The following is a 72,089-nucleotide window of genomic DNA, read 5'->3' as shown; positions in this document are numbered from 1 at the left end:
GCATGCCAAAAAATATGAGATTTTGCCATAAAATGATATCTATCAACCGATCCAATAATTTCCACGCACACTCACATACCCACCCACCCCCACACCCACCCACACACGCATGCACGCACGCACGCACGCACTCATGCACACACACACTTCACTGTAATGTATTCTTCATAATCTAGTTTGAGCCACTACAATTATGGCCCTCCAAAACTTGTACATGTGAACAACTCACAAAGTTACAATCTACAAGAGTCTACTACACTATACCTCACAGGATGATATGTTGTTAGCACCAGACACCATGTTTGCTGTTCCTTCAGGGCATGGGAGTACCGACAGGTTGTTGAAACCTCCAGGGCAACTGTGGATGGGAAAGATTATTGTTAAAACAAGGAGACAAAATCTGTCACAAAGGAGCAACATTGGTTAAAACAAAATCCTCTATATAATAATGACCTGACTGCAAATAAATAAGGCTTTTTGCATAGCCTGCATTGTAGTGTACTGATTCATGTGTAACAGAGTTGTTGTGATGGTGTGTTGTATGTTGAGATAATATCCTTTTGTGAAAGCCACTCGGATATTACAAGCAAATCCAAGGAACATGCATGTAATATGGCCACCCTATTTGTACACACAGTTTGCTAGCAGGGTACATTACTCAGTGTTTACTTACTAGTAGCCTGGAGGGCATAGCTGACACCCATACGCTGGACCGTAGAACTCGCCTGGAGGGCAATAACTACCACATTGCTCATCACACACTGTACAGTTAGTAATAATACCAGATCCACCTGATCCACCTACAGGGTATTGAGAATAACACATTATAAGATTACAAATATCAGAAACAAGCTGAATGGAATGATAAATATACAAAAAATAAACTGTCACAATAGCTCTATCTACTACACTCTCAGTGGAAGAATAAACTTATTGTTAGTCCGCAAGAAAAAGGCAAGAAAAATTACAAAGTAAATTTCACTGAACATATCAAATAGTGTTGTTTTAGTACTGCAAAATCACTACAGTTTTAGTACTTGACTTTAAGAGCAGTTTTAGTTAGTGTTAGTTCTAGTACCCTCAGTTCACAGGAGTTTTAGTTTGTAATAGTTAGGTTAGTACCCAGGAGATTTGTTGACAACTTACAAAGAGTAAATAAAATGAGTTTTATCTTCACTTGCAGACATAAGCAACTTCAATAAATTGTGATAGTTGGCAGTGGTCTTTGCCTTGTAGAATGCACTGTCAGGTTTGCTTGTCTGAAAATTTTTAATTCAGTACTAGTATTAGAACCAAAAGTTAAAGAAATTTTCCTTTAGTTTTGAACCAAAAATTCTCAAGGTTTTGAGTTAGTTTTAGTTATTTAATCAAATTTCCATTGGTTTTAGTTTAGTTTTAATTTTAGGAACCAAAATACCTAATTTTGATTTAGTTTTAGTGTACTAGAACTACAAATAAATTACTGTACTAAAACTACTTTTAGGTTCTAGTACCTTAGAACCAAAACAACACTAATATCTAGATTGAACAAATCGGTAGTGTTTTTGTATATTGGTATCAGATCGGCACCACGATGAAAAAAGCATCAGATACAGATAATGTATGTATTTAGAAATACATGCTTATGATGTTTACAAATTCATCAAGTTATATTTCAGCTGTTGTAGCAATACTGCTGCTGTAAACAAGCTAAACTGATCCTTCACAATCAAAGTTCTAGTAAACATTGCTACCAGATAGACATGCTGTGTTACATATATCGGCTTGAAAATATTATCCAATATCGGTTATCGGCAAAACTTCATATTAGTGCAAAACTAGACAATAGGTGTCAAAAATATTGTGCCTTGCACCTTTTGGCAGCTTAAAACGGCCACACACACACGCGCTATGTGTACGTGCAGGCACACACTCTGAAAACATGCATGCAGTAGTCACACATACCCACTATGTCCTGTTACAAATATGTGACTACACTGTAACATATATACAGTGTGTTGATTGCACATGGGAATACACAGTACACATACACTGTAGTACAACCCTTGTGTTTTATTGATTGTTCAAAAAATGTTAATCAAAAGATAGAAACTTCTCAAGGAGACATGAACAGCTCGGGCACAATTAAAACCTTCTATAACACTATACACCAACCTGACTGCGATGTCACGGAGTGAAGTAGTGAGGCAGTAAATAGAATCACAACAATTCTTAACACCTCCATGGCAACGGCAGATGTACTACTGTACTATCTCCAACTGTCTTCCATCAGTTATCGTTTTAGTGAAGGAGTAACTGTAATAGGATAAAGTCTTGTTGCTCCTGAAATAACGACTAGTTTCTCGACAAGTTAGCGCTATAATGACCAAGATTTCGCTCTCAAAGGTTGCAAACAGTTCGCGATGTTCTTTCCCGTTTCAACTGCTTCTTCTTGTATTTCCTCCTTCTCTGGTTTCACACATTCTGTTTACAGATATGGAGACGTTCACTATATTTGGTGAGGGTTGCTTCCGTTAGCACAATTAGCACCTCCCTTTTATGCCTAATTATGGTTACGCGTATGCGGAATTAAACGGATACTATATACTAGTGGCAAACTGTATTAGGCGGTTTATATGCGCTTTTATTATACCCTTTATATCCCAAAAATGGATACTGGGAAGAATAAGATATGGTAAAGGGACTGATCCGGTTGATCACTGATTAATTGCTAACTATTAATGTATTAATTTTATATGATCCAGAGGTAGCTAGCTAGCTATATATAGCCGAGCCTATAATCATATATATTACAACATACACAAATTACACATGTAAATTGTGCATGTAGCAAATAATAGAGCACACATTTGTGTAATGTGTGATCAACAGAGCAAACATTATGAACATAATAATTTCCAAAGCTTACAACTATGTACCTTGGACTTCTTAGATGCAGTGGCGTAGCTAGACAGTTAGATGTCACATTCAGTAGTTGCATGCAGTGTTGATTGATTGATTGATTGATTGATTGATTGATTGATTGATTGTTCAAGAGCCAAATCCTTTACATCATTCTCATCATGCAGATCTCAACTTACCCAGTTGTGGGATCCTTACTTGATCAAAGACACAGTTATGCTCTACTAAATTTATCTTAAGAAACAGACTCATCTCCATGCTCAAGCTGGATTTACTATACCCAAAATGTATACTGTGTATTTCTACAACATGCATCTTATATTTTTCATCAAAGCACTAGCTAAAACAGCCATCAGACCATTCTAACATACATCATCATGTGTCCTTCACCACAATCAATAGCAAACTTATTCACATGCCGGCATGCATCAACAACCATACCTGCAGAAACTACAGATTTCCCATGCAGGCATAAATTACCTTTCATTGATCTTATAACCATACCTATACATGCAACATTTTAGGAACTATTCCTCATCTAACATTCGTGTACTTACCGCTTTTGCTACAGCGGCCTGTTACAATATCTGGCAACTTCTCAGTAATGTAAGTGTATAGCTACGTAATATAGTTTTGTATTTAAGTAGCTTATTTTTCTGGCAGTTGGCACACATTGCATGCTGGCAGACCATCAATATATACACAAGCAGTATAAGGCATTTAAAAATGAAGCATACAACTGACATTTATGCCATTGTGGGGGTACAGGAATTGTGGCAGTAGTACAATTACAACAGTAGCTTCTTGCATCAACAATTGTGACTGGGCCTGTGAAAATAGGGCATGTGAGCACATGATTTTTGCCTACTTTTTCAAACTTTGACAACTCATAACTTTTTGTACCATAATGCTATGGCAATGCAATTTTATCTCTAAGTAAGCATTTAAGCATTTAATTGGCTTTAGGATGCAAGTTACAGAATGCAAATATTCTGTTCCATGCAGTGCTGAGATATGACCTGTAAAGTAGTTTGTGCCTGCATGCCTGTTTTCGCAGGCCTGGTCCCAATTTATCAGTCATTTCATAGGCAGGAAATATAGAGATACTCATAGAGCAGTCAACCACTATAATAGAGCAGTCACATTTAAACTGATTGTAGTTGCTTAATTTACTGATTCCTGAGTCATTATATTTATGAAGTACTAGTATTACAATTACAAAACCATAATGCAATGTGTTGTGATTAACTAACTCACCAAACACGGACAAATTAAACAATACAGAACCTAGATTGATTAGATTCCATTGCCTTGTGTTCCATTAACAATACGCTGATATTATCCATTGTTCTCTAGATTTACCCTAGTAATTGTCATGGTGGTAACCTCATTAATGGTTGTACCACTTGATGAAGGCAACATCACATTGTTTGCTGTCTCTTCTCCATTAGGTCGTTTAAAATCATATATTGAATTGGTAATATCATTAGCAATTGCCAAACAAGTGAAATCTGCAAAGCTGCCATTTTCCAGTTTGTATGTGCTTTTCAGAGTACTATTGTAAATTTCAACATTTTGACTGTAGCAATCCTCTACAAGATACATAAACAAACACAGCTCATTACCATGATTACTAAATGACATACATCATAACTCCATACAAACAAGAGGTAGGGTAGCTGTAGAAAAGTTCTAGGGATTCTGGAAATTGTATTCAATTGACCTCTCTTCTAAAATTAATTATACAGAGCTGTTATGTCGTAATTTCTTTCATGCACCTGCAGACTCCTACTAGCATAGGCTATTGGTCTTACCAATTTATCATCTTGCCGCTGAGCCAACACAGCTCCCAATCCTGTGCAGGGCGGATCTAGGGGAGGAGCTTTGCCCCCCCTCTTCACTTTTAGACTTTACTTAATTGATAAAGCTAAAGGTTATAATGAACTTTTGTCTTAGCATAGTTATAATGATCACTAATAGTACAAATACTCATTAAATCCACCTATAACCAACTTTTGAAGGAATTATCACTGGATTTGTGCTGAACATTATCCAACAAGGGCCTGGATCACTCTGATCACCATTAGAGGTGCAAAAATTGAGATACTTTAATAGAGCAGTCACCTAACTACTCTAATAGGACATTCAGCAGATATACATAATAGTTGGTTCTGTTATGGAATTTATCCACATCTGTCTGCACCTAAAGATGTGTCTATACATACAGTGAAGTAAATTGGTCTATTTAGAAGGCCTTCATTAATAACTGATTCATCTATACTTGTACAGTCATTATGTACTTAGCTGCAAATGCTCTGAGATTCAATCTTATATAACTCATATTTCAAAATTTTCTAGTTTGTGATAGGGTGTTGGTTGTCTGAACTTACCCAAACCTTTCATTAACAAAATATGCTGCAGAGCTACCTAATGTAAAGGACAGTGTAGAAAATATTTAAAGGCAAATTATAAGCATTTGTATGTGGAAATGTCTCCAAACTGCAGTATTTTAGCATCTATTTTTCAAACTGTTCCCTGGGGGGATGTTACCAGACCCCCCTAGTTCCAGCATGCTTCACATGCTGGGAGAGCACACCTTTACATGAGAGATTAGTACCTTGAGTTAGCGCCCTCCCCCTTTGTAAATCCTAAATCTGCCCCTGCTGTGATAGAAGCATCGGTCTCAAGTAGGAATGGCTTTGTGAAATTAGGGAAGGCCAGTACTGGAGCTGAAGTTAATAGCCTCTTTAGTCTGTCAAATGAATCTTGGCATTCAGAATTCCATACAAACTTAGTGTCCTTCCTGGTTAAAGCATGTAAAGGCCCAGCTATCCTTGCAAAATTTGCTCCTATAGTAGGAAGCAAGTCCTAAGAATGAACGGAGTGACTTGAGGTTTACTGGAATAGGAAATTACTCTTGGCTTCATTAGCCTCTCCCTTGCAGTTGCAGTTCTGTTCAAAGTCTGGGACTTACTCTTGGCTTCAGTAGCCTTCTCTCCTGCAGTTGCAGTTCTACTCACAGTCTGAAGCTTTCTCTTGTCTTCAGTAGCCTTCTCTCCTGTAGTTCTCACAGTTTTGAGCTTTCTCTTGGCTTCGGTAGCCTTCTCTTCTGTAGTTCTCACAGTCTGGAGCTTTCTCTTTGCTTCTGTTGCCTTCTCTCCCTTGTCTTTAGTAGTCTTCTCTCCTGCAGTTGCAGTTCTGTTCACAGTCTGGGACTTACTCTTGGCTTCAGTAACCTTCTCTCCTGCAGTTGCAGTTCTACTCACAGTCTGGAGCTTTCTCTTGTCTTCGGTAGCCTTCTCTCCTGTAGTTCTCACAGTCTGGAGCTTTCTCTTGGCTTTGGTAGCCTTCTCTCCCTTGTCTTCAGTAGCCCTCTCTCCTTCAGTTGCAGTTCTACTCACAGCTAGAGCCTCTCTCCTGCAGTTGCAGTTCTATTTACAGTTTGGAGTTTACTCTTGGCTTCAGTAGCCTTCTCTCCTGCATTTCTCAGTTTTTTGGCTTCGGTAGCCTTTTCTTCTGTAGTTTCAGTTCTACTCACAGTCTGGGACTTACTCTTGGCCTCAGTAACCTTCTCTCCTGCAGTTGCAGCAAGTAGGTTTACATTTCACAGGTGCTGTGTACTGTGCATAATTAGTGAGATTCCCAACTGTGGCAGAACATCAGTCCCTACTAGTAAAATCACACGGAGCATCCTTTTGGACCAATACAGTAGTTGCAGTTGAACACTCTCCACACACAAGGCTTAGTGAGATTTGAGCAATAATTTGTAGTTGTCCTCCATCAGTACTATTTTTTGGGTAAGGAATCTTTTCCTTATTGCTGTCTTCTGCTACTGTTGGGACTGGTAACTCACTTTCTCCCTTGATAGTACTTGGGCAACAAAGTTCAGCAAAATGATAGTGGCTGGTGAGCCTGTGTCAATCAATGCTTGTGTTTACATTCCATTAACCTTAACTTTTGCTGTAACTGTCGGACCCAGAACCTCAACACCCTTGATGGTATCAATATTTCCCCTCACTTCCACTATTGCATCCAGTGCTTCATTTAGCTCGGCACATGAAAATATGTCCTGGCTACTAGACTGCTTGCTCCCAGAAACATTTGCTATCCTTTTGCGTTGGACCTTGGTGTGATTTCCTGGTACCTTAGGGTATGGGCAATTTCTTGCTAAGTGACCAGTCAAACCACAGTTACAACAGGGCTTGGTAACTAGCCCTACAACACCTGACTTATCTTGGGAATTTAAGTAATTTTGTTGAATTTTGTCTGTATATACACTCGGGGATAAATAATTCCCTTAATTTAACCTCTTCAAACTTAGCCTTCAAGATAAGTTGCTCCAAAGACCCTTCTGTACCTACCAGTTTACTCTTCAGTTCCGGTCACAGGCCTGAGACAAACTGATTGGCTAAGACCATTTGCCCCATATTCTCAGCACCTGGTAGTACTCCAGATCCCCTGTATGTTTTCAGGTACAACTTATTCAACTCCTGGGCATACTCATCAACACTCTCAGTTTCCTTTTGCTGCCTATCATGAAATATCCTGCATTGTCTGGCAGTTGTAATCTCTTCCTTAATTCCACTACCAGCAGCTGGTGGTTACTCCTATGCTCTGAGGTATATTACGAGAAAAGGAATAGGCTGTTCTTCCTAACCTATAGTGGTAAGGTTTACAAGCCTAGCTTGATCACTCCAACCTGCAAGCTGGGTAATTGACTCAAATTATTCATACCAGTCCTGGAATAGTTCATCATCAGTTCCCCCGCCTCCTGTAAACCTAGGTAGAGCAAGAAGTTGAGCAAGCATCAAAGCTGTGGCTACTGTCTGAAGTTAGTAAGCTGAAAATAACGAGTTGTTTTTGTCATACATAGGAGCAGCTTCTGGTCGTGAGTGGTGTTGGGCTATTAATGACTTATCCTTAGTGGCATTACTTTAGGCAAGAGTGAGTATTGCTACTGAACCGGATGACACAAAATTATTACTGGGAAGTTTATTATATTGAGGTACAGGCTGAACCACTGACTGTGTACTCAGATAGTAAGGAGGTGGTAGGTTAAGATTGTATAGTAGCAGCATCCGCTGAGTAAGTATTAACATTGGTGTACTTCTCTATCCTAGACAGTTTTCTAATAATAACTGGAGTAGATGTAGTTTCTTGTAAAGTAATTACCTCAGCTGATTGGCCTGCTTCAGCTTAGATGTTTCTGTCTCCACAGCTGTTGAATTTTGTGAGCCAGATGGGATTATTCCCACATTATTTGATCAACACATGAGTGTTCTTTTGTAACCGAGTCCAAGTTTTTTGGCAAGGGCAGCAGTGTAACGTTTCCACACTGGCTCTGTATATGTTCATGACTGTTATCTTTGCAGGTGCTTGCCGTGAGTTCGTCCCCCCCACTAGTTAGTAGGGACCAGTCTATTTTGCTTTTTTTCCACTTATTATTCTTTCCAGCAATTCTTTTATTTTTCACCTATTATGCTCCATATTTTGCTCAAGAATTATAGCACTGATCTTTGTTAATTGAATATTTCCAAGTGCAAAGCTATAGTTTTGCCTTAAAGTGACTGTTCTATTAGAGTATCTCGATCAGTACTTACTTCTAACACGTAAAGCAAGAAGCTAGCTAATATTGCTTAACATGTGTGACTGTTTTATTAGGGTATCTCGATTGTCACTTGCTGTTCCTGTAACAATTAGCTATACATTGTCGATATTTTAACACGTCTGACTGTTCAATTAGAGTATCTCGATCTTTTGTGCAATTTTTATCTCCACTTCACAAAAATTGCACCAATTATGCCAGCATTTTGCTCATTGCTTTTACCCACCCATTATGCCAAAAATTTTGCTGGAAAAATCGACGGGTCCCTACTGGTTAGGCCGTCTTCTTTTGTTTTCAATTGTTATTTTAACAGGGAGGCAGCATCAGCCACAAAATACATATAAACATACACATATACAGTAATTACTTATGGGCAAACTAACATTATTTACTAAAATGTTCCTAAATAACTACTTCAAAATTGAGTGAATGTTGTTAAGTCATATAAGGCTGTTGGCAAAGCATTCCATAAAGTAGTTCCACGATAGTAGAAACTGCGTTTCCCATGATTAGTATTTATCTGTAGAACAAACAAATGATGTACATTTCTGCTTGCACATCCCATGATACTGATGGCATACTCAAACATATTGTGGAGATACACTGGGGCTTACACATGCACTATTTTATAAATTTGCATAGTATATAGCTATAGTATGACACTTTCGTCATTTAGTTAGAGAATATCTTAAGATAGATACATGAAGAAATATACTTGGAATGAAATCTTTCAAGATGTTTAGTCTGGTTAGCATTAGTGGGTGCCCACACAACATCACAATAGTCCAGAACTGGCAAGAGATATACAGTACTTGATATAGTAATGGAATACCAGCCTGTCTACTGAAAGAAACTAGAGAAATTATTTCTCCCTCCTTAGCCTTCATTTTTCAAGCCTCACTACAACAATGTTCACTACCTTTAGACTGGAAAAGGGCAAATATAGTACCACTCTTTAAAAAGGGTGATCGTTCTCTTCCTAGTAATTATAGGCTTGTTTCATTAACATGTATCTGTTCAAAATTGCTAGAACACATTGTGCATGTATTCACATAATTATTTACTCCCATTTTATTACATATAATCTTCTGTGTGATCAACAACATGGATTTAGACAAGGTCACTCATGTGAAACTCATCTCATTATACTATTGATAATCAATGACTTTGACGAAAGCTAAAATAACAACCGATGTCATACTACTAGGGTTTTTCAAAAGCATTTGAAAAAGTGTCCCATCAACACCTGTTCCATAAACTTCACTTTTATGGTATCTGAGGTAATTTACTTGACTGGATTAAAGACTTTGTACTGCAGAGATCTCAGTGCGTGGTGGTTGAGGACCAACAGAGTCACTTAACAGCAGTTGCCTCTGGTGTACCTCGAGGTACTGTCCTCGCTCCTCTGTTTCATAAATGATTTACCAGACAACATATCATCCAAAATCAAGCTATATGCTGACAATGTGTTACTTTATGTCACTATTCGCACAGAACAGGATTGCTATCAGCTGCAAAAGGATTTAGACTGACTGGGAAAATGGGTAGACAAATGGAAAATGGTGTTTAACCACAAATATGTGAATTTGTTGGATAACAAACAAGAAATACGCAATACTAGCTCAGTATAATATTCAATCAAAGAAGTCAACCATGCCAAAAAAATACTTGAGTGTAACTATAATCCAAATGGTTAGAACACATAAAACAAATAACTTTCAAGGCTAACAGAACTAAAGGTATTCTTCGGCACAACCTCCACAATTGTACACCAACAATTGTACAAAGCAATGGTTAAGCCAATTATAGAGTATGCAGCTGTTGTCTGGGCACCTCATACTAAGAGGGATATTGATATGATTGAGAGAACACAATGACAAGCAGCTAGATTTGTGACCAACAACTTCTCCCGTTATGCTAGTGTAACGCAAATGCTTACAGACCTAAATTGGCCTACACTTGCACGATGCAGAGATGAACTGAAAGCCATAATGATGTTTAAAATAATTAACCACCTTGATATCCCAGCAAACCCGTTTCTGACACCCATATCTGCTGTACATAGTACCAGAGGTTATAATATTATGAGATTTATGTAACCAATGACAAGGATTGATTCTTATAAATACTCCTTTTTCCAATTCAGCAATCAAAATCTGAAATGATCTACCCCAAAATGTGATTGACTCTATTGACATTGATCAGTTCAAACAAAAACTAGCAATTAATTAGTATACTTGTATGTATGTTGTGATCTGTATACTATACTCTTTTAGAGGTCTGCACAGTAATACCAATAATAATAATAATAATTAACAGGCTGTAGGAAACCATATACTTGTAATTCCCTGACAAGTGGTCAATCTAGCTAATGAAAGCCATATAAATACCAAATATATTTATAAGAGGCCTTGTGAAGGCACATCGAATTTCTTTGCAAGGCATTTTGTTAATGTGATAATGAATAATATTATCTATATGTCAGCTTACATAGGACTAAATGGCAGAGATCAAAGACACTTGTCATCAGCAGGTTGAAATATAGTTTTAAAACTCTCTAATAAAGCATTCAATAATGACACCCATTTTTTGTAATGGTTCGTCTATTTCCTTTTCCATGCTCCTTCTTTTCTCTTTGTAAACAAGAAGAGCACAAAGTATTCCAAGATTTGTATGTGATCAAAGGAATCAAATGAAACGTGGTGTATGACTGTCTTATGATACACTGCAAAAGAGTGGGTTAACACTTTAATTTCTCTGATAATTTAACATGGAATGACAAAAATACTAGTTAATATCCCAATCCCAATGCTGACAGGTGGTGTTGAGTAGTCCATAGTATGAAGAAATATTTTGTGACATAGAATACAAAGGTACAAAATGTATAAGTTCAAAATGTGCAATTCACAACAGTTTACAGTAGAAATGCTACATCTATGTGTGTATACGTAACTACAAAATTGTAAGTTACTAATAGTTATATAAAAATACATACAATGTATGTGTAAAAACAAATACCTTAAAGAATAACAACCTCGATTCAATCTAGCATGCATGAATACATGTCAATCAATAAGTGTGTATCTGTGTGTGTGTACATGAATCTAAATCATTGCCTAATACGGAGTAACTCATTTATCACATAATCCATATCAGGTCTCCTCTGAACGTCTACGGCAAGGCAACTCCAAATTGGATTTCTCAGCATATTCTCAGTAGCTCCCCATCTCACCTGATGCAGGTGCGATTGTTTTGGGGGTGCAGCAGGCAGCTCTCTAGAACACATTTCGAACATAAGAACACCATAGCTGAACACATCCATTGCAGTAGAGTGTTGACCTTGGTTGGCTTCAGGAGATGCATAGGTTGGGTTACCAGCATTGATGGTACTACTAGCTCGCACAAAATTGGTAGAACCAAAATCAGACAGCTTGGGGAGCCACTGGTTGTTGGGTAAAGGATTGAGGAGCACATTAGAACTGCTGACATCACGATGAAGGATTGCAGGAGTGTTCCTGTGCAGGTAGTTCAGTCCATAAGCCACACCCAGTGAAATAGGAATAATTTGGTTGCTGTTGAGTTGACCTTGTTCTAAGATCTTTCTAAGACTGGTGTGCATCAATTCAGTGACAATAATGGGAAGTCCCTGATTAGTGGCACCAATAAATTGTAATATGTTAGGATGACGACATCTGGCAGCCATATTCATTTCCCGGCTAAACAGACCCAAATTGTAGGGTGATATTATCTCATTATGAAGACACTTGGCAGCCACTTTGCAACCACGGAACATAGCTTCTGTTACTGCACCCCACCCCCCTTTGCCCAAAGTTTTTTCAAGGATTGTTATTTCACGTCTTTGTATGACCCAGTCTGTTGACTCAGACTGCTGATTAAGTGACTGAGGCAAACTGCGGTTGCTTTGCTGTAGTTGGTGAATTTGCTGATCTTTTTCAAACAGTTGTCGGTGCATTTGTTGATTCAACTGGAAAATTTCTTGATCTTTTTGCTGTATCTGTTGATCTTTCTGTTGTATCTGTTGATCTTTCTGTTGCACATCTTGGGTCTTTTGGCGAATTTCCTGATTTCTTTGATGCAACTCTTGGTCTTTTTGATGTATTTGCCGGTCTTTCTGACTTAATTGCTGATCTTTCTGTTGTAACTGCTCTTGAAAATGTTGACTGTTCCTTTCTGCTGCATTCTATACCACATTAAAACAGAAATAACCATAGATTAATCATTAAGAGGTATACATCAATGATAAAACTAACCGATAAGTTAACATGTATAAGATGTACAAGGGAAAGTTTATTTGGAGGAGGAATCATAGAATGTAAAGTAACAAGTCAAGGGAATATTAAATTCAATTAGGGATCATATAAAACAAGGGAGGTCACCTACACCTTCAGATATAGTAAATCTGCAGGTGTAGGAGACCTCCCTTAATTACTATCAATTACTCAATAGTGAAATAGCAATTATGCATCATTTTCAGTTACATGTTCAGCCTGTTCCACAGCATTACAAATGAAGAACAGTATGAAAAACAACCCTGCAATCAATCCAGTCACTATGGAAAAATACAGATGATTCTCCAATACGTACATAGGGAAGCCACAGATGCACTACCACAAATTGACACCTTGCGCTATCAACAAAAAGAAATGGGGAACAAAGGGAGGACAAAGGTAATTAAGTCATTTGTAAATACTGCAGTATGTCAAAAAGCATCTGTCAGGCTGAAGTGACATCCAAGTTTTTATGGAAAATATGGATATGACTATAGTCAGCACAAGAAACCATGACATGCTACCTGCAAATCAACACCAACGTGGAGTGGAGAGAGAAAAGGGTCACAAGGTGAGTTGACGATTCATGATTGTAGCTGCTGCTGTTGCCATGTGTATCATACAGTACGGCAGTACTGTATAGTAGGGATCTTGCAAAACTGGGCTTTTCCAGCCCAATATATCACCCTAAACTAACCTCAATTTCCCTTCACGACAATTTGGCAGTATTAGTTAAGCACAGCCAAGCCCAAAATGTCTTCAGACCAACCCCAAACCCTTCCAAAAAGTTTCTATGGAATTTACAAAATTTTCTATTTAACAGAATTTTATTCTGATTAACTGATGCCTTCAGCCAAGCATAACTTGACAATGGACATAGCTATGGGCTTGATTTCCTCACTGTTCGAGGTCACTTCATCCCGAGATGTGCCTTTTCACCAACTGCAATATGTACAATGCACACATCATGGACTTCCCAGTTCTTTTTGCTGATAACACAAGGTGTTCACTTATTCATGATAGTGCATTAGTGCTAATAATTTATTTAGCACGTGTTGCTGGATTTTCTGTACCTCCCGGTACATTTGTTTCTCGTGTGTTTGAGTTCAACTGATTGTTCCAGATGATGGGTGGAGGATAAGAACTCACTCTTAGTAGTAAAATAGAACTGGCATGTGCTGATTAGTTGGCATGGTTTAATCGCTTGTGTTTCTTAACGTACTGCTTTGCTGTGTAAGTTCTTTGTACTTAGGTATTTCATTCTATGAACACTGGTGTACTGGCCTGTATGCCCAGCTTGTTACAATTGAGATTGGTTGCTCAGGGCAAACACCTGTGACACTGACCAACCTATCTCATGCATGCAAGTTACCATTAATCCATTGTTTGATCAAACTGCCAGAATTGCAATATCCTGCTCATACTGACAGAATTTTCAGTGCTTGCTTCTCAGATCTGTGGGGTCTGTCAGATCTAATTAATTTAACATAATAATTGATGTATGTGTGTTTTTTTTCTTTTGTGTGTGTGTGTGTGTGTGTGTGTGTGTGTGTGTGTGTGTGTGTGTGTGTGTGTGTGTGTGTGTGTGTGTGTGTGTGTGTGTGTGTGTTTAAAAAACTGATCATGAAAAACATCATATGTGGCAAAACTTCCATTCAGCATCAATTACAGCATTAAAGAAAGAAAACACTAACAGGTGCCTGGATATTGAAAAATTTTTTTAAATGCAGTAACTTGAAATATCTGCATGCCTGCCAGTTGCAAGGCTAGAGACCAAACAAAGCAGTGCGTAGCCACCATATTAACAAACTCACTGGTGGGATGTGCCTTTTGTAGTTCCTATGAATGTCTGCCTTCTGCGCTTTGACATTCTTTCATCTTCAATTATATGCTCGTCTTCTGGAAACCACACAAGAGAATAATTTTTTGTATCAACACTTTCCTTGAAGGAACGTATTTAGATGCCACAAAACTATTTGAGGAGTTTAACTTTTTGGGTAGCAGCTAAGCTGTGCTTTTAAAACAATTGCCATGCTACCTTAAATGATCAGAGCATGCCATGACAATGATCTAGCTCAATGGAAAACAAGGAATTGTGCCATGCCCACTAGTTTGATCTACTCCATAACTGAGTGGCGAGATCAAGATACTCTAATACAGCAGTCATAGCCACACATGTATTTCATAGCTATGCTCTAACGAAGAAAGTTGACAATAAAAAAATTAAAGGGTTCCAGTGATGAAAGATAATGAAACAAGAGATGATGGTAGCTATGAGTAGTGCTGAGTAATATGACAATATTTTTAGTCAAACTTTTTGATACTGTCCAAATTTTTTAACTACTGCAAATACCATGAATTCTAAAACACAAGTCTTTTAGTAGCTACCTTGTGCGTGAAGTACCTTGTGTGAAGAAGTCTACTTGCAGCACATAATGGATATGTACTGCAGTAAACATACAATTGGCTTTCAACGCAATTCTGTCATTGACTGAAAAATTTTAAGGTTATTTCTGTGTCTAAATCTATTACTGTAGGTCTAAAATAGCATCAAGCTAAGGTATGCCAATAATTTAGTCAATCAAGTTGACAATACTGTACCATCTATGAAATGTCACAATCGCTCAGCACTGGGAAAATTCTTAGCTACATGGCATTATAACAAAGTGGGAAAATCCCTACTGTAGCATTACTCCTACAATGCTGAGTAGGGATTTTCCCACATTGCTACAATGCCAAGTAGCTAGGGATTTTCCCTCATAGTTGTTGTATCATCATCTCTTGCTTCACTACTTTTATTGCTGGAACCCTACTTCATTTTTAAATTAATAATTTTATTGCACTAGTATATACATATACAAGTATAAGGAAATAATAGGAATTTTAAACTAGAGTAGGGTACATACCTGGAAGATACGCATCAAATCGAGTTATATAATTTTTGCCTTGAAATCTAGGGGCTTTTACAAAACAAACTACCTGTACATTACCTTAATGTTCATATGAAGCACAATCTAAATATTTGATAAGCCCCATTGTTTGATAGATTTTGTATTACGACTATTAAAGCTCACGTGAAATTTCAAGCTAAAATATGCAATTAACATAATACCTTCTGACCTCTTCTGGGTAGAGACAAACAGCCATGATAGCAGTGGATCAGTGATTAAGGATCCTGATTAAAACCCCAGTAATGTATTTTTGTGCACTTTTTACCCTGTGCTGACTGCTCTATATAGTATCTCAACCCCACAATTTTATCAGTCTATATATATTTCTCTAACCTACATTAATAAAACTTTAAAGCAAAGCAAATGTGGCTGGAACTTTTCATAATTATAATGCTAAGCTTTAAATTGCATAACCCATAAACAACCACAGTAATTTACAGATATAAACAGTTGCTTCATTTGGCCTCTAGCCTTGTGACTGTGATCTGGCAGGCAGGCAAGCAGTTTGGCAGACCAAAGTCCTGGTTTTGGTGTTTAAATAATTTAATATATCCGGCTGTCTGTGTTTCCTTCTTTTTAACACCAGAGATGCACTAAGACTATTCCATAAAAGCAATTTTCATTGCATATGTGACTGGATCTGGGAAAACTGGTCTTAACGCCTATGTCAGCAGATTTGATTTTCACCAAGAACACAAAACTACGTGAATAAACTATCAAATTTCACAATCAAAATCAGGTGGGCTTGAGCAGTCTGCTTTTTTCAAGCCCGGTGGCAATCCGTATGTGCGGTGTGGGGCCTTAATGGAGCCTTGGGATGGCTATATGTGGCTGTATACGTAGCTCTGTTGGTGTTGTATGAAGACCTGTGTTGTAAATTTCCTTTCATTTAAGTCAGTTTTGAGACCATAACTTAGCTTAATTCAAACAGGCTCTGGGCCTTTGCCACCCACCCCATTTGGAACTCGCCTGATACAGTCAACCTTGGTTAAAACTATCTAAATGGCAGGAAACTTAGCTGTTGGCTACTTGTAGTTTGATGCTCTGGAAGGTAAGGATTTGGTATAAGGAAATTTGGTACACATAGCTTTAACCATTGGTGAGCTACAACACACTAAATACTTAAAACCGTCATTTCTCAATACTTTTAAATAGGCAATAAGACCGGTTTTCCCAGACTGGGTCACATATGATGTTTTTATGATAGTTTATTTTGGGCAGAATTCATTACTAGGGGGGACCTACTTTGGGGGTAAGTAGAATTCTAGGAAAACGGGAACGGAAAGCGGAAACAACCAGCGGAAAATGTCTGATAAAGGTCATCATAAAGGTTGGATTTTACGACACAATGCTTCTTTGCAGCATTGTTGGATTCTTCCACTAAAATGATTGAAACACTCTAATAGAGCAGTCACCTGTAGTAAATACTCTAATAGAGCAGTCAAAAAATGTTTTGCTACCTATCCCACCTGAGGATATAGCTATCATAGATTAGGTATATAGACTAACTAAGTCATTGACATTGAAAGTTAGCTACCCCCTTGAAACCATAAAATTTAAACCATTATAGCATGATGGGTATGTAGTAGCTGAAGTATGTGTGGGTGCATAGCTCCAATGAGGAAACTAAAGACTACATGAGCAGTCATTGGGACTCCTCTTGGAGCCACTTCAGCTTGACAAGCATACCAGTGCTGCATGCATGCTCCCAACAGTACTTTGTGAATCTCAGTTTTAATATCAGTATAAATATTTATATTAAACATATTATTATATTATATGGTTTCAAAGGATTAGCTAGCTTTCAATGTTGATGACTTAGCTAGTCTATATACCTAATGTTTGAAGCCCATCAATGTGGGTCACTGGTGGGATAGCTATATAGCAAAATATATTTGACTACTCTATTAGAGTATTTTAATGCAGGTGACTGCTCTATTAGAGTGTTTCGATTGCTTTAGATAAAAGATCTAAATAATGTTGCAAAGAAACATTGCGTAGTAAAATTCGACCTGTCCAACCTGTATAATTGCTTGATGACCTTTATCAGGTGTTTTCCGTGAGTTGTTTCTGTTCCCACTTTCCGTTTCCGTCCCGTTCTCCTCGAATTCTACTTACACCTACTTTGGTAGCTACACCGTGTAGCTATAGTGAATTACGTATGTGCTTACCTCAACATCTGGATGTCGTCTCACATAATCTTCTTTTATTTCCTTTATTCTAGTAGATATGTTTTCCATGGTTGGCCTCATATTGGGATTATTATGCAGACACTCCTCCACTAGTATTCTTAAAACAACAACATCTCCTTTTATCTTATTCAAGTACTTCTTACGACGTTCAACTTCACTCACGATCACCCAGCTATCGGTTTTGGGATCTATTACCTCTCGATCAGTTGGACTAGGCCATTCACCAGCAATTGTAAAAAGAGCTACGCCACCATAGCTAAAGACATCCAATGGTAGGCCATATGATGGTCGTTGAGAAACTGCTTCAGGTGCCATGAAGTCTGGTGTGCCTGGTACTTTGGTCATATCATCTCTGTCATGGCTGTATGGTGATACCACTCTCATTACTGCAAAGTCAGAAATTTTAGCCACCAGTGAAGTAGTGTTCACAAAAACATTATTTGGTGTCAGGTCACGATGTATAAAAGGAGGATCACGACAATGCAGGTACCACACACCCAGTGATACATCATGGAGAATAGATAGCACTTTATGTAGGGGGAAGGATGGGCTTCTTTCTACCAATGCCCTTAGAGTGTAATCCATCTTTTCCATCACCAATGCTGGTAAAGGGCTGTAAGCAGTACGCCAGTAGACACCAATAAACTGAACGATGTTTGGATGGCGAAATTGACTGTGACGACAGCACTCTGTCAAAAAATCGACTTTTACTGTAGCATTATCGGTGTATTCTATCAAAAAACTATGAATCTCTTTCGCAGCATACGAAATTCCACAATACAGTACTTCATATATTTTTCCATAAGTACCTATTCCTAACTCTTTACCAGTGGGTGTGACACCCTAAAGCGAAAATTTTCGCAGTGATTCTTCCATATTACTTATTCGGTCCATGCTACTCCGTCTCCCAGATCTGCTTTGGATGACTCTTATATTTTCGGGTATTCGAGCGGGGGTGTGTGTGACTCAAACCTGGTTCTATGCTCGATCCCATGAGGTCACGTGACTTGTGTGTTTAAGTACGCGCCATTCCACAGGTCAATAGCAGAAAAGATGGAACAAGAAGTCTCTTCTCCGCTCGCTTCTCCGTGACTACAGATAGTTGAAGGTAAAATCGTTTCCCTCTGGGTGTATGCATATCACAGTGTATCATGGCTATAAACTAACTTGACATGCCTCCTTAGTATCTTGTATACCACTGTATTGTTATTGTGTTACAGTATCTTCTTCTTGTTTTTTACTCCACAAGAAGAAATAGAATTGTTCTAGTGGTTCCCTTGACAGGACCCAACATATGAAAAATCACGCATTCCCCTCACTCTGAAGTTTACACCCACTGACTGTATTTTATACCCCACCTCCTAGTAGATGTATAGGCTTGTACGTGGGGAAATGATATGTATGTTGTTGCTCATGACTGGCTCAGTTGAGGGGTCGCTAATTCCACAAATCCTCAAAATTGTGTACGAGAGGCCCAATGTTCATAAAAGTATTCTAAATACACTTTAATTTACCAAAATATTTTTACTTGTATTCATGTATGACAAGAACCTTTGATCAGCTGCAACAACTGCTCCATAATTAGTGAGTGTGTACTTGACCTAATTTGGGCAAACCATCACATCAATAGATTGTGAGATGTGTGGCTTTAAACATTTCACTCTGGTACAGCTTGTGAAGACCAAAAGCTGTGGGTTTGAAATTTACACTGTGAATGCTGCCAACCATAGTGTTTAACTTACTTTAGTCCATAGCAAACTAGCAATTCATAACCATAATTTTAAGCATCCTTTTCACAATGGTACCTATAACACAAGCACATCACTATGAGTGGTGGGTGGGCAATTGGTATATGAACAGACAATGGCTGAGTAGGTCATATGGAACCTCCAGCCTTAATATTGGGCTCTCAAGGCCACCTGTGCTGAAAAAAATACACATAGAAAGTATCTGGGCAACTGTCAAGGGTGTCCATGGCTCTATCCTCGTGTTCCAGCTGGCCAGTGAAGTTTTAAGGTGTTCCCAAATCTTCTCATAAAAGCGGCCTAAGCAAATTAGTGGCATGGCTGTGATGCAAATGTGGTCACTACAGGTCTTCAACTAGGAAATGATGAGGGGGGGTTACAGTTTTATCAGAGCAGGGGAAGATGCCACTCCAGAAAATCTTTGCCTTTTAGACTATCGTAGATTGCTTCTGGTACATTATCAGGTACCTGAAAATGTGACATGCTGCTCTAGAAATTTTTGTATTTTAGACTGCATCTGAGATTCTTGAGAATGACATGCCACTCCAGGAAAATAGATAACTCGTAGGTTGTTTTCGGTATGTTCTCAGGTATCTGAGAATGTGATATGTCACTCCAGAAAATTTTGCATTTTAGACTCTTGTAAATTGTTTCTGAACTTGCCACTCCAGAAAAAATTTGTGTTTTAGAGTATCTAGACTCTGTACCTGAGAATGACATGCTGCTCCAGAAGTTTTTAAATTTTAGACTCTCTTAGATTGCTTCTGTTGTAGCTGAGAATAATAACATGCCACTCCAGAAAATTTTTACATTTTAGACTCTTCAGATTGCTTCTAGATCTGATGCACTTTCCTATTGCTTAACATTTAAGGGGGGGGGGGGGAGAATTTTTCAAGAGGGGGCGAGCACCCCCCAACCGTGGTAGTGTATTGGTGTGGCTATCTATTGATGGTGAAAAGTGAAATTTGCAGGTATGCATGTGTGTGTGTGTGTGTGTTGACAATTATGACTTTACTTTTGTGAATGTTAATATAACAGCGGCGTACATAGGAATTTTGAAAAGGGGTTTCCACTACAGTTAAGTGACTGTTATATTAGATTGCCTGACTGCTTTATTAGAGTATCTCGATCTTTTTACCAACATCATAATTCAGAACAATGTTGTAAGTGTTGCTATCATGTGAGAAGCTATTATATAACCAAGATAAAGTGTCCTGTTCCATGACAGATTCCAGATTCTGGAAACCTGAAGTTTCAATTTCTTAATGTTTCAACTTACAAGTGCTGTGTAAAATCGAAAGGGGTTTCCTGAAACCCCTGGAAACCCCCCTCCGTACACCCCTGTATAAGTACAAACAACCAGTGGTCTGTCACCACCTAGTATGAAATACAGTGGAACTTGTCTAAGTCAGTCAACTTCGGACCAAGATTTCCTGGCCTTAATAGACAAGTAGCTGCCTTAGTCAGTTGGATTAGTATATAAACTTCTTACTAGGGGAATTTAAAGCTGGTCTTTTTAAAGTGGTGGCTTTTCTATACAGGTGGCTGCTTAGACAGGTTCCACTGTAATTTCATCATTCAATAAATCTGTACCTTCTGACAGGTCCATGGTATGGTTGTGATTATTTCATTGTAGATAGTTGTGTTAGGATGTACTCCCATACAGAAATTTCAGGACTGTTACATACCTGTTACAAACATGTGTAACATGCATGTTACATACATATTACCTAACTATAACATGTTACTAGCCTATATGTTACTGACAGGGGGTCAATGCAGTAGTAACATATGCGTTACACCCCTGTAAAATGGGTACTATTGTAATGCCCAATTGATTGTTTCACAAATGTTACATATAAATTACATATCTGTCTAGAACCTGTCTATTAAATTTTTTGAAACTTAATTTAAATGACAGTCAGTTGTATAAAAACATTTGTACTAACAATAATTTAAATCAAGTTACATCAAGAGTTTTTTTTATATTATGAACTCTTGGTTACATGTTATTTTCTTAAATCAGCATATTTTTCAATGAAAGTAATAGTACAGTGAAACCTGTCTAATCAGGTCACTGCATAAAGAGGTCACCTGTCTAAACTGGCCATTATAAAAATCCCCACATGTGCCAACTGTGTACAAAGTGAACTGCTTAATGCAGCCACCTCCTTAATCAGGTCAGAAAATTTTGTCCCTATGATGACCAGAATAGACAGGTTTCACTGTACTTCTGTGGCACACATTTTCTTTAGGCAAACTTGATCAACCTATGTAATATTTGCTAAAATCAAATAGCTGAATACACTCAACTCACTTAAACGTAGGTTAAGTTAGAGAGTTGTGACTTGAATCTTCAGTCTTTAGCTGACACCTTGTGGAGTATTGCCACAGTTAACTTTTAAAAGTCCAGTTTTGTGTATCATATGCCTGTATAGAATAAAGGATAATCTAGAGCGGTGATATCAGTATGTGCTTACGCATGCTGATACCCAGTTTGCAGCTTCCTAAAGCTGTCACATATGGTACTATAATATGTACTTAACTTGAGTTTGTTATTGGAATGCACTTACACAAGTTGACCTAGAAAACATTCGTGTGACAACGTGAATGATCATCTAGTTGTGGACAAAATAGCATATCTTGACAGAGGGCTTTCTTCACTAAGTTTTGTTATACCTTATATGCAGTCAGTATACTTAGGAAATACACCTATTGGATTAATAATCACAGCGGTAGTTAGTAAACCAGGTATGTATATAGCCAAGACGTTATAAATTTCTGATATTAAAGCAAGCTATACTTTCTACGAAACAAACCATATTGATTCTATGTTACACGAAGGGCCCACAAGGGGGTTTCTTTTTACTTGTTCCAACATACTAGAGTGCAGTAGAGCAGCAATATATAAGTACTGAGTGAGTGCTAAATGGAATAATGCAGAATATTTTCCCAAACTTATATTTCTTTGTCAAAGTCACTTCCACTATACTTTAATACAAAGAATCTAGCTATGCGTTTTTATACAGGGTATCTACAACTACTCTATATTACACTGATGTAGATGGCCTAATGACAACACAGTGGAGGCTAAAGTTTGAAAAGAATGGTTAAAAACTATGATAGGCTTCATTAAAACAGTGTAGGTAAGAAGTTTTAAACATTTAGCCATAATAGGATAGATTTCAGTGGTTGTCCTATTTAATGCCTGCCACTTACAGGAGCACTGTCACTATTCATTAAACTATTTAGGTACATATAACTCAGGGGCGGATCCAGACTTATAGAAAGGGGGGGTCAAAAATGAACTGAGGCACTACATTGTCTCTGGTTTGATAAGGTGAGACCAAAAAAAAAAGGTTACAGCCAGCTGACAATAGCTGCCCACCTCACCAACCACACATTTATAGCTGATAAAGTACATAAAAATCCTTAAATAGCTCACTGCACACTGTTCTACTACTGTGACTGCTCTATTAGAGTATCTCGATCTTGATATACTAAAAATTTTTGGAGGGGGGTCAAGAGCGCCCTTTGACCCCCTTCCCCCCTGTATCCGCCCCTGATATAACTCACCTGTTTGTATGTACTAAACTTTCTTCCCTGCTGTGGTGCTTTTCCAGTGTTATAGCCTGCTACAATATCCATACTTCGTACTTTGAAAAATTCAAAATTTTCTGATGCAACAAAGGAAACCACTAATAAGTTAAAATTCAAAAGATGAAACCATACACATGCAATTCAATAATGTGTTCCGTTAGTGTGCATGTGGTTTACCACAACTATCCAAATGTCTCTTAGACCAAGTGACTGCTTTTAAATATGATATAGTTTGAACTAAAACATTATTCAGGCAAGTAGCTAGCTACACACAGTTGCTCACAAATTTCCTTCACTGCCAGTCCGTGGATTTTCATCTGGACACTGAGTAACTTTTTACAGTTCATTATATTCCTTTAGTAAAGAGGACATCCAGGAAGGCCACTTTCAATAATGGAAGGCATTCTCCAGAAGCAACAGCATTCTTTCCTGCATTAGAAGATTTGTTGTGTTCATATGATGCAAGCCAGGGCGAGGAGATAGCCCTATCTCCGCACTTTATACAGTCTCCAGATTTTACAAACCAATCCAGGCATAGGCAAACTCTCCAGCAAGTAGCTACAGTGTACTACGATACTTTTTATTAGTTTTAAGCCTCAGGTGAACTGCTACTGTTACATATTACATACTACCACTGCATGGGGACTGCTTGCTCAGTTTAATAACTATGCCACGATTTAGTCGCTGTGAGCAAAGTTTCTAGGACCAATCCATGTGTGCATAGACACATCTAAGAGATGCTATTAAGGGGTACAGAAGGCCTTAAAGCTGGCTTAGGATAAAGGGGAACAAGGATGGGCCTTAAGCAAACTGTCATTCTGAGGGTCGTGTGAATATACATTGACTATTGATTTTTAAGAGAACTTGAACAAATGAGAATGACATCACAGTAGATACCACCTAAGTGCAAATAAATATACCCTGAACCTTTATCACTTTCCACAGGTATGTGGAATCCATACACACCAGCTACCACATGAAAGTCACACTGCAATAAATATTTTGATCATGCTTGATGATAGCTAAGTGATGCACCATTACTTTTGGTGCTTCTATCTCTGCATGTAGCAATGCAGCAAGTACACTGAAATTAGTATCTAAATTGAGTCAATTGGTGCCTTTGCTGAAAACATGTGAACATACACCCTGTACGGGTTAACACATGATGAGTTATGACTCATCAAACTTGGATATTTGGAAGGTTATAAGAGCCCTTTTCACAGATCCAGTCATTATTAAGGACAACGAAAGTCATATCACTGCGATTTATTTTACAAGGTGGCAATTAATGACTGAATTTCACAATTATACCGGCATGGTGAATCTGAAAGACATGATACTTTGCAGCAATCACTAATAACATTTCACGCAAAAGTGGATTGAGAGTGGTGTATGGAAGGAGTTGACCAAAAGAGTTCTACAATGCACTTAATACCTTTAGGCTAGGCATCAATAAGTATAAGAAAAATTGGGTATTATAAACTAGAGTAAGGATCAACTAGAATATGGTGCACCAATAAAAAGTACTGAAACAAGCTTGAGTTGGTATATTATAACAGCAAATTACTGTAACACAAAAAGAAGTGAATATCCATACTGTGCTGTGGAGTTCCCGTAATTGAAATGTACATGCAGTAGGGATATTCACTTCTTTTTGTGTTACAGTAATTTGCTGTCATAAACAAGCTGAACTTGCACCAATAAAAAGTACTGAAACAAGCTTGAGTTAGTATAATTATTCAGCACATGTCTGTTCTACTTTACTATGAACGAGTTCTTATCACCTGTCATTTGGAACAGTCAGTTGAACTCAAACACACAAGACTACACTAAGCACATGTCTGTTCTACTTTACGGCATGAGTTTTTATCCACCTATCGTCCGGAACAGTCAGTCGAACTCAAACACATGAGAAACAAACAATTAGTGTTTATAGAATGAAATACCTTAGTACAAAGAACTTACACAGTAAAGCACTGCATTAAGAAATGTAAGCGATTAAACTGTGCCAACTAATCAGCATGTGCCTGTTCTACTTTGCTAAGAAAGAGTTCTTATCCACCCGTCGTCTGGAACAGTTAGTTGAACTCAAACACACAGGAAACAAACAATTAAAAATGCTCATAGAATGAAATATCTTAGTACAAAGAACTTTACGCAGCAAAGCAGCTAGCTAGTGTGTTAAGAAACGTAAGAGATTAAATTGTGCCAACTAATCAGCATGTACGTGCCTTTGCTAGAAACGAGTTCTTATCCTACACTCATCATCTGGAACAATCAGTTGAACTCACAAACATATGAGAAACAAGTGTACCGGCTAGCACAGAAAGTCGAGCAGCATGTACTAAGTAAATTATTAGCAGGAAGCCACTAATGCACTATTGCGAATAAATGAACACCTAGCATTGACGTCAGCAAAAAGAACTGGGGACAAAGTAAAGTCCATGATGTCTGTATTGTACATGCTGCAGTTGGTGAAAAGGCACATCTCAGGATGAAGCGACATCAAACAGTAAAGAAATCAAGCCTGTAGCTATATCCATTGTCGATTTTTGCTTGGCCGAAGGCATCAGTTAGTCAGAATAAAAATTCTGTTTAATAGGAATTTTTTTTAAAAATTCCATAGAACTTTTTTGAAAGGGTTTTGGGTTAGTCTAAAGACATTTTTGGGGTTGGCTGTGCCTAACCAATACTGCCAAGTTGTCATGAAGGGAAATTGAGGCTGGTTTTAGGATGATATTTTTTGCTGGAAAAGCCCAGTTCTGCACGATCCCTACTATACAGTACTACTGTACTGTATGATAACAATTTCAGTGTCTTGCACTTAACTTGTATTTAACCATTATGTATTCCAGCAGCAATTTTCCTTGTGCTAACTGTAGCAACCATTACCATAAAAATTTTTTGTATTTATAATTAATAATATATAATACAAGCACATTCTATAGAGGTGCTAAAGTTAAGAGATTTCAATAAGTCTAAATTTCTGGAAACTATCATTGTGTTGGTACGTACGTGTACTGTGCCTATGACTATGGCTGTGAGGTATAAGGCAACTAGTGTGATCCACATTAAGCTTTTTGCATGTTGTGTGTTTGTACTTCTTTAGCTTTTCTTTATACCTCTGTGATCATGTACAGTATTTGAGCATGACAACAGATCGGTCTTGTGTTGGTCAACATTTTTTATCGTAAATCTACAAAATTCTATGTTATTCCAATAAAAATTGTCTTACAATAATATGCTTCGATGCTCTTGCTAGGTATTTATAGCAATTTGTAACTGTGGTGAATAAGCCAGGGTAGGTCCAGTGGAATAACTTTTAAGGTTTCTATTACACTGTATTTCTACTAGCCATTTTTCTTCACCTATTATTCCAGAATTATTCTCCAATAAAATAACTGGAGTGGTTTTGAAATACAGCAAATTATACCTTCATTCTCTTCTGCAAATGCAATTACTAGCAAGCAGTAAATTACGTATATCACAGTAACTTGTGATCCAGTATTATGTTAACTGTATTTGAGAGGTGTCTCCAAGAAATTTTGCATAACACCTTAAGTAAATTTTTTATTTCAACATACAATCCGTAATTGTATTCTACAATTATTACTCTTTATGTTTCAGGTACCTAACGTAGTATTCTGGAAATTCCAGCATATTCTAATACAGGCAGAAATACATAAGAAAAATTTAACTTATCTTTGGTATCTAATAAGAAGTAAATTCCTGAAAGTGAAAGAACTACTGAAAAATCACCCCATTTTGTACTGGTTTGAACTATACATGCATGTAAGTCACATGTTTGTTTCTTCATGTCAGTAACTCACTCTTGTGGCATCATGCTCACCTGCTTGGCTGTGAAACAACAAACTACTGTATGTGTTGATGCATAACTATGTATTTGTACATGCTTTTCTATTTATTTGTACTTACTAGAATCTCTTACTGTTACTGTCCATGAGGCAGAAGCAATACTATACCCATTATCAACTATACACTGGTTACTGCACTATCATTAGTGTTTATACTGGAAAGCAATATGATGCCAGGTAGTAATGTAGCATTGTAATAATAAGTCATAGTTGGAGGGGAAATGGCAGTAAAATCAGTGTGGTTGATTGATAACGTTCTCTACTGTATAATATTGTGTCATTAGGAGATGATGTAATTCTAGGATGAAGAAAACCACACACTCAACATACTGTATAAATATAATGTAAAGCAATGTAGTGAGCTGTAAAAAAGAATTTGTTATGTGTAATATCAATGGTGACTGCCAAGATACAGTATGACAGTACTGGTAAAATGTTATTAAAATCTTTATACTTATGGTCATCACAGGCTTCTCGGTAGCATCAAAACTAGGTCCTTATTCTACAGCTTGGCTGTTTTCTTTGTTCATCATTTGATCTTGCCAAGCCAGGCATCTAGTACACTCCGTTGTTCTCCTGGTCACATCGCTGATGTTTTAGGAAAACATGCAAAAGCTTGCATTGCAAGCAGAAATAAACTTTGGGCTGTAATAAACATGTTGGACTTAGGTTTTTGTGAGGAAGCTTATCAAAAAGTGTAAGAATTTGACATACGCAGTGTAATAGTAAATAGGCTCTAATAGAACAGTCATATACTAGTCCATGGTCAAACCATTTTGGAGTCTGGAACAGTTAGAATCCTGTACTCACCTTGACACTACTGTGTAGAGGGGTAGCCACAGTAACATAATACTTTTAAATCAAATGTATAAGCCCACAGCCACCTGCTGGGGATGCGCCAGGTTTCCTGAATTGTATTTGTATCATTGTTACTTTACCTATCTATGTTGCATCCAACTATTAAAGTAGCCACAGATCATTATTTTTGCTCAAGTAAGCTTTGGTTCAAAGTGTGGTTTCTTTTTGTCTATGAAATATTGTACAGGTGTAGTGACTCTACTTTTTTGGGTCCTTACAAGCATGCTGTATCATACAATTACAACCATAGCTTCTTGCATTAACAATTGTGACTGGGCCTGTGAAAATAGGGCATGTGGGCACATGATTTTTGCCTACCCTTTCAAACTTTGACAACTCATAACTTTTTGTACCATAATGCTATGGCAATGCAAGTTTATCTCTAAGTAAGCATTTAAGCATTTAATTGGCTTTAGGATGCAAGTTACAGAATGCAAATATTCTGTTCCATGCAGTGCTGAGATATGACCTGTAAAGTAGTTTGTGTCCACATGCCTGTTTTCGCAGGCCTGGTCCCAATTTATCAATCATTTCATAGGCAGGAAATATAGAGATACTCATAGAGCAGTCAACCACTATAATAGAGCAGTCACATTTAAACTGATTGTAGTTGCTTAATTTACTGATTCCTGAGTCATTATATTTATGAAGTACTAGTATTACAATTACAAAACCATAATGCAATGTGTTGTGATTAACTAACTCACCAAACACGGACAAATTAAACAATACAGAACCTAGATTGATTAGATTCCATTGCTTTGTGTTCCATTAACAATACGCTGATATTATCCATTGTTCTCTAGATTTACCCTAGTAATTGTCATGGTGGTAACCTCATTAATGGTTGTACCACTTGATGAAGGCAACATCACATTGTTTGCTGTCTCTTCTCCATTAGTTCGTTTAAAACCATATATTGAATTGGTAATATCATTAGCAATTGCCAAACAAGTGAAATCTGCAAAGCTGCCATTTTCCAGTTTGTATGTGCTTTTCAGAGTACTATTGTAAATTTCAACATTTTGACTGTAGCAATCCGCTACAAGATACGTAAACAAACACAGCTCATTACCATGATTACTATATGACATACATCATAACTCCATACAAACAAGAGGTAGGGTAGCTGTAGAAAAGTTTTAGGGATTCTGGAAATTGTATTCAATTGACCTCTCTTCTAAAAGTAATTATACAGAGCTGTTATGTCGTAATTTCTTTCATGCACCTGCAGACTCCTACTAGCATAGGCTATTGGTCTTACCAATTTATCATCTTGCCGCTGAGCCAACACAGCTCCCGATCCTGTGCAGGGCGGATCTAGGGGAGGAGCTTTGCCCCCCCTCTTCACTTTTAGACTTTACTTAATTGATAAAGCTGAAGGTTATATAATGAACTTTTGTCTTAGCATAGTTATAATGATCACTAATAGTACAAATACTCATTAAATCCACCTTATAACCAACTTTTGAAGGAATTATCACTGGATTTGTGCTGAACATTATCCAACAAGGGCCTGGATCACTCTGATCACCATTAGAGGTGCAAAAATTGATATACTCTAATAGAGCAGTCACCTAACTACTCTAATAGGACATTCAGCAGATATACATAATAGTTGGTTCTGTTATGGAATTTATCCACATCTGTCTGCACCTAAAGATGTGTCTATACATACAGTGAAGTAAATTGGTCTATTTAGAAGGCCTTCATTAATAACTGATTAATCTATACTTGTACAGTCATTATGTACTTAGCTGCAAATGCTCTGAGATTCGATCTTATATAACTCATATTCCAAAATTTTCTAGTTTGTGATAGGGTGTTGGTTGTCTGAACTTACCCAAACCTTTCATTAACAAAATATGCTGCAGAGCTACCTAATCTAAAGGACAGTGTAAAAAATATTTAAAGGCAAATTATAAGCATTTGTATGTGGAAATGTCTCCAAACTGCAGTATTTTAGCATCTATTTTTCAAAATTTTACCTGGGGGGATGCTACCAGACCCCCCTAGTTCCAGCATGCTTCACATGCTGGGAGAGCACACCTTTACATGAGAGATTAGTACCTTGAGTTAGCCCCCTCCCCCTTTGTAAATCCTAAATCTGCCCCTGCTGTGATAGAAGCATCGGTCTCAAGTAGGAATGGCTTTGTGAAATTAGGGAAGGCCAGTACTGGAGCTGAAGTTAATAGCCTCTTTAGTCTGTCAGATGAATCTTGGCATTCAGAATTCCATATAAACTTAGTGTCCTTCCTGGTTAAAGCATGTAAAGGCCCAGCTATCCTTGCAAAATTTGCTCCTATAGTAGGAAGCAAGTCCTAAGAATGAACGGAGTGACTTGAGGTTTACTGGAATAGGAAATTACTCTTGGCTTCATTAGCCTCTCCCTTGCAGTTGCAGTTCTGTTCAAAGTCTGGGACTTACTCTTGGCTTCAGTAGCCTTCTCTCCTGCAGTTGCAGTTCTACTCACAGTCTGAAACTTTCTCTTGTCTTCGGTAGCTTTCTCTCCTGTAGTTCTCACAGTTTTGAGCTTTCTCTCGGCTTCGGTAGCCTTCTCTTCTGTAGTTCTCGCAGTCTGGAGCTTTCTCTTGGCTTCTGTTGCCTTCTCTCCCTTGTCTTTAGTAGTCTTCTCTCCTGCAGTTGCAGTTCTGTTCACAGTCTGGGACTTACTCTTGGCTTCAGTAACCTTCTCTCCTGCAGTTGCAGTTCTACTCACAGTCTGGAGCTTTCTCTTGTCTTCGGTAGCCTTCTCTCCTGTAGTTCTCACAATCTGGAGCTTTCTCTTGGCTTTGGTAGCCTTCTCTCCCTTGTCTTCAGTAGCCCTCTCTCCTGCAGTTGCAGTTCTATTTACAGTTTGGAGTTTACTCTTGGCTTCAGTAGCCTTCTCTCCTGCATTTCTCAGTTTCTTGGCTTCGGTATAGCCTTTTCTTCTGTAGTTTCAGTTCTACTCACAGTCTGGGACTTACTCTTGGCCTCAGTAGCCTTCTCTCCTGCAGTTGCAGCAAGTAGGTTTACATTTCACAGGTGCTATGTACTGTGCATAATTAGTGAGATTCCCAACTGTGACAGAACATCAGTCCCTACTAGTAAAATCACACGGAGCATCCTTTTGGACCAATACAGTAGTTTCAGTTGAACACTCTCCACACACAAGGCTTAGTGAGATGTGAGCAATAATTTGTAGTTGTCCTCCATCAGTACTATTTTTTGGGTAAGGAATCTTTTCCTCATTGCTGTCTTCTGCTACTGTTGGGACTGGTAACTCACTCTCTCCCTTGATAGTACTTGGGTAACAAAGTTCAGCAAAATGATAGTGGCTGGTTAGCCTGTGTCAATCAATGCTTGTGTTTGCATTCCATTAACCTTAACTTTTGCTGTAACTGTCGGACCCAGAACCTCAACACCCTTGATGGTATCAACATTGCCCCTCACTTCCACTATTGCATCCAGTGCTTCATTTAGCTCGGCACATGAAAATATGTCCTGGCTACTAGACTGCTTGCTCCCAGAAACATTTGCTATCCTTTTGCGTTGGACCTTGGTGGTACCTTAGGGTATGGGCAATTTCTTGCTAAGTGACCAGTCAAACCACAGTTACAACAGGGCTTGGTAACTAGCCCTACAACACCTGACTTATCTTGGGAATTTAAGTAATTTTGTTGAATTTTGTCTGAATATACACTCGGGGATAAATAATTCCCTTAATTTAACCTCTTCAAACTTAGCCTTCAAGATAAGTTGCCCCAAAGACCCTTCTGTACCTACCAGTTTACTCTTCAGTTCCGGTCACAGGCCTGAGACAAACTGATTGGCTAAGACCATTTGCCCCATATTCTCAGCACCTGGTAGTACTCCAGATCCTCTGTATGCTTTCAGGTACAACTTATTCAATTTCTGGACATACTCATCAACACTCTCAGTTTCCTTTGAAGTGAGTATTGCTACTGAACCGGATGACACAAAAGTACTACTGGGAGGTTTATTATATTGAGGTACAGGCTGAACCACTGACTGTGTGCTCAGATAGTAAGGAGGTGGTAGGTTAAGATTGTATAGTAGCAACATCCGCTGAGTAAGTATTAACATTGGTGTATATACTTCTCTATCCTAGACAGTTTTCTAATAATAACTGGAGTAGGTGTAGTTTCTTGTAAAGTAATTACCTCAGCTGATTGGCCTGCTTCAGCTTAGATGTTTCTGTCTCCAGCTGTTGAATTTTGTGAGCCAGATGGGATTATTCCCACATTATTTGATCAACACATGAGTGTTCTTTTGTAACCGAGTCCAAGTTTTTTGGCAAGGGCAGCAGTGTAACGTTTCCACACTGGCTCTGTATATGTTCATGACTGTTATCTTTGCAGGTGCTTGCCGTGAGTTCGTCCCCCCCACTGGTTAGTAGGGACCAGTCTATTTTGCTTTTTTCCACCTATTATTCTTTCCAGCAATTCTTTTATTTTTCACCTATTATGCTCCATATTTTGCTCAAGAATTATAGCACTGATCCTTGTTAATTGAATATTTCCAAGTGCAAAGCTATAGTTTTGCCTTAAAGTGACTGTTCTATTAGAGTATCTCGATCAGTACTTACTTCTAACACGTAAAGCAAGAAGCTAGCTAATATTGCTTAACATTTGTGACTGTTTTATTAGGGTATCTCGATTGTCACTTGCTGTTCCTGTAACAATTAGCTATACATTGTCGATATTTTAACACGTCTGACTGTTCAATTAGAGTATCTCGATCTTTTGTGCAATTTTTATCTCCACTTCACAAAAATTGCACCAATTATGCCAGCATTTTGCTCATTGCTTTTACCCACCCATTATGCCAAAAAATTTGCTGGCAAAATCGACGGGTCCCTACTGGTTAGGCCGTCTTCTTTTGTTTTCAATTGTTATTTTAACAGGGAGGCAGCATCAGCCAATTGCAAAACTGTTCTTCAGCTAAGCCGTGCGCACAAAATACATATAAACATACACATATACAGTAATTACTTATGGGCAAACTAACATTATTTACTAAAATGTTCCTAAATAACTATTTCAAAATTGAGTGAATGTTGTTAAGTCATATAAGGCTGTTGGCAAAGCATTCCATAAAGTAGTTCCACGATAGTAGAAACTGCGTTTCCCATGATTAGTATTTATCTGTGGAACAAACAAATGATGTACATTTCTGCTTGCACATCCCATGATACTGATGGCATACCCAAACATATTGTGGAGATACACTGGAGCTTACACATGCAGTATTTTATAAATTTGTATAGTATATAGCTATAGTATGACACTTTCGTCATTTAGTTAGAGAATATCTTAAGATAGATACATGAAGAAATATACTTGGAATGAAATCTTTCAAGATGTTTAGTCTGGTTAGCATTAGTGGGTGCCACTGCCCACACAACATCACAATAGTCCAGAACTGGCAAGAGATATACAGTACTTGATATAGTAATTTCCTAACTGCAGAAGGAGGATTAGCTCAGTAAGGCGATTGATAAAATAAATCTTTCCTCTTACTCTTTTCAAAACATAATCAATATGATTTTTCCAAGTTAAATGTTGATATTATGTATAGTCCAAGATATTTAGTGGATTAAACTTGTTTCAAAACACTGCTATTATGATCGGATGGATCAAGTCTTACTACCAATTCTTTATCATGAACCAATCAGCATACACATCAACTTAGCAATACTCAACTGATTTACATTGCACTAGTTTGATCTCAACTTCTATATTGTTCACAACTACGGAGACCACAACTAATGAAAGATATCACCATGTTAGAACGCATACAATGTAGAGCTACTTATTATCTTAAATGACCATAATTCATCATATAAATCTAGACTGCAGCAACTGAATCTACTGTCACTTGTGTACAACGACTTTACAACTTAGCCAGGCGCTCAAATTGTAATTATTACTAGGATAATTATTATAGTTTTAAACACAAGGTTCAACAGGAATGTCGTAAAGCTTACAATGATATATTGAAGGGCTAGCCGATTCAAATGGTTCTGTGTTAAAAAAAGCTTTGGGCTTACATCAAGAATCAAAAGAAAGACCACCATGGTGTGGCACCATTGAAGGTTAATGATGTTGTAGTCAATCCTTGCTTAGTTAAAACACAAACACTCAATGAGTACTTTACATCAGTATTTACTCCAGCTACAATAGAGACTCCTCCAGAGTTACATGTGTGATCTACACCGGACATCAACCCTATCGTATTTGATACTAATGGCGTTTCAGAGCTGCTGCAATCTTTGGATATCCATAAAGCTTGTGGACCTGATGGAATACCAGCCTGTCTACTGAAAGAAACTAGAGAAATTATTTCTCCCTCCTTAGCCTTCATTTTTCAAGCCTCACTACAACAATGTTCACTACCTTTAGACTGGAAAAGGGCAAATATAGTACCACTCTTTAAAAAGGGTGATCGTTCTCTTCCTAGTAATTATAGGCTTGTTTCATTAACATGTATCTGTTCAAAATTTTTAGAACACATTGTGTATTCACATAATTATTTACTCCCATTTTATTAAATATAATCTTCTGTGTGATCAACAACATGGATTTAGACAAGGTCACTCATGTGAAACTCATCTCATTATACTATTGATAATCAATGACTTTGACGAAAGCTAAAATAACAACCGATGTCATACTACTAGGATTTTTCAAAAGCATTTGAAAAAGTGTCCCATCAACACCTGTTCCATAAACTTCACTATTATGGTATCTGAGGTAATTTACTTGACTGGATTAAAGACTTTGTACTGCAGAGATCTCAGTGCGTGGTGGTTGAGGACCAACAGAGTCACTTAACAGCAGTTGCCTCTGGTGTACCTCAAGGTACTGTCCTCGCTCCTCTGTTTCATAAATGATTTACCAGACAACATATCATCCAAAATCAAGCTATATGCTGACAATGTGTTACTTTATGTCACTATTCGCACAGAACAAGATTGCTTGCAGCTGCAAAAGGGTTTAGACTGACTGGGAAAATGGGTAGACGAATGGAAAATGGTGTTTAACCCACAAATATGTGAATTTGTTAGGATAACAAACAAGAAACATGCAATACTAGCTCAGTATAATATTCAATCAAAGAAGTCAACCATGCCAAAAAAATACTTAAGTGTAACAATAATCCAAATGGTTAGAACACATAAAACAAATAACTTTCAAGGCTAACGGAAACTAAAGGTATTCTTCGGCACAACCTCCACAATTGTACACCAACAATTGTACAAAGCAATGGTTAAGCCAATTATAGAGTATGCAGTTGTTGTCTGGGCACCTCATACTAAGAGGGATATTGATATGATTGAGAGAACACAATGACAAGCAGCTAGATTTGTGACCAACAACTTCTCCCGTTACGCTAGTGTCACACAAATGCTTACAGACCTAAATTGGCCTACACTTGCACGATGCAGAGATGAACTGAAAGCCATGATGTTTAAAATAATTAACCACCTTGATATCCCAGCAAACCCGTTTCTGACACCCATATCTACTGTACATAGTACCAGAGATTATAATATTATGAGATTTATGTAACCAATGACACGGATTGATTCTTATAAATACTCCTTTTTCCAATTCAGCAATCAAAATCTGAAATGATCTACCCCAAAATGTGATTGACTCTATTGACATTGATCAGTTCAAACAAAAACTAGCAATTAATTAGTATACTTGTATGTATGTTGTGATCTGTATACTATACTCTTTTAGAGGTCTGCACAGTAATACCAATAATAATAATAATAATTAACAGGCTGTAGGAAACCATATACTTGTAATTCCCTGACAGGTGGTCATCAGTCAATCTAGCTAATGAAAGCCATATAAATACCAAATATATTTATAAGAGGCCTACGTCGAATTTCTTTGCAAGGCATTTTGTTAATATGATTCATTATTGCAATGAATGATATTATCTATATGTCAGCTTACATAGGACTAAATGGCAGAGATCAAAAACTCCTTCTTTTCTCCTTGCAAACAAGAAGAGCACAAAGTATTCCAAGATATGCATGTGATCAAAGGAATCAAATTAAACTTGGTGTATGACTGTCTCATGATACACTGTAAGAGTGGGTTAACATTTTATTTTTAATTTGACAAAAATACCAGTTAATATCCCAATCCCAATGCTGGCAGGTGGTGTTGAGTAGTCCATAGTATGAAGAAATATTTTGTGACATAGAATACAAAGGTACAAAAATGCAGCTACTGTATAAGTTCAAAATGTGCAATACGCAACAGTTTACAGTAGAAATGCTACATCTACGTGTGTATACCTAACTACAAAATTGTGCAAATAACTAAGTTACTAATAGTTATATAAAAATACATACAATGTATTTGTAAAAACAAATACCTTAAAGAATAACAACCTCGATTCAATCTAGCATGCTTGAATACATGTCAATCAATAAGTGTGTGTGCATGCGTGTGTGTGTGCATGACTCTAAATCATTGCCTAATACGGAGTAAGTCGTTTATCACATAATCCATATCAGGTCTCCTCTGAACGTCTACGGCAAGGCAACTCCAAATTGGATTTCTCAGCATATTCTCAGTAGCTCCCCATCTCACCTGATGCAGGTGTGATTGTTTTGGTGGTGTAGCAGGCAACTCTCTAGAACACATTTCAAACATAAGAACACCATAGCTGAACACATCCATTGCAGTAGAGTGTTGACCTTGGTTGGCTTCAGGTGATGCATAGGTTGGGTTACCAGCATTGATGGTACTACTAGCTCGCACAAAATTGGTAGAGCCAAAATCAGACAGCTTGGGGTGCCACTGGTTGTTGGGTAAAGGATTGAGGAGCACATTAGCACTGCTGACATCACGATGAAGGATTGCAGGAGTGTTCCTGTGCAGGTAGTTCAGTCCATAAGCCACACCCAGTGAAATTGGAATAATTTGGTTGCTGTTGAGTTGACCTTGTTCTAAGATCTTTCTAAGACTGGTGTGCATCAACTCAGTGACAATAATGGGAAGTCCCTGATTAGTGGCACCAATAAATTGTAATATGTTAGGATGACGACATCTGGCAGCCATATTCATTTCCCGGCTAAACAGACCCAAATTGTAGGGTGATATTATCTCATTATGAAGACACTTGGCAGCCACTTTGCAACCACGGAACATAGCTTCTGTTACTGCACCCCACCCCCCTTTGCCCAAAGTTTTTTCAAGGATTGTTATTTCACGTCTTTGTATGACCCAGTCTGTTGACTCAGACTGCTGATTAAGTGACTGAGGCAAACTGCGGTTGCTTTGCTGTAGTTGGTGAATTTGCTGATCTTTTTCAAACAGTTGTCGGTGCATTTGTTGATTCAACTGGAAAATTTCTTGATCTTTTTGCTGTATCTGTTGATCTTTCTGTTGTATCTGTTGATCTTTCTGTTGCACATCTTGGGTCTTTTGGCGAATTTCCTGATTTCTTTGATGCAGCTCTTGGTCTTTTTGATGTATTTGCCGGTCTTTCTGACTTAATTGCTGATCTTTCTGTTGTAACTGCTCTTGAAAATGTTGACTGTTCCTTTCTGCTGCATTCTATACCACATTAAAACAGAAATAACCATAGATTAATCATTAAGAGGTATACACCAATGATAAAACTAACCGATAAGTTAACATGTATAAGATGTAGAAGGGAAAGTTTATTTGGAGGAGGAATCATAGAATGTAAAGTAACAAGTCAAGGGAATATTAAATTCAATTATGGGTCATATAAAACAAGGGAGGTCACCTACACCTTCAGATATAGTAAATCTGCAGGTGTAGGAGACCTCCCTTAATTTGTTTCATTACTATCAATTACTCAATAGTGAAATAGCAATTATGCATCATTTTCAGTTACATGTTCAGCCTGTTCCACAGCATTACAAATGAAGAACAGTATGAAAAACAACCCTGCAATCAATCCAGTCACTATGGAAAATACAGATGATTCTCCAATACGTACATAGGGAAGCCACAGATGCGCTACCACAAATTGACACCTTGCGCTATCAGCAAAAAGAAATGGGGAACAAAGGGAGGACAAAGGTAATTACGTCATTTGTAAATACTGCAGTATGTCAAAAAGCATCTGTCAGGCTGAAGCGACATCCAAGTTTTTATGGAAAATATGGATATGACTATAGTCAGCACAAGAAACCATGACATGTTACCTGCAAATCAACACCAACATGGAGTGGAGAGAGAAAAGGGTCACAAGGTGAGTTGACGATTCATGATTCTAGCTGTTGCTGTTGCCATGTGTATCATACAGTACGGCAGTACTGTATAGTAGGGATCTTGCAAAACTGGGCTTTTCCAGCCCAATATATCACCCTAAACTAACCTCAATTTCCCTTCACGACAATTTGGCAGTATTAGTTAAGCACAGCCAAGCCCAAAATGTCTTCAGACCAACCCCAAACCCTTCCAAAAAGTTTCTATGGAATTTACAAAATTTTCTATTTAACAGAATTTTATTCTGATTAACTGATGCCTTCAGCCAAGCATAACTTGACAATGGACATAGCTATGGGCTTGATTTCCTCACTGTTCGAGGTCACTTCATCCCGAGATGTGCCTTTTCACCAACTGCAATATGTACAATGCACACATCATGGACTTCCCAGTTCTTTTTGCTGATAACACAAGGTGTTCACTTATTCATGATAGTGCATTAGTGCTAATAATTTATTTAGTACGTGTTGCTGGATTTTCTGTACCTCCCGGTACATTTGTTTCTCATGTGTTTGAGTTCAACTGATTGTTCCAGATGATGGGTGGAGGATAAGAACTCACTCTTAGTAAAATAGAACTGGCACGTGCTGATTAGTTGGCATGGTTTAATCGCTTGTGTTTCTTAACGTACTGCTTTGCTGTGTAAGTTCTTTGTACTTAGGTATTTCATTCTATGAACACTGATGTACTGGCCTGTATGCCCAGCTTGTTACAATTGAGATTGGTTGCTCAGGGCATACACCTGTGACACTGACCAACCTATCTCATGCATGCAAGTTACCATTAATCCATTGTTTGATCAAGCTGCCAGAATTGCAATATCCTGCTCATACTGACAGAATTTTCAGTGCTTGCTTCTCAGATCTGTGGGGTCTGTCAGATCTATGTGTTTTTTTTCTTTTGTGTGTGTGTGTGTGTGTGTGTGTGTGTGTGTGTGTGTGTGTGTGTGTGTGTGTGTGTGTGTGTGTGTGTGTGTGTTTAAAAAACTGATCATGAAAAACATCATATGTGGCAAAACTTCCATTCAGCATCAATTACAGCATTAAAGAAAGAAAACACTTACAGGTGCCTGGATATTGAAAAAATTTTTTAAATGCAGTAACTTGAAATATCTGCATGCCTGCCAGTTGCAAGGCTAGAGACCAAACAAAGCAGTGCGTAGCCACCATATTAACAAACTCACTGGTGGGATGTGCCTTTTGTAGTTCCTATGAATGTCTGCCTTCTGCGCTTTGACATTCCTTTTATCTTCAATTATATGCTCGTCTTCTGGAAACCACACAAGAGAATAATTTTTTGTATCAACACTTTCCTTGAAGGAACGTATTTAGATGCCACAAAACTATTTGAGGAGTTTAACTTTTTGGGTAGCAGCTAAGCTGTGCTTTTAAAACAATTGCCATGCTACCTTAAATGATCAGAGCATGCCATGACAATGATCTAGCTCAATGGAAAACAAGGAATTGTGCCATGCCCACTAGTTTGATCTACTCCATAACTGAGTGGCGAGATCAAGATACTCTAATACAGCAGTCATAGCCACACATGTATTTCATAGCTATGCTCTAACGAAGAAAGTTGACAATAAAAAATTAAAGGGTTCCAGTGATGAAAGATAATGAAACAAGAGATGATGGTAGCTATGAGTAGTGCTGAGTAATATGACAATATTTTTAGTCAAACTTTTTGATACTGTCCAAATTTTTTAACTACTGCAAATACCATGAATTCTAAAACACAAGTCTTTTAGTAGCTACCTTGTGTGTGAAGTACCTTGTGTGAAGAAGTCTACTTGCAGCACATAATGGATATGTACTGCAGTAAACATACAATTGGCTTTCAACACAATTCTGTCATTGACTGAAAATTTTTAAGGTTATTTCTGTGTCTAAATCTATTACTGTAGGTCTAAAATAGCATCAAGCTAAGGTATGCCAATAATTTAGTCAATCAAGTTGACAATACCATACCATCTATGAAATGTCACAATCGCTCAGCACTGGGAAATTTCTTAGCTACATGGCATTATAACAAAGTGGGAAAATCCCTACTGTAGCATTACTCCTACAATGCTGAGTAGGGAGTTTCCCACATTGCTACAATGCCAAGTAGCTAGGGATTTTCCCTCATAGTTATTGTATCATCATCTCTTGCTTCACTACTTTTATTGCTGGAACCCTACTTCATTTTTAAATTAATAATTTTATTGCACTAGTATATACATATACAAGTATAAGGAAAAATTAGGAATTTTAAACTAGAGTAGGGTACATACCTGGAAGATACGCATCAAATCGAGTTATATAATTTTTGCCTTGAAATCTGGGGGCTTTTACAAAACAAACTACCTGTACATTACCTTAATGTTCATACAAAGCACAATCTAAATATTTGATAAGCCCCATTGTTTGATAGATTTTGTATTACGACTATTAAAGCTCACGTGAAATTTCAAGCTAAAATATGCAATTAACATAATACCTTCTGACCTCTTCTGGGTAGAGACAAACAGCCATGATAGCAGTGGATCAGTGATTAAGGATCCTGATTAAAACCCCGGTAATGTATTTCTGTGCACTTTTTACCCTGTGGTGACTGCTCTATATAGTATCTCAACCCCACAATTTTATCAGTCTATATATATTTCTCTAACCTACATTAATAAAACTTTAAAGCAAAGCAAATGTGGCTGGAACTTTTCATAATTATAATGCTAAGCTTTAAATTGCATAACCCATAAACAACCACAGTAATTTACAGATATAAACAGTTGCTTCATTTGGCCTCTAGCCTTGTGACTGTGATCTGGCAGGCAGGCAAGCAGTTTGGCAGACCAAAGTCCTGGTTTTGGTGTTTAAATAATTTAATATATCCGGCTGTCTGTGTTTCCTTCTTTTTAACACCAGAGATGCACTAAGACTATTCCATAAAAGCAATTTTCATTGCATATGTGACTGGATCTGGGAAAACTGGTCTTAACGCCTATGTCAGCAGATTTGATTTTCACCAAGAACACAAAACTACGTGAATAAACTATCAAATTTCACAATCAAAATCAGGTGGGCTTGAGCAGTCTGCTTTTTTCAAGCCCGGTGGCAATCCGTATGTGCGGTGTGGGGCCTTAATGGAGCCTTGGGATGGCTATATGTGGCTGTATACGTAGCTCTGTTGGTGTTGTATGAAGACCTGTGTTGTAAATTTCCTTTCATTTAAGTCAGTTTTGAGACCATAACTTAGCTTAATTCAACCCCATGTCTCCCTCTTCAAATTTTTAAACAGGCTCTGGGCCTTTGCCACCCACCCCATTTGGAACTCGCCTGATACAGTCAACCTTGGTTAAAACTAACCTTGGTTAAAACTAGCTAAATGGCAGGAAACTTAGCTGTTGGCTACTTGTAGTTTGATGCTCTGGAAGGTAAGGATTTGGTATAAGGAAATTTGGTACACATAGCTTTAACCATTGGTGAGCTACAACACACTAAATACTTAAAACCGTCATTTCTCAATACTTTTAAATACGCAATAAGACCGGTTTTCCCAGACTGGGTCACATATGATGTTTTTATGATAGTTTATTTTGGGCAGAATTCATTACTAGGGGGGACCTACTTTGGGGGTAAGTAGAATTCTAGGAAAACGGGAACGGAAAGCGGAAACAACCAGCGGAAAATGTCTGATAAAGGTCATCATGCCATTATAAAGGTTGGATTTTACGACACAATGCTTCTTTGCAGCATTGTTGGATTCTTCCACTAAAACGATTGAAACACTCTAATAGAACAGTCACCTGTAGTAAATACTCTAATAGAGCAGTCAAAAAATGTTTTGCTACCTATCCCACCAGAGGATATAGCTATCATAGATTAGGTATATAGACTAGCTAAGTCATCGACATTGAAAGTTAGCTACCCCCTTGAAACCATAAAATTTAAACCATTATAGCATGATGGGTATGTAGTAGCTGAAGGATGTGTGGGTGCATAGCTCCAATGAGGAAACTAAAGACTATATGAGCAGTCATTGGGACTCCTCTTGGAGCCACTTCAGCTTGACAAGCATACCAGTGCTGCATGCATGCTCCCAACAGTACTTTGTGAATCTCAGTTTTCATATCAGTATAAATATTTATATTAAACATATTATTATATTATATGGTTTCAAAGGATTAGCTAGCTTTCAATGTTGATGACTTAGCTAGTCTATATGCCTAATGTTTGAAGCCCATCAATGTGGGTCACTGGTGGGATAGCTATATAGCAAAATATATTTGACTACTCTATTAGAGTTTTTAATGCAGGTGACTGCTCTATTAGAGTGTTTCGATTGCTTTAGATAAAAGGTCTAAATAATGTTGCAAAGAAACATTGCGTAGTAAAATTTGACCTGTCCAACCTGTATAATTGCTTGATGACCTTTATCAGGTGTTTTCTGTGAGTTGTTTCTGTTCCCGCTTTCCGTTTCCATCCTGTTCTCCTCGAATTCTACTTACCCCTACTTTGGTAGCTACACCATGTAGCTATAGTGAATTACGTATGTGCTTACCTCAACATCTGGATGTCGTCTCACATAATCTTCTTTTATTTCCTTTATTCTAGTAGATATGTTTTCCATGGTTGGCCTCATATTGCGATTATCATGCAGACACTCCTCCACTAGTATTCTTAAAACAACAACATCTCCTCTTATCTTATTCAAGTACTTCTTACGACGTTCAACTTCACTCACCATCACCCAGCTATTGGTTTTGGGATCTATTACCTGTTGATCAGTTGGACTAGGCCATTCACCAGCAATTGTAAAAAGAGCTACGCCACCATAGCTAAAGACATCCAATGGTAGGCCATATGGTAGTCGTTGAGAAAATGCTTCAGGTGCCATGAAGTCTGGTGTGCCTGGTACTGTGGTCATATCATCTCTGTCATGGCTGTATGGTGATGCCACTCTCATTGCTGCAAAGTCAGAAATTTTAGCCACCAGTGAAGTAGTGTTCACAAAAACATTATTTGGCGTCAGGTCACGATGTATAAAAGGAGGGTCATGACAATGCAGGTACCACACACCCAGTGATACATCATGGAGAATAGATAGCACTTTATGTAGGGGGAAGGATGGGCTTCTTTCTACCAATGCCCTTAGAGTGTAATCCATCTTTTCCATCACCAATGCTGGTAAAGGGCTGTAAGCAGTACGCCAGTAGACACCAATAAACTGAACGATGTTTGGATGGCGAAATTGACTGTGATGACAGCACTCTGTCAAAAAATCGACTTTTACTGTAGCATTATCGGTGTATTCTATCAATAAACTATGAATCTCTTTCGCAGCATACGAAATTCCACAATACAGTACTTTATATACTTTTCCATAAGCACCGCTTCCTAACTCTTTACCAGTGGGTGTGACACCCTCAAGCGAACATTTTCGCAGTGATTCTTCCATATTACTTATTCGGTCCATGCTACTCCGTCTCCCAGATCTGCTTTGGATGACTCTTATATTTTCGGGTATTCGACCAGAGATAATAGAGGGCGTTTACGCCAGAGATAATAGAGGGCGTAAACGGGATTGGAAACGGCTCACGTGCACCCAATAGTCTAATACTTTCTACCACTTTCTATCCGTGTAATGCGAAGTTTTCGCGGTTAGTTTCCCTCCTTTTGGAAAGAGAACTTTGTTGCTACGCTGGTGTAACAGGTTTCGTCTTGTGTCGTATCTCGTGTCGCTCTATTGCTACCGCAGGAACTGTATAGCTGGTATGTTAGATACTTATGTCACAAAACCGCACAGTGTGTGGTTAGTTACGTCGAAAATGTTAACGTAATGTTTATGGCTTCGAGACAAACGTTTTGTGGGGGTAGAGTCGCTCTACTACACACTCTACATAGACGGTAATTAACGCGTTTAACTACTCTCTGAGTGTTATTTTGCATGCTGCATAAAATGCTGCTGTAAATATAGAGGTTTACAAGTTATTCAGTAAGACATCTTAAAATTTGGGTTGTCTCACCACCTGATTTTGTGGGGGGGGGGGGGATTCTCTTATTCTAAACTTCGTAGAGACCAATACTTGAATGTGTTGGGCTGCTTAAATGCTCTACTTTTGCATAGCGTTTGTACACTACATCACGTGTTAGGCTAGGTATAGTATGTAAAGCATAAACAATGTGGATTTTTATTGTCACCACTGCATGGCATATAGCTATCATTCAGGCTAACTTGTTGAATGACTCTTTTGCAGAAGAATGGGTGGCAGAAGGTTTCGACTTAGTGCACACCGTAAGAATGAAGAAAGGAAGAAGGCTATGAAGAAGAAGAGAGAATGTAATAGCCAGCCTTCAGAAGTGGTGATTCATGAAGCACCAGTACCACTTCCCCTTGACATATATGCTACCAGACCAGTTGCGTCTAGTGATGTTTTGCATTCTCGAATAACTACACTGATGAGTTCTCCTTTCTTCACATACTTACAACCATCTTGGAAGATAGCCACTGCAGATCCACTGACTCTTTGTAAGTTGGAGGTTCAACAGTTGTCTACAAGTGAAGCATTGTGTGGCCGTGTAATGATGAGCTTAAGTATCAATTCAGAACTGAAGTGGACAGTGCACTACCTGCATCATCAACTCACAGCAGCAAATTGTCCCTTACTTAGCTCTTTACCAGATACCATTAGCAATGTAGCAAAAGTAATGGAAATAATTAAAACTCTGGATGCTGCTAAGTATTGTGTAGGCAACCCTGATCAAGATTTTGTTGAGTGTTGGCAGTATCGGCTATCAACACTACATGGAATTGCCAGTAAGTGACTCAATCCAGTATAACTCTAGAAATTAGGTGACTGTATGGTTGTCAGTTTCTACATACCTTGTAATCAAAGGAGCAACATAATAATAATTATTATTATATATAACTTTTAAAGAGGTATACATGACCTCTCTATTAGAGTATATTAGCATGAAAATTAAAAGTTTGTTGATATTTTGGTATCCTGCATCAAAGCTGAGCATCAAGCTCAGTGCCACAGAATTAAATAATCTAAATTGCATTACTGACTACATGTACACCATCACTTACTTTTTCATTAAGATCCAGGTTCTGGGCATTTGGAAGATACAATAGAGCCTTCTGTTCATCACAATGATTGCCACTACTTGCTTACAAGCACCAACCGGTATGACCGTTGTACTTAATGTAGTACACTTCGTAAGAATCTAAGAACACAAGTGCATCGCTTCAAAAACATTGACCTTGAAGCAAGTACCAGTAGCCATACTAACTACAGGTAACAAGTACATAGCAGTATTTCAATTCAGCATCTACTCACAATTGAACAGGCATCAGACCCTACCTACTCTTGTAAGTCAACTTGGTGAAGTGGAGAAACAATATCATGCAGCCAAAGTCAGAATTAAACAACTTAAAGAACAGATAGCTGCAAGTGTGGAGGTTGATGGCATTACCCTTGATGAAGAAACCCATGAAGGTTTCAAGGTATGTTTAAATGTATATGTATATCACAAATAAATACATATTGTGTTCACAGACTATTGCAAGTGAAGGACTAAAATTCCTTGAGAATGAGCCTGAGGACTCCTTTAAGCATATATTTTGGAAGCAACAACTTGAAGCAGCCAGCAAAACGGATGCTCGTACCATGCGTTGGCATCCCTTGATAATACGCTGGTGTCTTTACATTAGGCACAGGTAAATCTACAAGTTATCTTTGCTACAAGAGTACTTGTTCTAATAGGTCTGGGGGTGCATATGAATCAATGAGGAACACAGGATGTATACATCTTCCATCCCAACGAACACTCAGGGATTACACTTACTATGTAAAACCAGCAATGGATTTTCCAGTGATGTAGACAGAATGCTGATGAAAGCTGCCAACATAGAATCTTGTCCAACAAGAGATAAGCATGTCTTACTCCTGTTGGATGAGATGCACATCAAGGAAGACTTGGTCTTTGACAAACACTCAGGAGAACTGATTGGCTTTGTAGATTTGGGGGATATCAATACACATTTGCTACAATATGAAGGGAGACTGAAGGCAGATAGTCCACCTAAGCCCCAACTTGCCAAGTCAATGCTGGTAATCATGGTACGAGGATTGTTTACCAAGCTGCAGTTTCCATATGCACAATTTCCTTGTGCAAACTTGTCTGGAGACCAACTTTATGATCCTTTTTGGGAAGCAGTGAGGAGGGTAGAAACTTGTGGGTTTAAGGTGATATTTAAAGTATTGTTGATTAGCATGTAATGCATTATGCATGTAGGTTCTTGCTGCAACACTGGATGGCAACTCCATCAACCAAAAGTTTATGAAAATGCATAATCCATTCCAAGAGATTGTGCACAAGACAAAAAATCCGTTTACTGAAGAAGACCGTTACATTTACTTTTTTTCCGATCCTCCTCATTTGATGAAAACCATTCGGAACTGCTGGGAGTCAAAATCTCGCCACCTTTGGGTAAGTATTACTCTGCAAGGCCATTTACAAGTTGACTAATCTTCCTGTAGAATAATGGGAAAAGCATTTTATGGTCACACCTAACAACGCTATATAGCAGAGATACTGATCCAGGTATGGGAGTCAGACTGATTCCCAAAATCAAGATGGAACATATCAAGCTTACATCTTTCTCTAAGATGCGTGTTGACTTGGCTGCACAAGTACAAAATTGTACAGCCAATGTTTTATTCTTCTAGTCAATGTTATATTTAGGTATTGAGCCAAAGTGTTGCCAGTGGTATGAAATTAAGTATTGGAGAAGAGGCAGATGAAACAGCTAGATTTGTGGAGATGTGCGATAAGTGGTTTGATGCAATGAATGTACACAACTACTATGAAGGTATACACACTCGCAAAGATTTTCAAAAGCCTTATGAATCAGCAAAGGATGACCGATTAGTGGTATGTTAATTGAAATGTGAACATAACATAATAAGCTATTGTTTCTATGACATACATGCAGTTCATGGATGAATTCCAACAGTACCTCACAGACTGGGAAGAAGCAGTTGACCAACGATCTGGCTACTGTAAAGAAGAGAAAGCATTTATGCTACTAAGCAGAGAAACACGTCTTGGACTTAGAATGGATTGTAAGGGTACATAAGTTATATTAAAATAAATTATTTTGTTAATAGGTATGTCATTCAAAGAGCTGGTTCAATACATTTTCACTATTCCTGGGGTAAAATCTTTCTTAAGTCAGCGGCTGTGTCAGGATCCTTTAGAACGATTTTTTGGACTACAGAGACAATGTGGTGGTATACATGATAATCCAAATGCTAAAGAATTTTGCAACAACACTCAAGCACTGAGAGTTGTGAACTCAGTAGCCAGGGCTCCAATGGGAGGAAACTGTTGCAAAGGAAAACAAGACACTTCACTAAGTAATGAAGATATTAATGAGCCACTACCAAAGCGAGCACGCATATCAAAGAAATGTTGACTAGATTTATATCTTTATTTCATTAGCTACATGAAATGTGCATATGTATAGCAGTATTGGTAGCAGATTAGTAGTGTGTGGGTTTGTGTGCGTGTGTGCATGTGTACATGTGCGTGAAGTGAGTATTGTACATGCTGCTTTTTATTCACTTTTAGTTGCCAATAGTTGTTTTCGTAATCCTTTAGACTTCCCAGTTGTTGTCTGGGTATCCTGCTTATACTTCTCTATCCAATTATTAGCATATGAAAATCCACGTATTGTGACCCATTCATTTACAATCATCTCAAGTAGGACATTGCCAATCTCTTCTTCCCATTCTGTACAAACTATGCTCCAAAAGAACTGGACATTGTCATTGTTCAGCAGAATTTGTTTGCTCTCTGCCCCTAGTAGTGGAATATGTTATGAATTGATCTGCTTTCGTAATTGTGTTTCTAAGGCCACAAACAACTGGTATGTATCATTGTTGACTCTTTTCAGTCCACCTCTGTCTATCAAACTGATCCAATCTGTTGAGTCATCAAAATCATCATTTCTTTCATTGAGCAGATTTCTCAAAAGAGAAATTAATACCTCTTTATGCTGATGGCTTGACCGATATAGCTTCTTCTTTAATGACCTTGGCACGTACCCTGCAGCATAGCGAAGTCCATTCCTTTCTTCTTATGTAAGTGCAGCCTCTTCAGTTTCGATGGTAATATTAGTGGAAATTGGGTATTTTAGTTTAGCTAGTTCCTTCAGCACATGATCTCCAATGTACTGGTAAAAAATTGGTGACCCTTCAGTGCCCACTGTTTTACAAAAGTTCTTCCATAAGCTCAGATAGTTAGCTGATGTACGCAGTGTGTGGTATGCGCTCCACATTTTCTTCCTCTGTTTCTTTGGAATTTTTCCCTTGTATGTGAAGCATGATTCGATGGATTTCATTAGGTTTTCTTCAAATCTTTTCGTTTCCGCATTGTTCTCAGGCTGTTCAATCCATTTCTTCATTTCTTTTGCTATATTAATTACATTTCTTGCTGTATGTGATGGCACTGTAAAAGATTCTTCTTTCAAAATTGACTCAATTCCACTTTTCACAAATCCGGATCCATTAGCTGTAGATAGAGAGTAAAAAACAATAATATATGGCATGGATATAATTCTCAGCCGATGGCAGGAGAATGGACTACTTGAACATTAACTTTTGGTATAAAGTTATCAGCTATGGAAATATGGTTCAATTTGTAACCAAAATGTAGGCGAAGCTGGCAATTAGTACTATAGTTTGTCACTGCTAATGCGCACGCTGTAAGCCACACCCTTTACAACGTCAAATAATTAGTTAGCAGACAACAATTTTATTATTATTATTATTAGCGCTTTACAGTGACCAGCACTGAAGGTCAGACAGCAACATGTGCTGCAGCCTTAGAATTACCTAACCTACAAGGACTTAGACCTAGTGACTTAACTTACTGACTGAATAAGAACCGAGTTAAGTACCTGCACCTGCCATACACTTTCTTTAGCTGTTAAACCGATAACTAGAAGAACCAAAACTTCGCTGAATTTAGTCACTACGCACTGATAACACGGATAGAAAGCGGTTGCTAGGTAAATACGAGCGCGTTTCCAATCCCGTTTACGCCCTCTATTATCTATGATTCGACCGGGGGTGTGTGTGACCATAGATTATATGGGTAGGTCAATCACGTGACTTGTTGCGCGAAACATTAAGATTACCAAGAAGATGACCTGGCCATCTGCGTTACCTCCCAAGGAATGAACAATAGTGCTGTACACCTACAAAATTTTTGTCACCAGTTAATTGCCTACCAATAATTGGCAATAACCAGTTAATTGGTTTGTTTGTATATTGGCAGACATAATGTGAGTCAACAAGCATGCTGGAAGGTTTAGGGTGGTACCAAAGTGACCATCAACATCCTGTCTAGCAATAACAGTTATTACAATCACATATTTACACATTCTTTGAGGTTATGTTATGATGTTGACACTTGTCCACAGGGGTAATTTATGGAGTAATTTATGGTTTACCATGTGGGTAGGCAATAACCGGTTTAAAGGTTTCTTCACTGGTTATTGGATAACTGGTTAATTGGACACCTGTGTACAGCACTAATGAACAATGAAGCCAATACGTGTAAGTGTGGCATGTTATATACTAACTATGTACCTAGTCTTGTATGCGTCAAGTCTGGGCCTACCCTTGTAGTCAGGATCCCTCAGTTTGACTTTCGGTTAGATCATAGATTATAGTCTATGGTTAGATGCACTTTTAGCTGTTTTCTTTGTACAAGATATTCTTACATACACGTGTTAATAGTGTGTTTACTCGTGGCTAGACATTGGGTCTAATTTCAAAACTATACACTGTGGCCCATTCCTTGGACACTGCAGATATTGCTGAGTGAATTTTGAGTAGGTAACATAGAAATAAAAGGAAGGAAGCCTACTCTTACAGCTATATATATATATATATATATTGCATGAGTGTCAATAACATATGAGTGAAATGGTCTTCTGTAGCATGGAAATCATGCTCTACAATTCCACTACTCCACATGACGGATTTGCAAAATGTTTGGACTCCAAATATTGGTACATGTGGTGACTGCAAATCACACCACTCCAAGCTAGTTAACATGAACACTCACAATGCGGTTTTCTTATTAGGCGCATGCATTTAAAAACATACATTAATAATAAAAAGTAATTTGGCTAGTTCTGTTAAGTGTTTATTATAAGCATATGCCAAACTCTACAGTATCACCGGTTTAGCTATTTATTGTGCACAGGATACGTGCAATGGCTATAGCCTTCCCATAAGCTCATTGTGCATGCAGTATACATTAATTTCGCAAATAGAATTGCACATATCAAAACATTTGTCAACTTTTACCGTACACTAAAAAATCCGTAACATACAATAGATGCATAAATGACACCGTCTATTAAACATGGCGCCATACCTTCCACATACTTCAATTTTCAGAGGTCTGGTATGGCTCATCAGAGTCCTTGATCAATGGCGAATCGAGTGATATATAGGAGTTTGTGAAGTGACTAAGAGAAAAGGCAGGATAAAGCCTTGTGTCGCCAAATTACGCATTCAGATATGTAATAAAAGAGCAGGAAAAACCTGTTTTCTTTCGTATGTTTTATAATGTAACCCAGTACAATAGTTGGTTAGGCACTTACTTCAGGCAGATTCTAAATCAGCACGTAGAATGATACCAATTTAGCAAATTTGGTTGAGGGTAACAGGTTACTTTTTGGCCCACCAGAGTAATTAAATTGTCCAATATAAATTGCATGGGGGCGTATATTATGTTGTAATCAATAGTAAATAAATGTTACCAATGGTAATGCTAGAGCATTACTTCGGGCAGAATTGTGTAGGGGCTTTAAATTTTTTGTATAATGTCCTGTAGAGATTATGGGTGCTAATGCTTGCATTTTTGTATTTAGTACAAAATGCATGTATTTTACAAAGGACAAAAAATGATGGATGTCGACAAGATTTTCAACCAACTGGTTTGACTAAGCTAAGACTACCAAAATGACATGGAGTTGATTTTTAGTTGTTATGATACATAAATGAGAGGTACTTATTCAACACCACAGAGATGTACAGCCACATACAGTCATCCCTAGACTGACCAGAGCTCCATTAAGGCCCCACACCGCACGTATGGATCGCCACTGGGCTTGGGTAAAGCAGCCAGCAAAACCAGACCACTCAAGTCTTGATTGTGAAATTAGATGGTTTATTCATGTAGCTTTGTGTCCTGGATGAAAAATCGAATCTGTTAACATGGGCGATAAAACCAGTTTTCTCAGGCTGGTCACAATTATGAACAGTGGCTTCTATCCTTGTGACTGTGATCAGGCAGGCAGGCAGGCAGGCAGGCAGGCAGGCAGGCAGGCAGGCAGGCAGGCAGGCAGGCAGGCAGGCAGGCAGGCAGGCAGGCAGGCAGGCAGGCAGGCAGGCAGGCAGGCAGGCAGGCAGGCAGGCAGGCAGGCAGGCAGGCAGGCAGGCAGGCAGGCAGGCAGGCAGGCAGGCAGGCAGGCAGGCAGGCAGGCAGGCAGGCAGGCAGGCAGGCAGGCAGGCAGGCAGGCAGGACCAAAATCCTGGTTTTTACGATTTAAAAATCAAAATCAAGCTGTTTGTGTTTCCTTGTTTTTAACATTGAGCACTAAGATTATTCCGTAAAAGTGATTTTTGTTGCATATGATGTTTCTATGATAGTTTATTTTAACATGTGCAACACTCATCATTTTAGGGAGAAACCCTACTAACTGTATTAATGTACTGGCTGTATAATTATGCGCCTACCTCAACATCTGGATGTCTTCTCACATAATCTTCTTTTATTTCCTTTATTCTAGTAGATACATTTTCCATGGTTGGCCTCATATTGGGATTATCATGCAGACACTCCTCCACTAGTATTTTTAACACAACAACATCTCCTCTTATCTTATCCAAGTACTTCTTACGACGTTCAACTTCACTCACAGCTACCAAGAGATTGTTTGGACTAGGCCATTCACCAGTAATTGTAAAAAGAGCTACACCACCATAGCTAAAGACATCCAATGGTAGGCCACATGATGGAGAAAATGCTTCAGGTGCCATGAATATGCCTGGTAATTTGGTCTTATCATCTCTGTCATGGATGTATGGTGATACCACTCTCATTACTGCAAAGTCAGAAATTTTAGCCACAAGTGAAGTAGTGTTCACAAAAACATTACTTGGTGTCAGGTCTCGATGCATAAAAGGAGGATCACGACAATGCAGGTACCACACACCCAGTGATACATCATGGAGAATAGATAGTACCTTATGAAGGGGTAATTGTAGGTTCTTTTCATTCACCAATGTCGTTAGACTGCAATCCATCTTTTCCATCACCAAATTTGGTAAAATCCGCATGTTAATAGCAGTAGGCCAGTAGATACCAATAAACTGAACGATGTTTGCATGGCGAAGCTCACTGTGATGACTGCACTCTGTCAAAAAGTAGGTCTTTATTTTACGAAACTCTTCTTCGCTGGTGCCCAGTATTAATACTTCATGAATCTCTTTTGCAGCATACAAAGATCCACAATAGTCTACTTCATATATTCTTGCATAAGCACCCACTCTCAACTCTTTACCAGTGGGTGTGACACCTTGAATCGAAAATTTTCGTAATGATTCTTCCATACTACTTATTCAGTTAAAGCTACTCTGACTGCAGGACTCTCAGATCTGTTTTGCATGTGACTCTTATATTTTCGGGTATCGCGGATTGCGTGACCGTTGTCACATCATTTTCTTACAGAGGCATTAGCCAATCAAATTCGCTCGTATCACGAGATCTAGCGCGGCAAAAATGTCTGAGAGCGGGACCTCCAGCGGGACTGCTGTGTCAACTGAGCCAAACAGAGTGATTGTTAATGTAGTGCACCAGGACCACCTTTCGAACAGTGTCACTACCGTGAGTGGAGAAACAAGACCGGCTGCCTCTATGAATTCGTCTGTGAGTACTCCTGTACAGGCTAATCAGTGGAATTCGTGGAAACTTACTGCCAGTTAGCAGTGGTATTGTGACACCAATTCTCTCCCAAGAAGGTTTGTCGGCATTATTACAGTCATTTAATTTAATTTAATAATTGCTTTACAGAATTGGAATTACATACAGTAGAGGCTATAGTGATTACAGAGACATACAATTCTGAAGGACTACCAGTGTCCTGCACTGGTAGCCTAGAGCACTAATTACTTAACTACAAAAACTATACATGCATACATATATAATAATTACAAATAATTATAATTGGTTGGTGCAGGAGTCTTGGAGCAGCGGGTACAAGGACACAGGTAATGAAAAGTACAGGGGGTATTATCAAAGTTAGCTAAAATATGATTCCATAAAAATGCTTTCAACTTTGGTTTGATTACATCTAGTGATTGAGATAGGTCAATTATTGGTAAAGAGTTCCATAATCTTGGTAGACGATAAAAATATGAGTTCATGATAGGGTTGATATGGGCTGTCTTGGGGTATAACTTTGTGCCAGCAGATCTTGTTGAACCTGTAGTAAAGTTGGTATAGTTCAAGATGTCAAATTTATCTGATGGATTTTTGATGGATTTGATAAAGAATAATATGTCGGCAATTTCGTAAATGTACATTAGTGGCAACATACCAGTTTGTATTAGCCTTGTTTTATAGTCTGATTGATAGTTTGATAATATGAATTTAGTGGCTCTTCGTTGGACTTTCTCAAGTGATTCAATGTCTTTTAACAGGTATGGCCTCCACAGTGGGGAACAATACAGTCATACATCAGTAGTCAACTTTGCCAAGTCTCAAGAAACAGTCAGCCTATTTCAGTGTCAGCACATACTTCAGCAGCAGTGACACAACCAAGATTTCAACTGTCTAGTACTAGTTCCCCCGGCACACAACTTGCAGGTGTCAATAATCCTTTGGTTACCAGCCATGTAAAATATAGTGATGCTACAAGTCGTAAAGTGAATTTCAATGTCAAGGTAATTAATCCAACTAAGAAAAAAGAATTTGAAACGTATGTGCTGAGAGAGGTGTCTAAGGGTCATATTTCTACACCAACTTTACTACGTAAAGAACTTGTACAGCAGTTTGGAGAAAGCTTAGTGTCTACGGCTCAGGACTTTGCAGTTGGATATTACAGGGGTTGTTGTAAGCTGAGCATATGCTCTCCTGCAGACATTGAAGAAGTCTGGAAGTGTGCTTGTAAAGGGGAGAACATTACACTTTGGTGTAATGGACCCAAGCAGACCAGAATTGAAATTGGTTCTGACAGTGATGAAGATGTACCAAAACAGAGAAAGAAGCAAAAGAGATGTGCATTAGATGAAAAAAACAGACGAGTAGAAAAACTTGCATTTTCTCTTCGAGAAAAGCATGGTGACAAGATTCAATACAGGTTGTGGGCCGAAATGGTAGATGTGGGAACTCACAAGTACGTTTGTGATGTATAATATTTATGTATACAATTGCAGTTAAACATTCTTAATAGGACCACTTATATAGCTATGTGAGACTGTACTGTATAGCCTAAATATTTCAAGGGGGAATTTTTGTGATTTTGGTGGGTACTAACAAAAATTTTATCCTTGAAATATTTAGACCTCCATAATTATAGTCTAATACATTTTGGCGATGTTTGCAATTCCATGAACTAGGTAACACTACTCAACCTTGAAAAACGTGCCCTTTGAAATATTTAGGCTATACAGTAAGTCTTGGCCTCAATAATGAGGTGACCTTATTGGAGGTTATCAAGTACATGTAAATTGTGTTAGGGGCTAGTATTGTATAGTTACAAGGTGGTCTTATTCAGGTGGTCACTGAATATGGTTCATTGTATATTCTATAGGTCTTTAGAAGAACCACCTGGGATACCTGCATTTTGTGGTTGTCACAAACAATCAAGTTCTGTGCAAGCTCTAAGCAATGCAATGGCAGAAGTAGCAAAGAATTTTGCACCAAAACCACAGAGACCATTGCCAACAAGTGATACTGATACCCCAGGGTCATCTACAGTGTCTCCTGGAAAAATTGCTAACTTGAGGGTCAGTTATCTTCAACAGCTGAAGGATTTGCATGGTCTCTATGACTGTGGTGCTCTGAATGAGTCAGAATTCTTGGAGCAGAAAAAGCCAATATTGGAGCAGTTGACAAAGCTTAAGCCCTAGTGCTTTCTGCCAACAAAAACATTTTACACATGATTTTAAACTTTGAAATTGTTTTGTTAGTGTGTCACAGTATGTACTGGCTACTTGTACCCTGAGTATGTTATGTATTTTCTACAATTCTCAACTGATACAGACTGGAATGCCATCAGTAGCATGGTGGGTATGGAGAGTGATGTATCCACTAGCAAATCGTTGGCCTGCATGTACTGTTTCACCTCACCGAAGACACATTCTATGGGGTTATAGTCTGGTGAGTATGGTGGGAGAAATCTAACCAAAGCTCCAATGCTACAAATGGCATCAACAACATCATCCGGCGACATGATGAATTGATGCATTATCCATCACCACCACGGAATTTACGCTTCTTCCATCAAAAGGTCTAAGGATAGGCAGCAATTGCGTATATATGAAATCCAGAAAAACATCACCATTTACTGTTCCCTCCGTAATGTACACGTCCTGAATACCTTCCATTGACAATATTCCAATGGCAGAATATCGCATACCTCTCAGCTGCAGCTGGTAGTCTTGTGGTGGTAGTCCTCTAATCCCATATCCAGGCTCGCCCATATCCAAAGTAACGAAGTGTACTTCTCCTGTCACACCCAGTTTCATCAATCCATACTATCGTTGAAGGGTCAAATGCTGACATCTCAGCCACGTATTCAACACGTTTCACTTCTGATTGCTGCAATGCAATGTGAGTAATCCGTTGACGACTCAAACCCAGCTTTCTAATTGTACGACATATAGTTGATACATGCACTACAATTCCACGCACTCTCTGCAACTCTGCCTGTAGCTCCCTCAGGTATATCCCAGGATGGCACGAAATTCAGTTCAAGTACTAATAGCTGATCATCATCACTTAACTTGCAATAACAACCATTACGCCTTTCAAATGGATGGACATGCCCTGTTACAAGAAATCTCTCAGCATACCGATGGACGGTTCTATCGCTGACGAATAGCATACGCGCTATTTCATCAACAGGCTTTGCCAACATGACGTGTTGCCAAACAATTCGCCACCTCAATAGGATACAGGCATGAGTAACTGCTTGCATGAATCAGCCAACTTATAATTTTAAACTCAGTCTATAATGGCTTTCGATTGGTTACTTTTCACGTGATATCATTGACCTAAAAAACTTATTGACAACGGTCACGCTATCCGCGATATTACCGACCAGGGGAGAGGTTAGTCTCGTGCTCAGCCGGGCTCGCGCTAATGCGCAAACACTGTCTGGTGACAACGGTGTATTTTCTGGCGTTTGAATGAAATGAATTAGACAGAAAATAAGCTCCCACGTTAATACGTCATGGTTGTGTCATGCGTAGCACGTGATGCTTGGTATAAAAGTGTGCTGTGAAATATTATAATTCATTCTAGGCCACAAGAGTGTTACAGGTTGGGCCCACCCACCCTCCCTTCTGGTTTTCCTTGACTCAGATGTTAGATAACTGATCGTAGGAGAAGGAGACTCATAATTTTGACTTTATACTGGCACACACACTGTGGAGTGGAGCATTTTGGGTTTTTTCCTACATGGCCAAAAAAAAAAGTGAGCCTGTAGGTATTTTCCCTGAGTTGTCTGGGCTGGCCAGCTCAAAATTTTTTTGTTCAGTTTATTATAATTTTGCTAGCCACCACTCCACAAAACATACAGATTTTGCAATGTAGCTATATAATTCAAGTTTGATCAGTTTTGTAGTGTCTCTTATTAGGCCACTCCAAATAAATTCTCTGTTTCCCGTCCACCGCCCGCATCTAGTTACTGTCAGCTCTATTATATTGCATTATTCCGTATTCTTCCATTATTTTCCGGTTATTGTTGAATACTGACAGGTTCATTTAAAACCATGTCAGCTCGTGTGTCAGCAGTGCTATCAAGTCTGCACAAACTTCACGTTTGTTCTATTTTTGCACCTTCAAAAGGAAGGAACAAGCTTAAGCATACTTTTATGCAGCTTTTTATGGTTGTGCAAGGCAAATAATGGCTTGAAAAGCTGCCAATCTTACAATGAATAATGGAAATGAACCGCCCGCCCGCATGCAAATATGCTTGAGTCCAGGACAAGAACAGAGAATTTATTTGGAGTGGCCTTGCAGCTAACCTTCTGTGGTAACACAATCCATATAGTGGGTGTATGGTGTGTGGTATGGTATGTTGTGGGAGCTCAAGTTTCTTGGGCCCGGAAGTGCAATCCAGCCAAAATATTGGCTGGCCAATCAGAATCGAGGAGTTGCATAATCATTTTAAAACAGTGAAAAACCATTTGAAAAAGTAAATCTTAGAAAAGGGCGTTTACTAGATGCGATCTCTTCATTTATCGTATTAGTAGAGGATAGCGTTTCATTTCTGGTGAAACGTCGAGTCACGATTCATAAGGCCCCTATTCGGTGATTATTAGTTTCTCATCCACCGCCCGCATCCTTCTCAAGCTACCGCATGGTAAGCCATTATTTACTTTGTGCATGCTCAGAAGAACACGTGATGCCAAACTCTTATACTTTTTTGTTGATGAACGCTACAATTCGCTATATATCGCCAGGAGAACTGTTGTTTTCCTTAGCAAATTGCTGCAGTGCCAGTTGCAATCGTGTTCTATCGAATTCGCTTTCAGTTGACTGTCGAAAAACAGTTGGCGATCACGAAAAGTAGAATCAGCTGGTGAAGAAAATGTTTGTAGTAAGAAAGAAAGACAATTTGGACAAGGTCTGTACATCGGTGTGAAAATAATGGCGTAATGGTAATACCCTCCCGCCCGCATCATAATAATTAGAAAGGCTGGATGAGAAACTAATCAGTAATCACCAAATAGGGGCCTAAGGTGAGATCGGAAAAACAATTTGACAACAAACATTTTGAGCAACCTAGGTTCGTAACTGCTTTTTCGTCTACTTCCAATACATTCACGCGATTATGCAACTCGTCGATTCTGATTGGCCAGCCAATGTTTTGGCTGAATCACACTTCCGGGCCCAAGAAACTCAAGCACCAGACGGTGTTTGCGCATTAGCGCGAGCCCGGCTGGGCACGAGACCATATATAGGAGAGGCGGAACGCGTCGATGACGAAACTGTCGCCCGCGCCATCTAATTACTAAGACGAACTTAATTGCATACTAGGGTATCTATGATACCAGACACTTGACCAAAGTGAAACCATGTAATGTAGGGTTTTTACTTCTTTCACACAGACTGTGCCGCACACACATAAGTCATAATATCACAGCACCAGTACAGTAGCAACATTCAAAGAGCGAATCGAATTGAAAGAAGGCAGTTGCTATTGTTCCGGCAGCCGGAAATATTTTGTCAGGGCTATTGTTCTGGCAATCCACTAGATTTCTCACTATCAAACACGTATGCTGTGCCCCAAGTATTCAACTTTAATTTAGGGAATGTCTCTAGTAGGTTGCCCCGAGCATTCGACTTTAGGGAACGCGTCTAGTAGGTTGTCTCGAGCATTTAACTTTACGGGACGCATCTAGTAGGTTGCCCCAAGCATTCAACTTTAGGGGACGTGAAAAGTAGTTTTAGTGTTAGGGTAGGGTCGGGTTCACCTTTAGTTTCTTCTTCACCTTCAATATCTATATTATATATAAAGCTGTCTGTCTGTCTGTCTCCAATGCCTGTATCTCAACAACCAAAGCACGTATCGACACAGGACTTTAACGAAATTAAGCGCTCATCATCTGGCAACTCCAAGTTTGTTGTTACAAATCGCTACCTGCTTCCGTTCGTTCTCTATAAAGCTTTGAAGGCGTTAGTGTAGAGGAAAACTTGAGCTACATTCCTGTCAATCGATTCCAGCCCATGACAACTGTTTTCTTCTCAGTGCCACCTTTTTGTGACACACTTTTTTGTATCTTAGCTATTGACGATGATTACTTGGCAATATGTGCACGTATCGAGACGATTCACATGTGAAATGAAACGTTCACTATCTGTCTACATCGCAAAGTTTATTGCAAGCTTCTACGTGTCTGCTACAGCACATTAAAGGCTATGATGTAGAGAAAACTTCAGCTGCATTCCATTACTAACCACACGATAAACAACTCAGCTGGTAAAGCACCTCCCTGAAGTACTGCTGTGTAGGGTGTGGGTTCGAATCCCGCCAGTGACACAACTTTTTTTTTTCGTTTTATATACCTTTTTGGTGCATACTTTTTCTAACTCACTTTTTAGTCTCATATAAGTTCATATCATCCTGGTATTGCTACACTGCATATGGACTGTTGGAAAAGTATATAGTAGCACATTTGATAGGCATAGGGCAGGCATGGGCAAGCCAATTGAGTGCATCTTCTTTTTGTAACTCCAATTCTTAGTGATGTCATAAAGTGTGTACCTGTATATTAAGTTAATTTTACTGCTTGCAGTATAGCTACAAGTGCTTTAAATACTGCTGACCACGTTATTACAGTATCTACATGATAGGATAGCACCACATAATTTGCACACATTTTAGTAATTATTGGTTTAGCTTACATGAAATTCTGCTGTTTGGTTAACTCCATATTCACATCACTGTAACTTAATATTAGGCTTGCATGATGGTAGAAGGTTCATAATATCACCATGCATGGTACTTAAGGACATGATCTTTAATGCTTCATTCATATTGTTTGTTTGTTTGTTTATTGCTGTTTATAGACCTCAGTTATTGTGATTAATGTGAAAATGCGAAATGGTCCTACACGTACGGTCGTTCCTTCATTCATGTACGGTTGTTCCTTCATCCACTACAGCACGTTGAAGGCCATGATGTAGAGAAAACTTCAGCTGCATTCCATTGCTAACCACAGGACAAACAGCTCAGCTGGTATAGCACCTCCCTGAAGTTGTTGTGGCTATTGGCAATGTAGGCTGTGGGTTTGAATCCAGCCACAGGCATAATTTTTTTCATACTGTCTACCTTTTTGGTGCATAGTTCTTCTAATTTAACTTTTTACTTATTCTAAGTTTATAGCTTGCTCACAGCATGCAGACTGTTGGAAAACGTATACAGTAGCACGTTTGATAGGTATACGGTAGACATGGGCAAGCCAATTGGCTACCTGTATGTTTGTGTGTTTCTCCTGTGTGTTCTATTAGACTAAGTGCCTTCTCTTTGTAACTTCGATTCTTTGTGATGTGATGAAGTGTGTACCTGTGCATTAAGTTAATTTTGCTCAAACCTTTGCTTACAATATAATAGCTATAACTGCTGTAAATACTGTTGACCACAATTTTACAGTGCCTGCATGCATGATAGGATAGCACCACATAAGTTGCACATGTCTTGGTTAGCTTACATGCAATTAGTTAACTCCATGTTCACATTATTAGGCTTGCTAATGTGAAAATGTGAATGGTCCTGCACATAGGGCAGGTACTGATGCTAGTATTTTATATAGAAGTTACTCCACTTGGAGACATATAAGGTAGAAACTAAGTGAGTCGGGTAGCTGGGAGCCATGTAGCACAATGGTTAGGAATCTGGTCTCAAGTACCGGAGGTCCCGGGTTCTATTCCTGCTCAAGGGTTTTTTTTTCTGTTTGAGGACCTTTTTGTCTAAGTTTTATTTTTATTCACGTGACTGCCAGAACAATAGCAACAGCCTTGAAAGGAATCAAGATATGGGCACAACAAAGGCCTGTGGCCTAGCCTAGCAATATTAATTGCCTAGACTTCTCAGCCCATTACATAAATAGTAATAATAATTATCCAAAAAGTGGTCACGTGACCTAAAATTCCATAATTCCTGGGCTACAAGTGGTCCTGTGGAATAGAAAGATACCTTCTTTTGGAAGGTGATTTTCACACAGAATGGCATTTACAGTAGAACAAACAAGTGCTAATTTATTGTAGCCCTGCCTATTACTTTCAGTAGCTATAGCTAGCTATATCAGACTGAATGTAGTTTTAACAAGGAGAAGGTATCCTGACCACCTGGCAGACTCCTATAAGTGTTTGAGCATTAATCAGATGGCTGCAGGCTCGAGGCTGCCCAGGTCAAGTCATGGATTTTTCTCCTTTCTCTATACCTTTTCAAACATACTTTCTGTAGCAAGTCCTACAGACCTTCAACACTTGTGCTGTAAAGCCTTAATAAATAAGATTTAAAACATGTGAAATTATCCAAAAAGTGCTCACATCAGTGACCAACAAGTCTTCATTTAGCTAGATAAGAAATGCAGTAATTGTGTCTTAGATTACCTTAAAATACAACAGTTTTTGAATAGGCTGTTGATATTTTGGTAGCTACCATGACCACTTTGTGGATACATTTACATGTATTAAAATTATCTTAATGTCGAATGATATAAACAATCCAAGCATTTGTTTGCTTTATCTGAAAGTCAAAGTTCAGTCTGTGTATAAGCCACCATGCAGAAGCAACAACAACAAAAAAAGAAGCTTCTTTCTATTTTATTTTATTTTATTAAATGCTATCTCACTAGGACCTGTGAGAAGGCTAAAGCCTGTTTGAGTGGAAACTCTACCAGATAGCTACCAGACTAGATGATTCCTTAATTGGCATGCAGAGAGACATATACAATAGTACATCACACAATACACTACATACCACACCACATCATGGCTCATAATTAAGCAAAGAGCATTCCGGTTTTCATATAGCTATACCATTATCACTGTTTTTTTTGTTTGTTTCAGTGTTTAACTGTAGTTTTGTAATGTTGTTTGTTTCTGCACTTTTGTAGTGTTCTTTTTGAGATGACATCTTGCACAGCCAGGCTTTGCCTTTTAGCTATATATACTTCCGGCCAGTGTGGTATAGTTGCCAAACAGGTGAACCAGTCATTCTGACAGTCACTAAAGTACACATACAAAATATCAGCCTGGACACTTATAGCTACTCTTGTAGCCAGGCTATAGGGGGAGGGGGTTCTGAAAAAATTCCACAATTTCAGTAAAAAGGTCCACAATTTTAGTCCAATAAAATTAAGTCCAAATTCATCACCAGAAATGTAGATTTTTGCATAGTTGTCAAAAAGTGCAGTTTGTTGTATTAGAGTTAACAAGGTTTTTTCAAGCTATCTTAATCATTATATTACACGTGTAGCCACGGGTGGAGGTAGTCTGGCGCCGCCCGCCCCTTCGCAAAAAGTAAGGGTCTGGTGAAATACAAATACCTAATCATTTCAAAAGGAATTCAATTAGACAGCGCATGTAATGCTTGTTACGTCAGATGATTGCACTTCAATTCGAACAAAAGCATTGTGTTGCCAAGGCGATTTCTGTGTGAACGTAATTAGCATGCACTAATTGGCTAGCGCCGAATCTGGGCGCTAGAAATGATTTAGTATCTTTTTAAGGCTTTTCAAGCCTTTAAATTGCAAAAAATTCTGCAGCTCCTGGGGGTTGCACCCCCAGACCCCCCTTGAACTTCTAATTGCTAGCTATAACTAAATGAACCATACAGCAAGTTTCATGCTGTGTCCCCTGTATGTCAGGTCTACAATTATACATAGTATAGAAAGTCTGAAGAACAACAGATAGACTTGAGCATATTTATATAGCTAGCTAGCAGTGAAATATCACTAAAATTGCATATCTGAATGTCTAATTTTCAAAAATTTCCTGTGGGGGCATGCCCCCAGACCCCCCTAGAATGCTCGTGCTTCGCACTTCGCAGAGGCAACAGCTCCTCTCTCGTTGGCATGTATATAGTAGCAATTTCAACATTATAGTCAATGGCCTGACCAACTCAATTTTCCCTCCTCCGGCCCTGTTAGGTGTGACAAATTGATGACAAATCACTTTGTTAACAAAGACCTCCATTTTTACAATCTAAAATGGATGAAAAGAGATCTTTGAGAGTTTAATCATGTGTTCTATGTGCTTTTCCTCAATTAAATCACTTGTATTATTGTTTAAAGACAAGAAATTTTTGGTTTTGGGAATGAACAAATCACTCAATTTGTAAAGTTAATTGCTGTCCCACACATTGTGAAACTACTACATGGTCTGATATAATTGAGTATATCTCCTAGAATAAAAAAGCTATGGGTGTGAAATTCAAAAAAAGTTAACTTTAAAAAATTTGCTGAAATTTTCAATTGAGCAATTCCACAAATTTTTCATGTGCCCAAATGTATGGTTTTCCAAAATATGGTCACAATTTTTATTATAAGTGATCACGTGATACCCTAGCTACTACAGCCCTGGCTAGTGATGGGTTTGCACAGCAGTAATAAAGGGGAGACGCTAAGCTGTTGAATTAGGCAACCCGCAGGACCTGCACGTTTCAAGCGCTGCCAGAAAATAAAAGCCTCAATCGATGTGGAGAAATTGTAGCTCAAGTTGTAGCTAGCTAATTGGAATTTTTTTAACAGGGGATCCACTCAGTAACTGAATACTGATTTTCAGTGGAGCCATATAAAGATTTAAAGTAAAATATACAATAAATCTAGATACAAAACACAAACACACATACACTAAACAATTGCAATAATAAATACAACAGGCATACACTGGCAGACACATACAAACAAGTTAATAAAAGCACAACTTTTTAAACAAAGACAAAGAAGCAGCCTTTACAACAGCAGATCTTAAATTGTTCCACAGAACAAACCCACGAAAATAAAACTTCTCTTTCCATTATAGTTGTTTGAAACTCTAGGAAGAACAAAAAGATGATTGAGATTGCGACCAACATGATCTGTAACATCTTTAGAATATTCTGATAACCAAAAACCAGGATTGATCCTTTATTGTTTGAAACCCATAATGAAGATGATAAGGAGAAAAATCTCTTGTATACAGACCCATGTAAGTCGTGTTGTGTATAGTGTATTGTGTTGTGGGTTAAACCTAGCCTAAATCTAGGAATTTCCTAAAGATTTTAAAAATGTAATTGCCAGCCTTAGCTAGACCACCTACAATCCAACCATTTAAGGGACTGCATTTAATCTTATGGTGCAGGTATTACTTTCAATGCAGAGCCGAGCTAGTGTTTAACTTGTGGCTGTAGAATTCCCTACAGCACCAGATGTATGTTATTTTCACTTCTCAAATATTGAGTCTACGACCACTGATTTCTTGCAATGTTTTAAAGTCCATTAGCCCAAGACTTTTAATGAAAAATACTCTGTATATACCCTGTATTTAAATTGGGAATGCTCCATCGTCCAAGCTCCTACTGTATACGGATGAAAATCAATATTTGACCAGATTTGCAAAAAGATACAGGATCTTTCCACACATTTTGCATACCAGCAAAAAAATGATGTAACACTTGACTTTGTATATTGATTAACTTGCTCTTAGTATCAAAATGCAGCCATATACTATAAGCTACACTTATGGATAACTTCATGCAACCAACAAATTATATTATTATTTCTGAAATCAGCTCTATCCATTGAGCATATAAAAAGTCAAAAATTTGAAGATCAGGATAGCTGGAATGCGTAGCTACAGTTACTGTACTAAATAATAAGCTAAATTAATCACCCTATGTCACTTATTATCAGTGGCGGTTTTAGAAATTTTAGAGGGGGTTTCAGGTTTAGACAACAGGGCAGCTGCAGATCTGGTTAGGGAGCATTAGTAAATTTCACTCAACAAGTGTATGATGTATACTCAGTGCATGAAGCTAGGATGGTCTGGAGGCCTCCACAGGAAAATTTTAAAAAATTGTATCCATCTGAGTCTGAGTTTGGTAGCAATTGTGACCAGGTTTGTGAAAAGGTATACCTTTTCCACACATTTTACATGCCAGCAAACAAAATGATATAACACTTGACTCCTTATACTGATTAAATTACTCGTAGTTTCAAAATGGAGTCAGATAATTTAACTGCACTCATGGAAAATTTCAGGCTATTTATATACAATGATAAAAATGTTATGAAGCTTCACAGTTCAAAAAATGGGTCAAATTTTGTGTGTGAAAAAGGTACCTTTTTGCAAATCCAGTCACAATTTTGATTGAATAAACACTACATGAATTAACAGCTAGCTTGCTACCATAATGTAGCTACACAAGCAAGTAGTTCCTAGTTTAATAGTTTGCAATTGTGAAAATATAGTGATACAATCATTGCAGGTGATATGTCTAATTTTGTACTGATTACCATATGCATCCAATTCAGTAGTCATCTTGAAGTTCATGGTTTGCTTCATGATCATCATAGGGGCTTACCATTGTGCACATGGATGTTCAGCAGATCAAATTCTTCTGTTTGTTACAGATATTGTTACTAGTGCTCATGACAGTTTGTGCGGCATTTCTGGAGGTGTTTAACTCTTTATATCATACTTCATAAACTTGGTGTATTTGGTACAGAGTTGTTGTAGTTTCATCAATATCTTGCTGATCAACAGCAAAGAGTCAAGCTTGGTGACTCATATTCTAATTGGAAAACTGTGTTGGGTGGCATTCCCCAAGACAGTGCACTGGGACTCCTTTTATTTTGACCTATGTAAATGATATGCCCTACAAGTAAAGAATGGAGTTTTAGTTCAGTTTGCTGACAGCACTTGTTCAATCTGTTGTAGAGATGACTACTCCTCTGTTTCTCAAATGCTCTGTGAGGATTTATGTTTGCTACATTCATGGGTCAGGGACAATAGAATCAGGGGCGGATCCAGGGGGGCTTTGGGGCTGAAGCCCCCCTTCACTCTTAGGCTTTACTTGATCAATATATCACAGGAAAAAATTCACAATTCTCATTATGGGAATTATAGTAGAAATACGGGAAAAAGGATCAATTTCCCATATGGGAAAATCATATTCCCAAGATGGGATGCCAGTTTTTGGACCTATACTTAACTGTTCCGCAGGCATACATTAAATATAAGTAAATAAACATAATTTCAAGTAAATGCAACCTCCAAAGGTGGTGTCCTTTTAAGGTTATCATACATAGATGATGGGAATTCATGCTTTTCCATACTGGGAAATTGTTCCATTTTCCCACCCTTCTAGGTATTTGTCCCGTTTCACTTTAGGATATTTAGCTCAAAGATTTTCGCTTAGGCTCCTAGGCTATGGGTAAACACCTCGAACAGGCTCTGCCTTCTGTGTACACCCTCCAGTGCCTAACTGGTAAAGTAGATAATAATAATAACAATAACACATTCAAATCAATACCCACAATGAGAATCGTAAATATATACTGAGTATTATAATGAAATTTTGTCTTGGCATAATTATATGATCACTAATAATACAAATACTCATAAAACCACCTTATAAACATCTTTCCAAGGTATTATCAGTGGATTCATGCTAAAGTTTATGCAACAAGGACCCGGATCAGCATTGGATGTGTACAAGATCGAGATACTCTAATAGAGCAGTCAGCTAACTACTCTAATAGAACATTCACTGGAAGCATATAGTTGGCTCTGTTATGGAATTTTTCCAAATATGCCTGCACCTATACATACAATGAAGTGTATTGGTCTGTTTAAAGGGCTTCATTCATCTACTTGTGTAGTTAATATGTATGGCAATACTTAATTCAGCTACACAATTTCCATTGAAAATGCTCTCTGATTCAATCTTGTACTGTTAAAATTTCAAAATTTTCCACTTTCAACATTATTATTCTAACATGCACCTATTCAGTGTTGTAAAATTGTGAGAGGGTGCATCGTGTACTTGGTTGTCTGTACCTACCCAAACTTTTCCATTAACAAAATGCTTCAGAGTGCCCTACCTATAATCTAAAGGCAAATATCTATAGGCAGAAAATATTATGAATTTTATGTGGAAATGTCTCAAAATTGCAGTATTTTAGCATCTATTTTTCAAAAATTTCCTGTGGGGGCATGCCCCCAGACCCAGTATGCTTCGCATGCTGGGAAGTGTGCTTTGCACACCTATACCCAAGAGATTAGTAGCTTGAGTTAGCCCCCCCTTTTATAAATCCTATATCCACCCCTGAGAAATGACATTTAACATTAAAAGATCAAATGTGATGTGGTTTAATTCTCGGTCTCGGAAATATATTGAGGATCCACTAGTTTTGATGAATGGCTCGCCTCTAACAAAGGTTGTAATTCAGAAGTACTTGAGCATTGTAATTGACAATGACTTTTGGGTGGACTCCTCATATTTCAACTTTTTGGCATACTATTTATATTTAATTGGTTGCCATCAGAGGAATTTACCTGTGGCTATTCTGAAACTTCTTGTACAGTCTCTTCTTGTACTATCTCACCTACACTATGCGGTGTCTGTTTGGGAGCCATCTTAGAATCATGATCTGCAATCCAGATTGGAGAGGATAGTTAATCATGCTGTTAGGGCTGTTTATGGACTGAGGAAGTTTGACCATGTTATTGTAGTCCTCTGCAGAGGAGCCTTGGGTGGCTTTCTGTCCAATCACTGATCCAATAGCATTGTTTGCTTATGTTATGCTGCCATTATCATAGTGACATGGAAAATACTATATTATTGAATCCACCAATTCAAATTAGCAGACAATCACACTATGACACTAGAACCACCCCTCATTTTGCTGTCTCATGTTGATTTATACTTTCATTTACACAGAATTTTTTTGTTCAAAAGAGACCTACTGGTGAAACAATTTATCATCTTTATCTTTATGCAGCCAGATAGTTATTGTGACTTTAAGAAGTGAATGTTACAGCATCTTTGGAAAATGACTGATTTGTTAAATTTTAATTTTAGTTTGGTTTGTAATAATTTTAGTTTGGTTGTAGTTAACTGCTAACTGTTTACTGTGTTTATTGTCTTTGTAGTATATCTCTATGTATGTTTGTTGTACTTTATGTTGTATGTATGGATGCCCTCTGGCAGGGAAGAGCGGCTTGTCTGACTGTTTAGAGGTAATAAACAATCAATCAATCAATCGTACAGGCCAGGGTTGCTATATTATTACCTAGCTATATTGCTAACCATGTAATTAGCTACTATCCAGATAATTATATATTGAAAATAACTAATTGGATTGTTTGCCTAATTTTCTCTTTCTGTGCTTTACAATGTTAACCCCTTTTGTTAGCTGTTCTTTTAGCATAAACAAAAAAAAACAGCCAAGTGTAAAAAAAGGTGTGGCCTTCAAAAGTATCCTTACAGTACATGAAAAAGCTTGCTCTGCAAATGGTTGCAATGATGCTAATGCCATTTAATTTTTATACTGCACAACCATTATTAAATGTATTCCATTCTTGGCTGTCACCTTTCATTTTGCAAATTTTCATCCAGGATTTTGAAAGGCCGTATCCTTTTTACAGCGTTGCTGTTTTACATGAATTTCACTTTTGTGTTTAAACCCCATACATAGCCAGTCATAAATTGACTATGGAGTTTGTTTTTACCCGTCTTCGATTCATCTACAGTTTCGGTGATGATTAATGAAGCAATGATATTGTATTGCAGATTTTCTTTGGGGTATAATTATTATTGTAATATACACATTTTTGAGGACTTCTAATAGAACATACACAAAGAATGCTGTAGAACACTTCAGACTTTTCACTGGTAACCAGATCTATAAAATTCTTTTAGTTACTATTGGTTTAAAGCAGTTAGGCAGGAATGTTGTGAGCTAGCTATCAGTTGACAACAGAGGTTGAGTAGTGAAGGGTTGGAGAATTAGGTATGGAGGTCCCTTCACTCCCTTGTTTGAACTCTGGACAAATTGTTCTACACTTTTGAATTCTTGGTGAAAAACAAACTAAACCATCGTTGAGGGCTCATGTTACATGTAGGAATGCAGCGATTATGCCGGCATAATTTCGAGCATAATAGGTATGTGTATGCATCAGGAATTATACTAGCATTTGAGGTGTTTATACAGCTTTAACAGTAGGGAATTCTGTGAGATACTCTAATAGAGCAGTCAGAGCCTAATAGAACAGTCAAATTATTTACTCTAATAAAGCAGTCACATTGACATGAAAATTACTCTAATACAGCAACTAGTTAAAGAATTCAAGACTATTTGAAGCTTAAACATCAATGAAAATGGTCTGATACTGCAATAAAGTGGTATTGTTAACCAATCATGGTAGCATAATTTTGGGAATAATGAGCAATCCTCAAAAGTATAATAGGTGATGTTTTGAGCACTGCACAAAAGCATAATGCTCAATATTTGGAGCATAATAGCCTCATGCCTAGTTATATGAATGCATACAACTAGTCTTGCTTAAATTTGGTTATGTAGGGTGCCAAATGTGGAGAGCTTCAACAATGGTGTTCCTATAACATTACAAGTACACAAAAAGTTGTAATTTTCAACTAGAATATACCATAGCACATCGTTTTTGACATCAATGAAACAAGCTGGAGTAGTGCATGATATTAAATCACAGTAAACTGGTGAAAAACAAACTAAACCATCTTATGTTTTATGAATGCATGCGACAGTCTTGGTTATGTAGGTGCCAAATGTGGAGGGCTGCAACAATGGTGTTTCTAAAATATTATTATTGATTCACAATTTGGTCAGCAGTACATAGCTCAATAAATATGAGACATGTACATGCAGGTTACTTTGAGTTATGGTCACTTATGTTTATAACTGGATGTTTAGGAGTAAGGGCACCATCTTCAGGTTTGATCACTATGGGAATCACCTCACCATCCATGTTCTCTGCACTGAATTTTCCAGAGGTGACAGTGTTGGGTGGAATATCAGTAGTTGGCTCACTGATGCTACAAATAAAACACATGCATCCAAGCAGTAATAGATATGTAGCAGTAATAGATATGTAGCAGTACTATTATGCACATGGATACATTTACTTGCAGAATATAGTCTTAAGCAGAGGCTATTATGCTAAAAAAGGAACATTATGCTTTCGAACAGTGCTCAAAATTACCTTCAGATGTCTTCTTTCTTCTTCTTCTGGACTACTGGATTGACATACTGTATAGTGCAAACATTTGACAAGAGAAAATTTTGATGAATTGGATGATTGACAGGTAGAATTGTGATGAAATATTTCAATAATAAGGAATAATAAGAATGCACTAAAAGAAGATTTTTAAGAAGGAAAATTACAATGTATATAAATTTTATCCCCATTAAACCTTTGTGCTATACAGTATAATTGGTTTTTACACATGTTATATATATTTAGATTTTATTATGTCAGCTAGCTAAATGCCTACTACTATACAAGGGTAAGTACATAGTGTATATGTATTTTGGAGTAATAGTGAAATTAGTAGAAAACGGTAGTTGCTCATTTCATTGCTTGTATTCGGCAATATAGTAGTGGTCTAAAGGTTTTCTAAAGGCATTTAGCTAGCATGTAATCCTACTGTAATATCTATCATATCATGTGTAAAACCCTAAAATATGACAGTTCAGTAGTTCCTAGAATGATGATGGTTGCCTTATTAGTGTATTTTAATAATAAGGCAGCATTTAGGTATGTATCCAATATTCCCAAAACTTTGCCCAAAATATTTTCAGGAATTTCCCAAAATTTTCACCTATTATGCTCTTCAGTGTTCCCATGCTTGCATTTTGCTCCTTGGTTAGAAACATTTCTTACAATTATCTTAATCAGTGAATGTTCTATTAGAATATTTCACTACAAAGTGACTGTTCTATTAGAGAGTATCAATCTAAGAGAAGCCGTTGACAATGCATTTGAGTGCTCTACTGTAGTTTTCAGTTTCCACTGGCTGCTCTATTAGGAAGTGTCAATTTATTTTCATGAAATTAAGCTCCATAGTTTGAAATATCCACCTAATATGCTAGCATAGCAATATATCCAATTATTCCCATCCATTTATTCCCACCAGCTATTATTCCCATAACGTTTCTGGCATAATAGATGTTCTGTTTGCTAGATAATTATGGTATGGAAATATTATGTGCATATCCCTTGGTTTCCCAGCACCTTTTTCCATACATCTTTGTACTTCCTGGTAATCTTTTTTTCTGAGTAGATTGAAAGTTCTTTCTTTAAACTACTGGTTTTTATATAGTTAGTAACCTCTAAGCACAGGAAATAGAAATTTCCTTTAAAGGATCTTGTTTATGCCTTCAGGCAATATAATGGCTATTTGTATTCCTATTCTTTCATGCGGTAGCAAACAACCTTATTCTAGTCATAAAAACATCACGGAATATGCTTTTCTATTCCTCTACAGGTAGCTGAATATGTTGTGGCTATCCACTGAAGTGCCAAAGATTCCTAATAGAGCAGTCATTGTATGTAGTAAAAATTATTGAAAATAGTTCATGTTTAAATGTGCCATAATCCTAATTAGATTATTTGATGATCACATCCATGCTCTCAACTGATCACTGGGGTGTAGAGAAGTAGTGCAGAAAATTCCATGATGATAGCTAAATGTATGAATGAGATATAAAGTAATATGTGAAGTAGTATAAATGTTGCACAATACTTGGGAAATGAAGGGATATACTGACAGATGTAAAATACACAAAGTGTATTTACAGTATTATGGTGTTCAGTAGTATTATTTCACCTGCTATTCAGTCTGGTATGGTTAAGTGTGGTAGTATTACTATATAAGTGACTCCTCTTCTGTGATTATGATCTAGTACAATACTAAGTGAATGGTATATAGATGATGGTTCGGTCCACTCTACAAACAATGACGTTGA

At 38.0% G+C, this 72,089-nt stretch overlaps 3 protein-coding genes across 4 annotated transcripts; 1 reads left to right on the top strand and 2 right to left on the bottom strand.

Moving 5' to 3' along the window:
* Positions 1 to 11,599: 11,599 nt before the first annotated feature.
* On the bottom strand, positions 11,600 to 18,854 carry LOC136239411 (probable serine/threonine-protein kinase DDB_G0271682). Its single transcript, XM_066030143.1, has 3 exons — positions 18,766 to 18,854; positions 17,918 to 18,669; positions 11,600 to 12,707 (listed from the first exon to the last, which is right to left on the bottom strand). Exons 2-3 carry the CDS (start codon positions 18,530 to 18,532, stop codon positions 11,616 to 11,618), a joined length of 1,707 nt encoding a protein of 568 aa, XP_065886215.1. The 5' UTR covers positions 18,533 to 18,669; positions 18,766 to 18,854; the 3' UTR covers positions 11,600 to 11,615.
* Positions 18,855 to 36,218: 17,364 nt separating this feature from the next.
* On the bottom strand, positions 36,219 to 53,041 carry LOC136239398 (probable serine/threonine-protein kinase DDB_G0267514). 2 transcript variants are annotated; one of them, XM_066030136.1, is made up of 2 exons: positions 52,098 to 53,041; positions 36,219 to 37,606 (listed from the first exon to the last, which is right to left on the bottom strand). In XM_066030136.1, exons 1-2 carry the CDS (start codon positions 52,971 to 52,973, stop codon positions 36,515 to 36,517), a joined length of 1,968 nt encoding a protein of 655 aa, XP_065886208.1. In that variant the 5' UTR covers positions 52,974 to 53,041; the 3' UTR covers positions 36,219 to 36,514. The 2 variants fall into 2 exon arrangements, with proteins under 2 accessions (XP_065886208.1, XP_065886206.1); XM_066030134.1 differs by lacking the exon at positions 52,098 to 53,041 and adding an exon at positions 42,833 to 43,755.
* A 592-nt stretch (positions 53,042 to 53,633) lies between these two features.
* On the top strand, positions 53,634 to 55,625 carry LOC136239387 (uncharacterized). Its single transcript, XM_066030126.1, has 2 exons — positions 53,634 to 54,757; positions 55,175 to 55,625. Exons 1-2 carry the CDS (start codon positions 54,735 to 54,737, stop codon positions 55,491 to 55,493), a joined length of 342 nt encoding a protein of 113 aa, XP_065886198.1. The 5' UTR covers positions 53,634 to 54,734; the 3' UTR covers positions 55,494 to 55,625.
* Positions 55,626 to 72,089: the final 16,464 nt, after the last annotated feature.

The sequence above is a fragment of the Dysidea avara genome, chromosome 1 (assembly GCF_963678975.1).
Source record: "Dysidea avara chromosome 1, odDysAvar1.4, whole genome shotgun sequence".
NCBI lineage: Eukaryota > Metazoa > Porifera > Demospongiae > Dictyoceratida > Dysideidae > Dysidea > Dysidea avara.
Note: the sequence above shows the minus strand (reverse complement) of the source record. Positions and strands in the feature narration are given on the sequence as shown.

Coding starts and splice junctions, on each gene's coding strand:
- LOC136239411 (XM_066030143.1), bottom strand. CDS start 18,532: ATGGAAAAGATGGATTACACTCTAAGGGCATTGGTAGAAAGAAGCCCA. Junction 12,708..17,917: donor GACGACATCCAGATGTTGAG/GTAAGCACATAC, acceptor AATGTGGTATAG/AATGCAGCAGAAAGGAACAG.
- LOC136239398 (XM_066030134.1), bottom strand. CDS start 43,747: ATGGACCGAATAAGTAATATGGAAGAATCACTGCGAAAATGTTCGCTT. Junction 37,607..42,832: donor GACGACATCCAGATGTTGAG/GTAAGCACATAC, acceptor AATGTGGTATAG/AATGCAGCAGAAAGGAACAG.
- LOC136239387 (XM_066030126.1), top strand. CDS start 54,735: ATGGTAGATGTGGGAACTCACAA. Junction 54,758..55,174: donor GTAGATGTGGGAACTCACAA/GTACGTTTGTGA, acceptor TATATTCTATAG/GTCTTTAGAAGAACCACCTG.